Raw genomic sequence first — 72,089 nt, forward strand, 5'->3', positions numbered from 1 at the left:
CTAATCACACGAGATTACAATGGTTTTCCACTTAGCCAACTGCTAAGTCTTCTAGAGTATACTGATCACAACTTGGTCACTCTAGGAACAATCTGCTTAGATACCTTCTAAGACTTTCTAGAGTATACTGATCAACAACCTGATCACTCTAGTTCTTACAACTTAATGTAAACAAATTCTAAGAGTTACAATGCTTCTTATAAAGCTATTATCACAACTGTGATTTTCTCTTAAGTTTAAGCTTAAATCTCACTAAGATATTACAACAGCAATGTAGTGAGTTTGATGATGAAGTTTGAGAGCTTTTGAATTTGACAGCGTTTCTGTATAATGCGCAAGTGTTGTATTTCAAAATTCGTAACGTAGCTTCTCATCAGAACTTCATATTTATAGGCGCTTGAGAAGATGACCGTTGGGAGCATTTAATGCTTTGCGTAATCCGTACAGCATTGCATTTAATGTTTCACTCTTTTGTCAACTACCTCGAGCCTTGTTTTCGCTGTATCTACTGACGTTGCCTTTAATAGCTTCTAACGTTCCTTTTGTCAGTCAGCGTAGCCTGCTAGTCTAGTACTTGCTTCTGATCTGATGTTTGTGTAAACAACGTTTGAATGTCATCAGAGTCAAACAGCTTAGTGCAGAGCATCTTCTTGTCTTCTGAACTTGAAGTGCTTCTGAGCGTGATACCATGAGAACTTCAGTGCTTCTGCTTCTGATCTCAAGTTCTTCTGATGCTTCCATAGACCCATGTTCTGATTCTGCTTGACCATCTTCTGATGTCTTGCCAGACCATGTTCTGATGTTGCATGCTGAACCTTCTGAGTCAGTGCTTCTTGCGCTGATTTTGTCCAAACTCTTTATATAATTCCTGAAATGGAAATTGCATAGTATTAGAGTACCACATTATCTCATACAAAATTCATATGCTTGTTATCATCAAAACTAAGAATATTGATCAGAACAAATCTTGTTCTAACACGGATTGCACCCCAGCTCAGCATCTCCATCGCTTCCTCCTTCGTCAGTCTACCGTGATCAAGGAGGATATCCCTGATAGGTAGATGCAGGAGGCATGCCACATCATCTAAAGTGATGGTAATCTCTCTATGAGGAAGATGAAATGAGGAAGTCTCTGGATGCCATCTCTCCGCAAATTCCATCAGCATCCGATTATGTATCATCGTGTAGCCCACCTGACAGAGGTCCCTCAGGCCAGAAGCTTCTAGTACATCCTGAAATCACGGCTCGTCAGGCTGCACAAGACCCGCAATCTTCCGGTCGTGGTTGTAGATCCTCTGCGGATCCCTATCCTGAAATTTTTTAAAAAATAAACACAATTATTAGTAAGCAAATTCAGAAACTGAAGAAAAAAAGTAATTAACAAAGAAAATTTACCTCTCCATTCCATATACGCCTAGCTGCATGATCGTCATACTCTGTCAAAAAGGATGCGTCTATAGGGCCCCCATGATACCAGATAGGCTCTGGGACCGGCTCATCCTCGTGTCCCGCCGCAAGTGTCACAGCAGATCCTGTATCGCCCGTCACTTGCACATGCACAAGAGTAGAAGTAGAAGAAGTGCCACTACGACATCTGCGGGGGGGGGGGGGGGCATCTGTGAGGAACCCTCAACATCATTCCGGGCTTCTGTGAAGTAGTAGTAGACGGGGAAGGCCCCTCAACTGGGACAGGTGTAGAATGTCCGGCTGGAGGGAGTGTATCAACTAGAACAACAACTGAGAGCCCCTCAACTGAGACAGATGTAGAAGGTCGGGCTGGAGCGGGTGTATCAAATGGAATAGAAACTGAGAGCCTCTCAACTGGGACAGATGCAGAAGGCCCGACTAGAGTGGGTGTATCAGGTGGAACAGTAGCTCCATCAGTCACCTGAGATAATACACGCGTCCGGTCACACCGCACGGATGCGTGTTGTGCAGTCCTCCCATCAATATCTCTATCCGGCCTGTGAGTCATAATGTCTACATTGTGATAACATCTACTTAGCTAATATATATATATATATATATATATATATATATATATATATATATATATATATATATATATTTATACAAGCATAATGATTTATAAATAAACAAGAAATAAAAAAAAAGGCCCGGCTAGAGTGGGTGTATCAGGTGGAACAGTAGCTCCATCAGTCACCTGAGATAATACACGCGTCCGGTCACACCACACGGATGCGTGTTGTGCAGTCCTCCCATCTATATCTCTATCCGGCCTGTGAGTCATAATGTCTACATTGTGATAACATCTACTTAGCTATATATATATATATATATATATATATATATATATATATATATATATATATATATATATATATATATATATTATTACAAGCACAGTGATTTATAAATAAACAAGAAATAAAAAAAAATACTCAATCTGTAGATGCATCTACGGAAGCACCTTAGTTTCGAAATGTATGATGCTTCCGTAGATGCACCTACGGAAGCACCTTAGTTTCAAAAATGCATGGTGCTTCTATAGATACACCTACGGAATTCCCTAACGTTCATCTCTTTCGTAGGTGCATCTACGGAAGCTCCTGAAGCTCAGAAACACAACAATGGCGTAACTGCACTGTTCAGTCACCCAAAAACCCCATTTTTGTTTGATCATCCAAAATAAACCACAAACAGCACCTACATTGTCTCTAAACAATATCTCTAATCATATCCAATCATTTCTACACCTAAATATCATATTCTAATTCTATTTCAAAATACTTTAAAATAAGTCAAAATGTCAAAAACTTACTGGTTAAATAACGATTTGAACTTGATGGAATGTCTTGATTTTTTATGGTGATAATGTAGGCCGAGTTTTTGAGAGCTTGAGAGTGTTTGGGGTTTAGAGAGTGTTCTGGACTGGGCCAAGGTTAGGCCCAATATGATTTTCGGCCCAATAAACCTCAGAGGCCCACGTTCCTCTACGACCCTCCTACGCACCTAAGGTGTCCACCTTAGGCATGCTCGGCTGCCCTATATCCCCGGAGCATATGGCACCCGACATGCTCGGCGCTGACGACCCCGCAAACACCTTCGTTGCCGAGGACTCTACTCCGCGCAGGGTTCCTTCATATTCAACCCTCCGAACAACTCGGATTCCACGTGGCTCCTGAAAGACCGCGTCTCCCTGGAACTTCGGAGCGGTTAACCAGGACAGAGGGCATGCACGCACCTCGGATATTTCCGCTCAGGAAACCTGGCAGTCTCCTAGTTGGGCTTGGGAATCCAACCCAATAGCGAGATCATGGCCCAGCGCTGGGGGCTATATATACCCTCTTTAACTAGAGGGTCAGGTATTCAATTCTTACTTACTCTTAGCTAGTACTTGCGCTCCTTTGCTCGTCAACTTACTTTGGCATTGGAGTACCTTGCAGGTACACCCCCCCTTTCTCCTTCCTAGAAGATCCAGTCCGAGCAGCCTAAGATGATTCTTCTGATCAGGTGCGATCAGTGGCGCCGTCTGTGGGAAACTTGCTTCCCCATCTTTAACGAACAAAGATCAAAGCTAATCATCTCCAATCGTCATGGCTGACAACAACAACAACATCCCAAACGCTGACCCTTTCCTCCTTCACGAGCTGATCGAGGAATCCTCCCGCGAGCTAGCTAATCATCGTCGGGGGGATCGCCGGCGACAAAGGTCCGGGCATGAAACCCAGGACACTCAACTGTTGCAGGTCCTACAACAGGTCCAGAATGTTGAACATGTTCCTCCAGAAGGGCACGTTCAGAACGGCGAGCAGATCCGAACGACCAACGGGCCGGAACATGCCCAGAATGTGAATGAGACCGACCTCCGAGACGGGCAACATGCTTCCTCATTCACCCACACCTCCGAGAGGCGGAGAGCCCGTCATGGAGAGGAAGAGGAACCACTCAACATTCCCGAGGACGCTGACCCCATCACCGTCCGCTTGCTCAAAGAAATACAGTTGACGAATAGCCTCCTCAGAATTCAGGACGACCGAATTCACGAACTGGAAAGACAGCGACGACGTCGCCCCTCTCCGCGGAAGCACTACAGGTCACGCTCCTATTCCTCCTCGCGCTCACCGCCGAGAAGATACCGTCGGCGTTCTCCATCCTCTTCAAGGTCTCCCCCGAGAAGACATCGCCGCCGGAGGACCCGTTCCCGTTCTCCACCCAGAAAGAACAGGAAGAACCAGAAACCTGAAACCGCTGAACAAAGAAGCCCCTCCCCCGAACAAGGCCGTCGGGGCCCCTCCAAAGCTGCGTTGGGTGACAACCAAGAGGATTCCCGACGAAACAGGCACTACCATTCACCAGGACCAAGCGACGAGGAGGACTTCCGCAGCCCCTTGTCCGCCAATATCCGGAGAGCCCACCTCCCTCGGGGGATGGAAAAACCGCCAGTATTGGACCAATACGACGGGACCACTGACCCCGACGACCATATTCGGAGCATCGAAGCGGTCATGGACTATCACGTCGTCAGGGGCTCGATCAAGTGCCGCATTTTCCCGACCACCCTCAGGAAGGGAGCGATGAATTGGTACAGGAACCTCCCTCCGAACTCCATCCATTCCTGGACCGAGCTCAAAGAACTCTTCTTGAGCCACTTCACAGCCTCCCGACGACAACCGAAATCGGAAGCCAATCTCGAGGCCGTGGTACAAGGACCCAACGAACCTCTTCGGGATTACCTTGAAAGATTCAACAAGGAGGCCGTCCAAGTGCAGACGGCCGACTACATGAAGAGGTACATCTTGGAGCGAGGACTTCTCCCCGGCAGTGACTTCAAGAAGGCCATCAAGATTGAGAAGGTGCACTCGATGAACGCCCTCCTCCGCAAAGCAAAGGCATTCATCGACTTCGAGGAAGGCGAGGCAGCCGCGATCAAAGCCTCGAGGGGCAGTGATGCCGCTCGCAGCTCAAACCTCGAGGATCCAGGGTCACGCCGAGGACAAGACAAAAGAAGGGACGACAGGTCCCGAGATGTCAAAGAACGGCGAGGACCGGCAGGGCGTTTCAACGACTACACTCCTTTGAACACCTCCCGGGAGAAAATCCTGGCCGACTGCCAGAACGCCGAGTTCAAGAAATCCAACATCAGGCCCCCGAAGTCAAATCCTACAAGACCGGGGACGGACAAGTCCAAGTACTGCAAGTACCACAAGAGTCACGGGCATATGACCGACGAATGCATACATCTCAAAGATGCCATAGAGACCCTGATCAAAGAGGGCCACCTGGCAAGATACACCAAGAAGGGAGAACCCTCCAAAAGAGACATCCCTCGAAGCTCTGACGAGGGGAACTCACCAGACAGCAGACCGCTTCAAGTCGCACTGTCCGTTACCCGACCGGAAGACTTCATCCCTTCAGTCGGCGTGACGACCGCCCTCAGCACCTGGGAACATTTCCCCACCGCAATGGTCATCTCCAACGGCGGCGACCCCGGCTCTTTCACCGTCAGTTCAGTCAAGAGAAAGTTCGACGAGCTACTCAGCGCCAATGCCGATCTCGGCCCTACTCTGCGGAAATTCCGAGGAAAGTCAGAGCCAATCACTTTCTACCTCGAGGAACTGCCCGGCGGAGCTTCAAACGCCACCATTCCCCTCCTCGTCCGAGCCAGAATGGCAAACTTCGATGTTCGACGGGTCCTGGTGGATGAAGGTAGTTCGGTCGACATCATGTACTCTCACCTCTTCCGAACACTTCAGCTCGACGACTCGCACCTCACTCCCTATGTGGGTTCCGACCTCCAGGGTTTTAACGGAGCCACCACCAAACCATGGGGCTACGTCGAGCTGATTGTCACCTTCGGAGAAGGGGAAGCGTCCAGACAAGTCAAAACCAGGTTTTTGGTGATCGACTGCAAAACATTGTACAACTGCATCATCGGACGCCCAACACTGGCCGAGCTAACCGCCGTGCCCTCCACGGTCCATCTGAAGATGAAGTTCTACACGAGGACAGGGAAAGTGGCCACCATCAACGCCGACATTGAAGCCGCGAGGAGGATCTTCGATGCCTCCGTCAAAGGACTAGAGCTGATCGCCCCTCCGACCAGCTCCAACAAAAAACCAAGAGCCGAAGACAAGCATCCTCGGGAAGATCAGGTTCCAACGGCCAACGTCAGCTCAGTCGACCTCGATGCAAGGTTCACACAAGAAGAACTGAAGACCGGGGAAGAGACACAATCAAAGGCCCCTCATCCCGTCCGGCCTGTCCCCGATGGAGATTTCGAGCTGATCCCCCTGGGAGACAACCCCGACAGAGCAGTGAAGATCGGCAAAGGCATCCCTGACCTACCGAGGAAGCAACTTGTAGCCTGCCTTCGAGCCAATGCCGACCTGTTCGCCTGGAGCGCCGCAGAGATGCCCGGACTCGACCCTGAGGTCGCCTGCCACCACCTCTCCATCAATCCAACCGCCAAAGCCGTAGTACAACGTAGGCGTCGGCAGTCTCCCGAGAAAGCGGAGGCTGCCGAGAAAGCTGTAAAAGACCTCCTAGAGGCAAATTTTATTTCCGAGGCCAAGTATTCAACTTGGCTCTCAAACGTTGTACTTGTTAAAAAATCTAATGGAAAATGGAGAATGTGTGTTGATTATACCGATGTTAACCGGGCATGTCCAAAAGACGCCTACCCTTTACCTAATATTGATAGACTGGTCGACAACTCGGCCGGCTATAAACTGTTGTCCTTCATGGACGCTTATTCTGGTTATAACCAGATTCCCATGGCGAAATGCGACAAGCAATGCACGGCTTTCATGACCGAATCGGGCAATTATTACTACAACGTAATGCCCTTCGGACTCAAAAACGCCGGGGCCACTTACCAGCGGATGATGAACAAGGTCTTCCGAGGAGAAATCGGCGACACGCTCGAGGTGTATATGGACGACATGATCGTCAAATCTCGAGAAGACTCCGACCACACGCTACATCTCGAGCGGGTCTTCAAGCAGGCCAGGTCCTGCAGGATGCGCTTCAATCCGGAGAAGTGTACCTTCGGAGTACGGGCAGGCAAATTCCTCGGCTTCTACTTAACAGAACGAGGAATAGAAGCCAACCCTGATAAGTGCCGAGCATTCTCAGACCTCCCTACCCCCACCAATAAAAAATCCATCCAAGTACTAAACGGAATGCTTACGGCATTATCCCGCTTCGTCGCGAAGTCCGCCCAGCATGCACTTCCATTCTTTAAGCTTCTTCGGAAGGAAGCGGCTTTCGAGTGGTCCGAGGAATGCGAACAAGCATTATCCCACCTCAAACAAGTGCTCTCCAAACCCCCGGTGCTATCCCGACCAGACAGCAACGAGGTTCTCTATCTCTACTTGGCCGTTTCAGGCGAGGCGGCCAGCGCGGCCCTGATCCGAGAAACGGAAGACGGGCAGAAGCCAGTGTACTTCACTAGCAAAGCCCTACAAGGGCCCGAGGTCCGCTATCAACAGATAGAAAAAATCGCGTTGGCCCTAATAACGGCCGCCAGAAGACTGAGGTATTACTTCCTCGCCCACACTATCATCGTCCGAACAGACCAACCGATCAAGCAACTTCTCAGCCGACCAGACATGGCCGGGAGAATGCTGAGATGGTCCCTCGAACTGTCCGAGTTCGACGTACAATACGAGGGCAGGAAAGCGTTAAAAGCCCAAGCACTCGCCGACTTCGTGGCCGAGATGACGACGATCTCCAACTCCCCAACGCCCACCGAGAATAAGTGGACCATCTATGTTGATGGCGCCTCAAGCCACGCGGGCAGCGGAGCCGGTATCATCTTGGAGAACGACGAGGGGCTCGTCATCGAAGTATCCTTAGTCCTATCCTTCACCACATCGAACAACCAGGCCGAGTACGAAGCCCTCCTAGCAGGCCTACGCCTCGCCGAGGACGTGGGCGCTCGGGAAGTCACGATTTATACCGACTCTCAACTGGTCGCGTCCCAAGTTAGCGGCGATTACCAGGCCAAAAACGACACACTAGCCGAGTATCTATCGCTCGTCAAAGAAAAAATGAAAGGATTCACAAAGGCTGACGTCGCACACATCCCTCGGGAACACAACTCGCGGGCCGACCTCTTATCCAAGCTTGCGAGCACGAGAAAGAAGGGAGGGAACAAGTCGGTGATACAAGAAATCTTATCCGATCCAAGCGTAGGCAAAAACTCGCAAGCCATACAAGTGTTTGCCATCGGAGACGACCACTGCTGGATGACCCCGGTGTACAAATACCTCATGAACGGCGAGCTCCCCGACGACCCGAAGGAAGCCTCAACCATCAAAAGGAGAGCCTGCTCGTACACAGTCATCGAAAATAAACTCTATCGACGGGGCTTCTCCGTTCCCCTCCTTAAATGCATCAACGGCTCACAAGCACTGGAAGTACTGCAAGAGCTTCACGAAGGGATCAACGGCCAACATCTCGGCGGCCGGTCGCTGGCGAGGAAAGCCCTCAGAGCCGGCTATTATTGGCCGACTATGCAGCAGGACGCCAAAGAACATGTTCAGAAATGCGACAGATGTCAGCGGCATGCCGACATGCACCTAGCTCCCCCCAACAAGCTTAAATCCCTCTCCTCTCCTTGGCCTTTCTCCACCTGGGGAATGGACCTCCTCGGCCCTTTCCCGGTCGGATCGTACCAGAATAAGTACCTGGTGGTCGCCGTGGATTACTTCACGAAATGGATAGAGGCCGAACCTCTCGCCAAGATCACGTCTCAGAACGTGCTACGCTTCTACAAACGAAACATACTCGCTCGGTTCGGGGTACCACAGGCTATAATCACCGACAACGGCACCCAATTCACTGACAGGAAGTTCCAAGAATTCGTGGCCAAGCTCGGCACAAAACAGCACTTCACCTCAGTCGAACACCCTCAAACGAACGGGCAGGCGGAGGCAGCCAACCGAGTCATCCTCCGAGGCCTGAAAAGGAGGCTCGGCGAAGCTAAAAAAGCCTGGGTCGAAGAACTACATAGTGTACTTTGGGCGTATAGAACGACGCCCCATTCGAGCACAGGCGAGACTCCTTTCAGATTAACCTACGACACCGAAGCCGTAATCCCCGTGGAAATCCGAGAACCTTCTCGGCGCACCGAATCCCCCCTCGAGGAAGAACTTAACGACGAGGCCATGAGGGAAGAGCTCGATATGGTAGAGGAGATCCGAGCAGGATCCTCTCTCCGAGAAGCTAAACTAAAACAGCAAATAGCTCTTCGCCATAACGCCAAAGTTATAAAGCGCGAATTTGAAATCGGCGCCCTAGTGCTCCGCAGAAACATGAAAGACTCGCGCGAGGGCAAACTAGCCCCAAACTGGGAAGGCCCATACCGAGTTTATGACAAAACCGAGAACGGCGCCTACTACCTCGAGAATCTTCTCGGCGAAAAACTTGCTCGACCCTGGAACGCTGAAAAACTCAGACGTTATTACAGTTAAACATAAACTAAAACGCCCGGCCCCTGGCCCAAACTCAGGTAACAGACGGGCACGGATCCACGTCGTCGGTACGGACGTGAGTATTCCACGACAGCAACTGTCGATCCCCCTCATCAGATGGACGGACCGACCCCTCGGCGGATTCTACACCTAGACCCTCCGTGGAAGTACCTGCATGGCAGAACCCCAGCTCGCGATGGGATCGTTCACGCCGCGAACGCTTGGCCACAACCGCGGTCTCGCGCTCGCTAAAAGCGCACACCTGCTCTGCGCACCCGGGCCGTACTCGACACGCCCGGGCAATCAATCTAGGCCGAGCATAGTCCACAAAACCGATAATATCACAAGTATATAGGTAACCCTCCGGCGTATCCGAGCAAAAGTCATCAGTTACCTAAAGCAATCGAAAAATATTCTAAGTATGGAGGAAACACCTCGTCCTACGAGCACAACAGGAAAGTTATCAAAACACGAGCATACAACGATAACACCGAAGGTGCAGATAAACAGATATAAGCAAGCAAAATTATAAAACATTAAAATTGCCGACCAACTTGGTCGACGATGTCCAAAAGTTACAATCAAAAAGCCGGGCACGCAGGCCCCCAAAGTAGTCCGGGCATTACCCAACAAAAGATAAAATGGCACGCAGGCCGAAGAAGAAGGGCACGCAGGCCCAGGACCACTATCTACTCTTCACTCTCTGGAGACTCGGGCACCAACGCGCCGTCCACTATCTTCGAAGAAAGCCCGATATTATCCTCCTTCAGACCAGGGTTTAGAAGCCTCAGTTGACGAACAGCACGCTCGAAACCGACTTCAGCCATGTCAGCCAAGCTTATCTTCAGGCCATCTATCTTCTCCACGAATTCAGCCCTAGTCTGCAGAGCGGCCACATCCGACGACTCGTCAGCCGAGGGAGCCCACTCAAGCTGAAGGTCGGCGAGCTTTTTCTTCTCCGCCGCAATCTCCCCGTCCTTCTGCTTGAGAACCGCATCGATCTTTCTCTTCAACTCCTTGCGATCAGTCTCCAGGGTCTTCACCCTATCCTTGGCAGTCTTCTTCGCCGCCTCCGCCTCCTTCAGGGCCTCGGACGAGCCCGAGCCACCATTGGCTAACATTTGGGCCATCCCCAAAACCCTCATCACGGCAGCACCGTCGCACGCCAGCTGTTTCTGAAGGGACGGAGGGTCCATCTCACCGATCCGACGAGCTTCATCCGGAGAGGTAACCAGGGGAAACTTCTCAAAATAACCTCCATCCTTGTAGCAAGGAGGCAATACAAAGCCACGCTCGGGACCTAAGCTCGATGGCTCATGGCGTCCCCCCTCGGTAGCACGAGGTCTCTTGGAAGCCCTCTCGTCCTCCTTCATCCGAGGAGAACCTGCTGAGGCCGAGTTCTCTGCAGCACCAGTTCCCCGATTCTTCTTCTTCTGATTCCTCCTTGCATCCAGGGCCATCTTCAGGACTGGGTCCTCCTTCTCCGGCATGGCATCTGCAAAGAAAAAATAAAAGGAGTTAGCGAAAACACAGGACAGAAAAGGGAAAGCAGGGTGAATAGGCACGACCTAACAACGCCCGAGTCTCCTCGGGAGTCCGACAAGATAACAAAGCCTTGGTATTAATAGGCCGCTGCTCCACAACCGGCACACCATTCTCGTCCAATACAGGACTCCCATTCCTCGTCACCCACCGGGACATAGTAAAGCTGTCTACGTATTTGCATAGGACCGAGTAGGACTCCGCGTCTTGCTCGTCCAGATCCCCATCTTCCCAAACGTAATGTTTAGGGGGAGACGAGAAGTGACCTTTCCACCAGAAAAACGGGAACCTCGTACAGAATTCCCTTGCTACCTGCCCGTCCTCACCCCTCACTAACTCCCCGTCGGCGTCACGAAGGACCACGAAATCCGACACATCGTAGTAAGCCGTCGGGCTGAGCGGACGAACGACAAAGTATCGGTCCTTGAAACCTTTCACAGAGTCAGTGTACATCCCGAAGAGCTTCCGCTCGGCATTTTTGAACGAGACCCAACCATATCGCCCGTCTGCCGCCTGCCTTTGAACACGAAAACACCGGCCGAACAATGCGGTCGTGGCACCAATACCCAAATAATCACAGACAATCTCGAATGCTCGCATAAAAGCAAAAGCATTGGGATGCAATTGGGACGGCGCCAAATTTAGAAACGCCATCATCGATTTCTGAAAGTCAGAGAAGGGCAGTCGGAAGCCGAGCTCCTTGAACACATATTCATACATCGCAAAGCCATCCCCGTTGAACCGAGGGCATATGCGCTCGTCCTGAGACGGGCAAGTCACTTGGTAATTCGGCGCTTCGCCCTCTCTCAAAACCTCGATTTCTGTGAAGACCCCGTCTAGAGACTCAGTGTATCGGGAAGTGACCGTTAAGGCTTCCTCGGCTATCCAGTCGGCCGCAACCGTGCATTCGTAACTAAACAAGGGCATTGGGGAGACCCCTCCCTCGGCGTCCGGGCCGGGAGAATCAACATGGTCGTCGTTGATCAGAGAGGGCGCATTTTGATCCTCGATGATCTCGACGTCTGAACTTGTGGCCGTCGAGGCGTCCGACTCGCTACTCCACGACGAATCAGATCCCGAGCTGGACTCCGAGCTAGCGCTCGAATCAGATTCACCTGCACGCAGATGGGAGAAAGTGAATTCGACAGTTCATCAAATCCACCCTTCCACCGCAATGCAAGCGAAAGGGTAGAGCAGGAGCGGCGGAGCCCCCGGCTAAACCCCCATCGAGGAAAGACGCCCGTCAGCCGAGGACTCGCAAAATGACGTGACACGACAGCGAAAAATCGTATCCGAACAGGCACGACGGTCCAACGCCACCTCATCTGGTCCACCGACCCACGCTAACACCCGGGCATCGCCTGGATAACCCGAGGAGGAAACGACAACCGCTCGTTGGGCCCGACGACGACCGCGAAAATAAAGCGCACAAAAGCGCACAAACCCTAAGGAAAATAAAGCAACGAAGAGGGAAGAGGACTTACGTGAAGACATGATGATGATAACCGGATGAGCTTCTCGGTAGACGAACGGTATGGTGAACAATCTGGAAAAGTATCTTCCGAGGAACGCCTGTCTGATGCCGAGCAGGTAAATAGAGAGAGTGAAACTTCCAAATGAGAGGATTCGCCCCCTTTTATAGGGAAAGGGCTCGGAAGGCGAAGCGTCGCCTCTCCTGACAAGCGCCGCCTCCTAGACCCTAGGCCATTATTACCTATGCCACGTCAGCGCGTGTCGCCCACGCGCGACGTTTCACCCCTCCACCGGCTGTTCCTCCGAGCACATCTGCTTGACGAGGAAACATATCTCATCGAACATCTCCCGAGGGTCCCCGGACGCCGCACATAAGGTAAAGTCACAGCTTCTTGACCAGAAAACTCCGACTTGGGGGGCTCCTGTTCTGGACTGGGCCAAGGTTAGGCCCAATATGATTTTCGGCCCAATAAACCTCAGAGGCCCACGTTCCTCTACGACCCTCCTACGCACCTAAGGTGCCCACCTTAGGCATGCTCGGCTGCCCTATATCCCCGGAGCATATGGCACCCGACATGCTCGGCGCTGACGACCCCGCAAACACCTTCGTTGCCGAGGACTCTGCTCCGCGCAGGGTTCCTTCATATTCAACCCTCCGAACAACTCGGATTCCACGTGGCTCCTGAAAGACCGCGTCTCCCTGGAACTTCGGAGCGGTTAACCAAGACAGAGGGCATGCACGCACCTCCGATATTTCCGCTCAGGAAACCTGGCAGTCTCCTAGTTGGGCTTGGGAATCCAACCCAATAGCGAGATCATGGCCCAGCGCTGGGGGCTATATATACCCTCTTTAACTAGAGGGTCAGGTATTCAATTCTTACTTACTCTTAGCTAGTACTTGCGCTCCTTTGCTCGTCAACTTACTTTGGCATTGGAGTACCTTGCAGGTACACCCCCCCTTTCTCCTTCCTAGAAGATCCAGTCCGAGCAGCCTACGACGATTCTTCTGATCAGGTGCGATCAGAGAGTTTGGGAGAGTTTGAGAGATAGAAGTTTGAAATGAAGAGAATGAGGGAGGGGAAAGGTCTGACGCGAGTTATAACGTCAAACCTTTCCGTAGATGCACCTACGGAAGAGTTCCGTAAGTGTATCTACGGAATAAAACAACGTTAAACAAAAAAAATGGGTGCATAAGAAGGGCATGAGGTGATATGAGAAATCATCTAAATCAAATACATTGATTATTCAATGAACCTAAACAATTTTAAAAAAAAATTAAAAGATTAACAAACAATTTTTATAAAATTAAATCAAACAATCCTTAATATACACTAAATATTTTATTTTAAATTAAAATTATGAAATTCATAATTGATTATACCATTTAGTTATTAATTAATTATAATAATAGTTATAATAAATAATTATAGATAAACTATTAATTAATCACGTGAATAATCTATCATATAAGAAAAGTAATTCTACTTTTTCCACAATAAGTTACGTGGCTGCCTTAAAACTCTCCTTATTGATTTCCCAAATTTTATTTTCCATTCCACCTCTTTTACATTTTCTACAACCGTTACCAACATTAAGGCTGACAGTTTCACATAAACATTAAGGCTGGCAGTTTCACATAACCCTTTCTATTCCACATTCCATCCGCCAAAACAGTTTCAACATCCATTACTTTAAAACCGTTCAATCTTTTATTCCATATTCCATTTGCTAAAACAGTTATAACATCCATTACTCTAAAATCGTTCCATCTTTTAAGCGTCAATTATTTATACCTATTTATACCCTTGAGTACTTTAAGTTCTTTCTCATGTTCATCAACCTGTCGTCTGAAACATGGAGGTTTTCTTCTTTGCACTCCCATCGATTCTACATGGACATACCTTTGGAGAAAATCTAAGGTGGCTGACAGCAAGGAGCTATGGAAGGTGGCTGCATCATAAATGGACGGTTGCGTCCAACAACAAAAACACTTTAAGATGATCTTCATAGACAAAGATGTAATTTACGACACAGATTGTGATTCTGTTCATTTGGTAGCATATCGTTTGATTTTTTTTTGTATATTTTGTAATTTTATATGCATTTAGCATTAGACTATATCTACTGAAAGAATTTAGTTAGCTTTTGGTCAAAATAAATTTGCAGTAACTGGATGAAGTAATATTGTTGGTCGATCTTAATCAGCATACTATCAATCACACACACAATTGTTCTCTGCCTTTTGGGTTTTCTGATTAAATTTTACATCGTCAATATATGTGTATTCTTTCCTCATTTCAGATTAATTTTGTTTCAAATTTTGATAAGAGTTTTATGATTAAATTTGACATTAATATTATTTGTATTCTTTTTTGTTCCAAATTTTGATAAGGATTTTCTGATTAAATTTGACATCAATATTATGTCTATTTTTTCTTCATTACCGTTAATTTACTTTGATAAGTCATACATTTAATGTGATTGAGTAGAACAAAAATAAATCAAATTGAATCTATTATATCAAGAGATCATTAATAAATTATATATTTAATTGATTTAACCTAAATACATTATACTAAAAGGGTACTTAAATAAATAAAATAAATAAAAATTCTAAAAAAAATCCAAATCAGAAAGATGAAAAATGAAAATAAGAAAAATAAACAAAGAAAAAAGATATTGCTTATGTGTTATTATTCAAGTAATTTAAATTATAAAGAAGAGAGACATAAAATATAATTTTCTGTTTCAATTGTTAAGAATGCTATTTATAAAATTATTATTATTACTAGATTAAAGTCTAAAATTGATAAATATTTATAAAATTGATTTTTCAAAACATTTAAAGTAAATAAAGTAAATATATATTACAATAACTTACCTATACGAGAAAAAAATTACAATATCTTACCTATACGACAAAAGCATATTAATGATCAACATAAGAGAAAAATATAAGGTAGTGTTTATTATTGATCTAAATATGAAAAAAAAATGTTACTTTTTGAAGTCTATGCCATTGAAATAATGATTTAGTAAATATCTGCTACTGATACCAAATTATTTTAAATTGACCAATAAAAATATTCACATCCATTTAAAACATTTATTTTTATTCACATTTTTCTTATAAATAATCCAATCTAAATATTTAAAATGTTAAAATTAGATGTTTGCTTGAAATTTTAATAGATAATCAGTAAAAATCCGTTTATTAAAAAATTTAATAAAGTTTGTTTTATCCTAATATAAAAATCATATGAAATTAAGAAATGAAGTAACGGATTAAAATATTAAATAATAGTGGAAATAAATTTACTAATCACCTAAATATTTTTATTAATAATATCAAAATAAAAATAATATTTATATAGGAGAAAACTATATTGTTTGATTTAAATATTTTTACATACTACCAAAAAAAAAAGATACCAATTTATTATCTCTTTTAAAAATAATAAATTCTTTTGCTTAGGTAAATTTGTCTTTTATTTTATTTTAATTTTATTATATCTTAAAAATTACTCATCATCATGTCAAATCAACTATTTATTATTTTTATTGAATAAATATTTGATAAGTCATATTCATTTACTAATGTGTCCCAAATATTTATTTATTCAAAATTCAATTCATTAATTTAAATTTAAATTGATTTTTAACACTTCAATCTTAAATAAAATTTAGAAAAAAAACTTTTTAAAATGCAACCTCATTGTTTTTACTAAAGGTGAGCATAATAATAAGTAAATATATAATATAAAATAAATAAAAATATTCATAAACAAAGTTATATTGATTATGTTAATACATTTGAATTTATTATATTGTACATGTGTATTTAAAAAAAATCACAAATCCAAAATCATTCATTTATATTAATTTATTGTAAACTTATTATTTATAAAGTTGAGCACGGGTTAATATGTAAATACATAATATCAAATTTAAAATCACCATCAATATAAATTAATTGACTCATTTAATCAGTAACATTTTAAGTTATTGTTCATTATTCTTTTTGAATAATATTACTCATCATTTAATTAGTCTTCAATACGTAACGACTCTAACTTATTTATTTCTGTATACGATGAATATAATTTAATTGACTCTTTCGATATGTAACTATTTAATTCGCAATTCATTTTTGTATACGATAAATATAATTTAATTGACTCTTCTTGTATAGTGTAATCCTTTACAACGTACTTATCTAGAAAAGAATAATATTGGATCCTCATAAGACTATGACTTTTTAATTTAAGTTTTAATCTAATAGAAATTTTAAAAATGATTTAAGATTTCTATAAAAAATTTAAGTTTTCTAATAGAAATTTTAAAACTGATTTAAGTTTTTAATAGAAATTTTAATCTAATAGTTGGAATTACATTAATAATGTATACATAAATTATAATATATTTTTCTTTTAAAAATAATAAACTTTTTTGGTAAAACAATTTTGTTTTTCTTATTTAAATGTTTATCACATTTCAAAAATAAAATCGTGCATAACACTCAAGAATCTGTGTGAACAAACAGAGACTGATATAGTACGCGATATAATACTATTAATTTAAATATTGAATAATAACGGAAACAAATTGACTATAAATTTAAATACATTTTATAAATAATTCTAAAACAAAAATATTTATATAAATGAATAATTATATTGTTAATTCAAATAGTTTTTATATACGAAAGAAATTATAGAAACCAATTATTATCTCTTTTAAAAATAATAAATTATTTTGGTTACACAATTTTGTCTTTTTTCATTTCTTTATTATATCTTTAAACACAAATGCGTGTAACACACTAATATCCGTGTGAACGCACGGGTAACACACCAGTACCGTATGAACATACGAGTAACACACATGTACCGTGTGAACGCACGGGTGACCGTACCAAAATCCGTGCGAACGCACATGTTATTATATTTTTTGTACAATTAAAGAAAATCAAAGTAAAAATAATGTATTAATCCAAACACGAGAAAAATGTATTGCTTTATACTAATTTATTTCATTTTTTATTATATCTTTTAAAACAAATGCGCATAACACACCAATACATGTGCGAGTGCACGGGTAACACACGAGTACCGTGTGAACGCATAGGTAACCATACTAAACTATTGTTCCAATATTCCCAAGTCATGAAGTTATTGATAAAACTATTGAATATTAACGAGAATATTAAGTTACTAACTAAACGGTTTAATATTAACGAGAACTTGACGTTATTGATCAAACTATTGAATATTAACGAGAACATAAAGTTACTAATCAAAATATTAAATATTAACGGAAACATGAAACTACTCATCAAATTATTGAATATTAACAGAAATATTAAATTACTTATCAAAATATGAAATATTAACGAGAGCATGAAGTTACTGATCAAAATATTGAATATTAACGGGAACATGAAGTTACTGATCAAAATATTTAATAATAACATAGACATGAAATTACTGATCAAAATATTGAATAATAACGGAAACACGAAGTTACTGATCAAAATATTGAATAATAATACAACAACTTTACTTTAAATATTTTTGACAAAAATTCTAAAACAAAAATAATATTTACATAAAAAATATTTATATTATTGATTCAAATATTTTATATATTGTCTATTTTAAAAAAAATTATTTTATTTTTATAATATTTTAGGAACAAATGCGCGTACCATGCCGGTACCCGTGCGAACGCTCGGATATCCCACTAGTTTAAATGAGGATCTATGATTTTTGATACACATAAATTTGATCAAAATCAAGTTGAAATATCACATCAATTTAAAAGTTTCAAATAACTACTTAAATATTATTTTATACAGTTTATTGCATTGGGATGCGATTTCCACCTAGATCTGTCAAATTAAGTATTGAAAATTTTAAATCCTCATTCCAAAATAAAAACTTGTAAATATGGTATGAAATCGATCTAATATAATTTTTTTTTTTTAAATAATCGCTTACTATGTAAATATCACACTTTTATGTGATAAAACATGTATTAATTTTTATAATACTATAATAAGTATAAAGTTAATATTTTTTTCTTAATTAAGACAAGACCAGAACATTTTTTGTTCTTTAGCACACAGAGTTCGACTTTTCTTATATGAACTCACCAAAAAGTCACATATCCTTTTGGCTGTGTATCCGATTTGGTGCTCTATCACATCACCTGAATCTATCTTGAAGATTGGATCATAGTTCTAGATCTTCCTTTTTCAGATTCTGGATTCTTCTCCTCACAACATCATCACTACTTCAGCAGCAGGTTCATCTTTTGGTATTGAATTTGATTTTCATGTGCATGTTGTTGTGTATGTTGACTTGTTTTGTTGGAAACTTATTCAATCTATGTTTGTATAGCAATTTGTTGTATTTTTAATATGAATGATGTGATGAGAACTATACTGTAGTGCCTGATTTGTTGATCTTGTTTAATCATAGGGAATTTCTGTTGTGGTAAATTTTGGATGAGTTTGGGAGTATTATGAATGGTTGGAACCTGTGCATGATTTGATTTTTTGAGAAAAGGCTTCTAAGATGGAGAAGAAACGAAAGATAGTGCAGTATAGGGAGAGGCTGGATAGGACTCTTGCTTCTGCTGATCTTACAAATGTTGAGATACTCAAAAAGCTTGTCAAAAGTCAACTCATAACTTCATCAGAACTAGAAGATGAAGGTGATTAACCTTATTTAGTTTCTTTCTGTGTATATAGTTAATTTGGCGCCTAAATGTATGCGCCGTGACGATATAGTTTGAAATGTCCCCCCGGTTGTCTTTTGATAGTAGTAATTTATGGACCAAACTGGTAGACGGAAGACTCAATTGTAGTTTTGATACATTCGGAGACTATAATGATAACGTCTCATACATTCAAGGACGAAAATGACTGTTTACGCTTTCTTTTGAAATCATTTTGGAAGAACTTGTATTAGCTCGGTGGAAAAGTTATTTTAGTTTCTTAACTTTGTTTGGTTTTGTGTAGGATATAAGGAGAAATTAGTAGAACATAAAACTGCAGAGATATCTAACTTTCTTGATATGTTGAGGAGTGCTTCGGATGATCATGGAAGGTCTAATACATCACATAATGATTGGAAAGTATGTTATTCATTCTCTGGCTTCTGTTGTTTCACTATGCTTTGTTATCATGATAAACTGTTCTTTGACTTATATTTGCGATCTTCCATTCATTTAGATTTTGAATTGTTTTGTTTTGTATGCCAAAGTTTAATTGATATTAACTTCCTTTCATAGAAGTGTTGGCTATGTGATTTCTGTCTATAGTGCTCTATTGTTTGAAATTCAATGGACTAGTGAAAACTTCATGTGACATTTGTGACGTGATTCTGCTAATCTTTAGGATGAAGATACTTGAATTTTTGTAATCAAGTTATCAAGTCGCAGTTGATAATTTTAGTTCTTCCAATAGTTAAAACAGGATGGTGACGAGTTTCGTGTTATGTATCGTCAAGGACCGGAGGGAACTCCCTTTCATACAATGCTAGTGGAAGGTTTTGTCGATGGACCTGTTGATGTTTGTAAGTCACACTGGAGTAATGAAAAGTTTAATCGTCAGCCTTCTTGACCAACTTCAAAAACCATATTATTGATATCAACTCGAAAAGCTGAACAAGTTATTTTCATCGTTACAGGTTTATGTATCTCATGGCAGACCTCACTTTACAAAAAATGGTAAGAATTATCTTGTGTTATATGTTAAGAAACCTAGACACCGGACACGACACGTAGACACCAGTAATAATTTGAAAAAATGAACAAATTGAATCTAATCACAAGTGTAGGTGTCGTGTCAGTGTCGGTGTTGGACACAGACACACCTTTTTTCTAACATGTCGGTGCTACGGAGGTTATACATGCAGTTATTTTCTTGATACTATGAAGCATTAAAACCCAACACCTGACACGACATTAATCTATAGCGTCGGTGCTACATGAACTCATACTTCTATCTGACACCCTTTAAACAATGTTCATTTAGGTGGCCTCAGTCTACTATCCCTACTTTCAAAATCTTATCATGTGAATGTTTAGAGCAAGTCCAGATTGGGGAACAGATATCACTAGTGAGGTATGTGATGCTAGCTTTAACTAAAGCTATCACTTTTTTGATCCACCTTTGAAGGTTTTCATTTCTAAATTCCGATTTTGCTCTGAATTTTGTAAGAAAGGATGAAGGTTTCGTGGCCTCTGTCTATGAGGGAAGCTGTAGTGCACTATTATTTGTTTGAATACTTTCAAGAGGACTTAGTTGTTGTTCTTACGAATTCGGTAATCATCGGAGCCTCTTATTACTTTTTAACTTTAGAGTTTTTTTTCTTCTAAAAGTATTTTTTTCAGAGAAAGTTAATTATAGACTAGATTGAAGTTTTCAATAAACTTGTGCTTAACTTGCTCTCAGGTTCCTGATTCAAAGAGTGTCACGGGTACCTTTTCCGGTTTCAATGATGAAGCAATTCCTGAAGCAAAGGATGTCGTGAGAGTTGATGTAGTGGGAGGGTTTGCCTTGCAAAAATGTACATCCGAAAGAAGTTACTTTCGGTGAGTTTTAGGTGTACTTTAGAAAATGGAACAATACCACAAAGAAAACGATTTTTAATATGAAAGCCTAACTCAATAATTAAAATTTTGTAGGACAATAGCGAATATGGATGTAAAAGTTGATTTTGTTCCTCCGTCTTTGATTAACTTTATTTCAAGGCAGCTCATTGGCAACGGTTTTAGGCTTTATCAGAAGGTTACAGTTCCTTTTCAGTTATACTTCTTTGACAATCGACTTGTTTTTACGTTTGAATATTCGTTTGGTTACTCTGAATAAAAGCGAAGCATCTTTACATCCTTGCATTACTATTTGGTACTGTTTTCTATCATCTTTTGAAATTAACCTATTCTGATAATATTATAGGTTGTGGCTTCTGTGATGAGCCAAGATAAAGAAGAATTCAGCAAGGCCTTGGATGATCCATTATATGCTAGAATTCGCGAGGCTCTATATAGCACGAGTAGCGGGGAGCTTCCACAAGGTGCAAGAATTCACCCTGCCGAAGATCTTGTTGAAAGCAAGAAGGGTGAAGTAAAAGGTGTATCTAAAGAGGATAAAAGAAGTCAACATTCAAATAATGTCGTGTCATCAGCAACGAATGCAACAATACTAGAAAGTAACGAGTCATTTGGCGAGATTGTGGAGTTAGGTAAGGAAGAGATTGTAGAAAGTATGGAGAATAATGTGAAAGTAAATGACATTCCAAATGACGAAGGTGGTGCGATTGTACAAAAAGGCAAGAGGAGTGTATATATCCGGTCGGAGGTTGAACAAGCTCTAGAAACATTAGACAAGGCCATTTCAATGGTTAGGGAATACCGATTACGTTCCCCAATTGCCTCTTCTAGCTTTGCCAATGAAGAGTCTCCTTGCATGAAAAAATATGGTAGAGTTGATTCGTTTTCCATAAAAACTGTTAAACCTTGTGATAAAAATGAGGTTAGAGTTGATTCATATTCTTCGGAAAATGGAGCAATTCTAGACCAAGCAACACGCCGCAACAAGCAATTAAACGCTAATTTGGTTCAAGACATCTCTTCAGATGACAAAGCCAAGTCAAGAAGAAAGAAAAAAACTAACATCACTATAAATCAAGGTAATATGTCTTCAAATAAACCAAAGAAGTTGAGCAGGCATACAAGATATTTGTGCTGTAGTTTTTTGCATTAACCAAAAGGCGAAAGCTTAATGGTTAAGAGGAGAGGAAAGAAGACATGCATTTTGAGCCTTTGAGCATATTGGCAACATGTAACCCCAAATCTCAATAACTTATTACACATTTTGTATACCATAGGTGATGATTTAATAATGGTTAGGTAGTCAAATATACGTATACAAGGTTCTCCGTGAACCAACATGGTGTGGCAGTTAGTACATATTTGGGTCTTAGTATAACCATTTAGTCGGACGTTTGATCTGTTGTTGGTGCATGTATAAAAAATATTTATTGGAAGAGGTCAACCTCTAAAGGGATTTCAGTTATCTACTGATGTCTGGTCGGGCACTTTGATTACTTTAAAAGGGTTGTCCTTTTTGTGTTGTCCTGGGCCTGTTTGAAAGGCTTTTTAAAAACTCTATTTTAGTTTTTGAAAATTTAAAAACTAAAAACTTGTTTGAATATAATATTTTACAAATGTGTTTTTAAAAACTCTTCACAATTTTTCAGTTTTTAAAAGCAAAAAACTAAAATGGCTAAATTGTGTTTTGATTTTTACTTTTCAGTTTTTAAAAACTAAAAACAAAAACTATTTCAAACAGCTTATTGTTCTACTAACCATGTAATCTATGTAGATTGTAGACTATCTTGTGTTTGTCAATCTATCTTTATAATGCCTCGTAAAGCTAGAGCTACAAACTTTTATACACTTTTCCACTAAATCTTGTCACAATCCTTCTTTTATGTGGAACATGTCACTAAAATGTAAAGATCCTCAATAAAATGTCTGAAACAAAGATGTCCACTTTCTTGTTTGCATAAGTATCCAAATAACAAAAATTTAAAAAAAAAAACCATATTGTTACGAATGTTAAACATAAAAGAACATCGGAAAGTATTTATGTATTTTATAATATATAAACACTTTATGCAAATCCTCTATTAGATATAATTATTTTTATTTGAGCTTATTAGAATTTGAGTTTGACCTTATGTTAAAAAAAATTAGAATTTTATCTAACTCGTTTATAAAAAATTCGGTTTGTAATATAAAATATAGGATTAAATATGCTTTTATCCTTATAAATATTTTAATTTTTATTTTTAGTCTTTCTAAATTTTTTTTAAACAATGGTGCTCATAAAATTTTCCATCTACAATTTTGATTTCTGCCGCTAATTTTTATTAACGGAAGTTGATGTGACACGACACGTAGAATATATTTTGGCAAAAATTCAACAATACCTTCAAACCAAACCCTTTGTTCTTTTTCTCTCAAACTTCACACAAACTAAAGGATTGCAAAACAACAACAAAAAAGTTAAAATCTTTTTGCATCGTGAACCTTGTTTCTAATTATGCTTCAACCTATTTTGGATCTTGTTTGTTCTTATCAGCCACACCATTTTTCTCTCTTTCAAACAAAATCAAAAGACAATACAACTTAAAAACGAACAACACCTTCAAATCATCACAGTTTTGTTGGTGAGGATATGAATTATAGGACAATTAGAAAAATGAACATGTTTTGTTGTTGTTGTGGTTCTAAAGTATAATTTTACTCGGTAATAAAAAGGTTTACTACACTTTACAATTTTTGTGTGGAAGATATTCTTTCACTCCGTTCATGGCAATTCGACTATATTTGTTTTGTTTTAGTTTGCAATTTGGTATTAGATGCAGTTTTTTAAATTGATAAATTAGATGGCTACATACTAGTTTCATAAATTTAACTCTCTTTTATTTTTTAGGTGCATTCATTTATTCTTCAAATTATTATTTTAAATTCTATATAATCGGTTCGATATAGATTAGAATTAGAGTTTAAAGATAGTGGCCAGTGTAAAATAGTTTTACATACACAATCATTTAAAATATTTTAATTTGTCATGTAATTTTAATTTTTTTAAATTAAAAATGAGATTTATTCTGATGCACGTTTCTTATTGATTGATGGTGTAAAAATACTTTACAATGTCGATGCATTTCTTTTTTTCCTTTTTTAAATATTCAAATTAGAATTTAACTTAACTCTAATTTAACTTAGCTATACAAAATATATTTATAAAATAAGAGATGTGATTCTATATAAACTCTTTAAAAATTTCACCTCGTGAATTTTAATTTTTTTTAATTTGTTGTTAATGATTAACCTTTTATAACAATATCTTTTTTATTTTTCTTATAATTTATTAATTTATACAAGTTATTTATACTTACAAATCAACAATTTTTTTTAAATGTGTTCGATGTAAAATGTATTAATTAAAATAATCAATTATAGTTTTTTAGACATAAAAATAACAAATTTTTAAATATATTTTTACTTTATACATCTGATCATTGTTATAAGAGAAATAATATATATTTCAAAAACCAAAATTGATTCAAAACTTTTATTTAATAGTTGAATAGGTGCAATGAGGTATTGAATAAAGAGTTAAAAGTAATGTGGATTGATATTTGTTGAAAATATTCAACCTGTTGAATGAGAAAGTGTGGGCCCACATATATTACTTTTCAAAATTTTATTGGTTGTTGTGATTGTTTAAAATGGTGGGATTGAGTGTTGAATTTTATGAAACAAAATCATTATAGTGAATAAAAATTAAATGAGTGTTAAACTATTATAGAAAAAAAAATGATGTGAACAATAAAAAATAGAAAAAAGAGTATTGAATATGGAGTCTCCAATGTTTTTAATGAGTGTTAAACTATTGTAGATATAGTTTATATTGATTCAAAAACGTCTATAATGTTTTTACTAGAGAAATTGAATTTAAAGGTGAAGATCTTTTTTGTCTTGTTCTTGTTTGTGTAAGTTGTGTTGTTTTCTTTGTAAGGGTAAGAAGAGTACCCCACTCTACATCATTGAATTTGCTTTAATAAAAAAAAATGTTCCCAATTAATCACTTTCGGTAGCCAAGTTCCATAGCTTTCTTGTTTGCTTCTATCACCGCAATAACAAAATTCACCATCCATATTTGCATATCATGCAGTCCCTCACTGGAAAACTCATAACCGTTCCTGAACATTGAACCTCGATTTAGTTACCTCTTCCTCTCAACTCCAACCTCTTACACCTACCAACTGTTTGATAAAATCTCTCAACCAAACACGTCGCACGAACCACCACCGTTTAACCATGATATCAAACCAATAAGCCACGTGTTATGTGATTATTCGAGAACAGAACAACCGAGTAGTATAGCGTACAGGATCTAAGTTTGGTCCTAAACTCATTCTCCACCCTCCCGAAAATCAGGAACCCTTACCTTTCGTTACTGCTTTCACAATGACAAACAAGCTTCTCTCCACGCCTCTTTCATCTTTCTTCAAATTCAGAAGAACATTAACTTCAATTCCTCAACGTTTATCTCCTCATCTTAAACCTCAATCCTCATCACCACCCTTTGTACCTCCGTATGATATTGATAATCTCTGTGATGGTTACCCTACTTCCTATTATTATTCGTCACTTGGGTCTCTCAGATTTTGCAGAAAAAGTTTATGTTCGAAACCTGAAGAGAAATTCCAAATTACGTGCTGGAATTGTCATGATGTTCCTCAGTCAGCACCTTTCCTGTTCTGCCAATCATGTCGCTGCGTTCAACCGGTTGATCATTCCATTGACTATTTCGAAATTTTTGGGACGTAAGTTTCTGGGGTTTTGTTTTTGTTTTTGTTGGTTGTTGAAATTGTTGATAAAGTTATGATCTTTATCGGCTGATAGAATATGGGTTTGTAATTTGTTGATTTGTAGAAGACATTGTTTTACTAGGAAGGTGAAACTTGAGGATTTACAGGAAGTTTCTGTTTGTTTTTTTTTTTTATCCTAGATTATTTGTTTTGTTCATTTTTGGAGTTGTTATATATGCTAAGCAAGTGGTTGAGCTCTACTGATTAATGAGCCTCGGTTAAAGACGAGGGAAAACCCCAGAACAAATTCTGACTTAATGTTTTTGCTATTATTTACTTACCCCCAGACCAAAGTGAAGATTACTAGGGCTTCGTCGGAGGGTTGAGACAAAAAAACTTGTTATATATGTTTGTGCAATCCCCGTAGATTATGTGGTTAAGAGATTGGAATAGATGGAGAGAAGTCAAGCGACTAGAGGTAGAGGAAAACTTAGAAAAACATTAAGAGAAGTTATCAAGAAAGATATGGAGATTAACAATTTGGATAGAAACATGGTCATGGAGTTGATAGAACATTATGGAGAAAGTTGATCCGTGTAGCCGACCCCATTTAGTAAGATAAGATTTAGTTGTTGTTATTGTTGTAATGTCTTTCATCAAGCTCCAAGATGAAATTGTATTCTCTTACAGATCATAATTGTGTGTTTGAAATATTTCTTACATGTTTTAAGTTTTGTAATGGAGGAAAAGAAATCTAATGATTTGTTTTTGTATGAATATGAACAGTATAATAAATAAGTTGAGAAACTCAAGAATATTTTTTCTTTAAATGTTAAATTTTGAACAGGGAGAAGAAGTATGATGTAGAGGGTATCAATTTGGAGGGGAAGTACAAGGAGTGGCAAAAGAAACTACATCCTGATTTAGTGCATTCTAAATCTCAGGTTTGTCTTATGGGAAATCCTTTCCTCTTCCTTTTGATTTCATATACTACTTCCACCTTATTTCTTACTCTTATTGTTTTGAATCGGGGTGGGTAAAGTAGTTAAGTTGAATGTGTTTTTGGAGATATTAACAATTTTTTGTTTTAATTGCTCCAATTTGTTAGAAAGAAAAAGATTTTGCTGCTGAACAATCTGGAAGAGTGATTGATGCATACCGTACACTTAGCAAGCCTTTGTCAAGAGCGATTTACATGGTAAGCATATTTCCACGCCAAGATTCAAATTGATGATGACATATTATTACAATAGCATAAATCTCTATAGAATTTGAACATATTTAAAAGTTCAATAGTCAAAATACATCTGTGATGAAAAAGTTTGTTACTTGATCATAGAAACAAATTAAATATGTCATCAACAGGCTTTCCATCACTTTAATTAGTTACACCCTCTTCACTGTTTCTTTTTGCTTGATGCAAACTAATGACGCACCATATTTTGGTAGCTGAAGCTCGAAGGAGTGGAAATTGATGAGGAGCAGACAATTTCTGATCCGGAATTACTAGCAGAGGTAAGTAAAGCTTATTTCGTCTTCAATATGAATTTTCTTTTGAACCTCTATTCTCTTCTCTTCTTACACCCACAATGAAAATCTAATCCCATTTTGTTGCCAAAATTTACTGCAGATTATGGAAATCAGGGAAGAAGTTGAAGAAGCAACTAACTCCGAGGCTTTAAATCACATTCGCTCCCAGGTATGTCTGGAAATTCCAATTTGCAAGGTGGAAGTGCTATCTACAAATAGATTTTTTAATCAGTTCAAATATAGATTTTGAATTATGAGTACTTCGATGTTGTTTCTTCATATCGTCCTTTGATTGTTCATCCAGATGCAGGAGAAACTGCAAAATTGGTCTAATGCCTTTGCTGATGCTTTTGAAAGACGGGACTTTGAAGAAGCGAAGAATGTTATTAGGAGAATGAGATACTATAGTCGTGTAATTGAGGAAGTTGTAAAGAAGCTTTGATACAGGTAACATCGCCATTTTCTTTTGCCTCATACCTTACATCATACTTCATAGAATTGAAAATTTGAAATTTGAAAAGAATTGAAGCTTTAACGAACGTGACTCACCTGCCCTTTTACATGCTACAATTTATCGAGACTACTGACAGTTTTAGAAGACTGCCATTTTATACATCTATGTTTTCACTCTTATCATGAAACAGCCGACAGTTTTAGAAGACTTCCATTTTATACATCTATGTTTTCACTCTTATCATGAAACAGCAGAAGAGAAAGAGTAGAGCAATCCATTGCTAGTCCTTCCACTTTGTTGTCTTTCTGCTAACTTCTTATGGTCAGCCATATGTCATTTTGATTTCTATTTCATTTATCGTATAACATGTTGCCCGAGAAAATGTTACTGGGGGCAACCTTATTTTGAGATTATCAACCAGAGGATAGAATCTCACTGTCTATTGATTTTGATAAGGGATTCATTTTTCTTCATCTTGTATCTGTCAAATGCATACACATTATGTATCTTGTATCTGTTAAATGCATACACATTGCATATCTTGTATCTGTTAAATGCATACACATTGCATATCTTGTATCTGTCAAATGCATACACATTACGCATTTTTCTTCACCTTTGCATTTAATTCCTTTATTTTCATATTATTATTGATTTTATGTTAATGTAGGCTTCCAACATAGAGCTATTCCGAGGGGAAATGGTAGATCACTCAAGTCTGAAACTATGAAAAATTCGAAGTGGCCTATCAGGAAATAACCATTTGATTTCATCATTTGTATCAATGGACCTTATTGTTACTTATGCACGTCTTGAAGTTTAAATGGTGTCACGCATCACAAGGCACTTCCATAGCATGAGCAGAATGAGTGGTCAATCAGACCCGATGTGTGCAACTAAAGGATTTATTATATGCAGGTAGGTATTTTTCTCACCAGAGGAATTTTGACGCACTTGTATTTAATGGAGTGGAATGAGAGGGTTTTGTTGCAAGGATAACAATGTATTCATAAGAGGTTGTCCAATTTGATGTTTTTTGAAAGAACAAAATAATTACACCATTTGATTAATAATCAAATAAGTAATACAAGAAGATGATTCATGAATGATAGAAACTTAGAAAGTGTAAGTACTAAGTATATAATTAGTGTTATTATATATTTTGAAATATAACAACTACTACTGCCAAATGCCAATGCCATTGAGCACCCTTTCAGCATTGATGGAGGTTCTTTACAAAAATTGATGGATGTAAAAGCAAGATTTTGTGTTTGTCAAAGAGTCCAATAATCGGAATTCTCCTCTTGACTGAATAAGTGTTTCAGCATTGATGGAGGTTCTTTACAAAAATTGATGGATGTAAAAGCAAGATTTTGTGTTTGTCAAAGAGTCCAATAATCGGAATTCTCCTCTTGACTGAATAAGTGTTTCAGCATTGATGGAGGTTCTTTACAAAAATTGATGGAAGTAAAAGCAAGATTTTGTGTGTCAAAGAGTCCAATAATCGGAATTCTCCTCTTGAGTGAATAAGTGAAGTCACATATTCAAACTCGCGCTTCTGCAATCAAATCAGATATACGCCCAACATTAACCGCGACCCAGCTATTAACCGAGTTGAATTAACACGACCTAACTATTATGAACTAACACAACTTAGTAATTTCAATATCATTAATTTTAAATTCAATATCATTAATTTTAATTCAATAGTCATAACATCTTCAATGACTTATAATCTTTAAAGATATTTATTACATAATTTCAAGTTCTTATTAGATCATGATCTAAATAATTTAATATTAAACGAGATTTTGAAATTTTCTTATATTTTCTTTATAGCTCAACTCAAATCTTGTGAGCTAATTGTTTGATCTACAACATATACATAATAACAAATCATAAACATAAACGTATCTTTAAGACTATTCAATAAGATAAATCTTTCAAGTTCACTTGCACATCAACCTTGATTCACTTATGTCTCAAGAAAAACTCGAAATGGCATAAATCAAACAACTTCCAAAGGTCAAGCAAAGAAATCAAGTTATGAGCTTGCGCTTTCTAATCATTTCTGATTTTTGTTGCATAACAACATGTGCTAAACCTTGTTTCCCTTTTCTGTTTAACCCATAAAAAACTGTTCTAAAGTTAATAGTACTAGGAACAATCCCACTTTCCAACATATCAGAAATAAGTCTCATTGCTTCTTCAGATCTTCCAACTTTGCATAGACAAGAAAGGAACATAGAATATGTTTTAAAATCAGGAAACGGTCCTTTAAATTTCATACGGTAGAACACATTCCACGCATCGTCGTACCTCCCCACATTCATGTACCCACGTATAAGTGCAGAATATGTAACAACATTTGGTTCATAACCGGATTCTTGCATTTCCTGATAAATCTCAGTAGCTTTTTCAACCTGTTTCTCTTTAAAGAAATGCACTATTAATGATGTGTAAACATGGATGGTCGGTTTTATTCCCTCTTGTTTCATTGCATTCACCTTAGTTAATGCTTCTTCTAATTTACCCTTTTGTAATAAACCATGTATTATACTTCCAGAAGTTAGCTTTTCTATACTCGATTTCTCTGCTCCGACCTCTTCAACTAGTTTCAATGCTTCTTCTACTTTTCCAGCTCTACAAAGAGCCCTTATAAACAAAGAGTAGCTAAGGGGAACCGTGTAGCCGAATTTTTGAAGTGAATCTATGCATTTCCTAGCCTCTGAGATCCTACCCGTTTCACATAAACAACCAAGGTAGGTTTCAATCAATTCTTTGTCGGGGACATGTCCTGAACTAATCATCTCATTATATATTTTTAGAGCATCGTCGATTTTCCTTCCTTTCCTCCCACATAAGGCAATGATTAAAAACTTGTATGTACTCCTACTTGGACTATAACCATCAGCTTTCATCTCGTTGAAACAATTCATGGCCATCTCTGTTAGTCCGGTTCGGCCGTAGAGTAATATCATGATTGTCCATGTTTCTGATGTTATTGGATAATTGTTTCTTCTCATTTCATAAAATAAGCTTCGCATGTGCTTGAAATCTTTCCCACATCCTGCAATTTTGATCGCAATGTTGTATGATTCTACGGTGTGTCTGTAGCCGGGTTGCTTTCCCACCCATGAAAAAAAGTTAAGCACGGTGGAACCGTGCATTCTGCATATTTGCAATGTATCCATAACAAATTCTGGGGTGAACTCAATATTGCTTTTCTCCAATTGTTCTTGGATTGAAGACCAATGTAGAGAGGATGAAAGTATCCTACAGACATCATGAACATCTTGCTCGCTGTAAGTCTTAAGAATTGGCTGTCGTAATGAGCAATCTACCTTCTCTGACTTCGATTGGTCAACTCTTGGATCTTCTTCCACCTCGCTTATCAATGACACTTGTTTTTCAGACTCGTTGAAATTTTCAGGAACAAGTTTAGATGCTGAATGCATCTGTTGGACTTTCTCTTTTAAAGCAAGCTCCCTTTTGCTCTCCATGTAAGTTATAACCCAATGAAATACTTCATCTTTGATTACAATCTTCGAAGCCTGCATTTCATACAATACTTTGATAATGTCATCAGTCCTTGAAGCCTTACAAAGCTCCTTAACAAATACCGAATATGATTTCCATGTAGGCTTGATGCCTTGACACTCCATACTCTTGAAGATTTTCCATGCTTCGGATATACAATTTTGTGAAACATGGCCGGCAACCATGGCTGTTATAGCTACGATATCTGGTTTAATTCCTTTTCCCAGCATCTCATCATACAGCGCGCAAGCTTCTTCATACCTACTCAACCTAAAGAGATGCTGTATCAGTTCTGTATATGTGGAAACCGTAGGCACATAACCAGATTCTTTCATGCTTTGAAACACACCAAGTGCCATGCGAACATCATTTCTCCGTAAATACCCATTTATTATAATTCCGTGAATGTTTCCATCAACAATATCCCTTCTCTTCATAATTTCAACAATCTCTAAAGCATCTGAAATCCTGCCTTCCTTACACAGCCCTCTTACCAAAGTCTCAAAATATCCAGGTTCAAGAACTACATCTTTATATTTGAGGTCACGAATCAATTCCAAAGCCTCTTTAATCCTCCCAGAAATACAAAAACTCTTAAGCATACATCCAAGAACACCACTCTCTGGCATCAGACTCAACCGCATCATGTCATTTCCAAGCAAACTAACAGCTGCAACATCTCCTGATTTTGCCATACAGTTCATGAGCATCTTATACAACCTCAAATCATCAAGTACAATATCCTTCCGGACCATATCATTATAAAACTCCATAGCAATATCACCCTTCCCCGAACTACAAAGCATACGAATTACCGTTTTATACGAAACAGCATCCGGTTCACAACCACACTTTTGCATATTTTCGAAAGCCAACAAAGCTTCACTTATTTTCTTAGCCTTCCCATACTGAGACACAAGAATGGTCCACGTATTAACATCCTTCTGAACTCCACATTCATCCATTTCCCCCACCAACTTTTTCACCAATCCAAACTCCTTAGCTTCTCCAGCAAGACACAACATGGTATTATAAGTCCGCGTTGTATGACTAAACCCATCCTTAACCTTCAACCAATTAAAAACCCTCAAACCCAAACGCGGCATTTTAAAACACCTTTTCAACACTCTATCAAAAACCTCAACATTCAATTCACAATAACCCATATTCTCTAACCTCGCTTCCACGGAAACACAACCATTTTCATCTCGAATTATTTCTGTAATCTCACCCACCATCCTACATATATCTTCTTCTCCCATTTTACTCGACTGGGCATCTTCCAAAACAGGAAAGTTTTCATCTTTAACATCTCCCACACTCTCTTCAGCATTTTCACAAACACGTTCCGTGCAATCATGCTTCTCCTTAAAACCAACTTTTTCATCATGAATTTCAAATGGAAATAATGACCCAGATGAGGAATGGTCTGGGAACACAGTATCAGACCCTAGAATCTCAGTAATCTCGTTGAAAAGTGAACGTGAAGCGTCAATGTCAAAGTTCGAAACTTCTTGTTGGGTTGTTTTGTGAGGGTGTGGAAGTTTTGATGAAGTGTTGGAGGTGGAAAGATGAAGAACAAGGTGAGAGTGCGGAAGGAAGAGGGAATCGAAGATTCGTAGTTTGGTTTTCAATGCTCTCATGTCTGGTTGCAGTTTAGAAAATGTAATGGTGTCTTACAAATGTGTAGGACTATGCGAAGAAGAAAAGACGGAGTAGTTGTAATGGTGATAAAAAATATTTTAAGGTTTTGCATGGAACAGTAAATAAGAAGCACCTGTGGCCTAATGGATAAGGCGTTTGACTTCTAATCAAACGATTGTGGGTTCGAGTCCCACCAGGTGTGCATTTATAGAACTTCTCTAAATTATTATTTTATAGTTTATCAGACACAACAATTCAGTCACAAATTTCTCTCATTTTATTCCCTTTAAAGAATCAATACTATTATCTCTTTTTGATAAATTTTTTTAAAAAAATGTTTTTAATTTTTTAAAATTCTAAAAATAATTCTTATGATTTTTTTTCAAAAAGTAGAAGTTTTTGCAAAGTTAGTTTTTATAAATTAAAGTATTAATTTGATAAAAGGTGTTAGCAGCAAGATGAAATACCTAATATAAATTTTATGATAAATTGTTTAAATCAATTTTTTATTTAAATATTAAAAAAATACTTTGTAAACTTTTTAACAAAAACATGTAATATAACAATTTTTTTAAAAAAATTGCTTTTTCAAATTTTATGATAAAAAAATTTGAAAATAGTAGAATTATTTTAAACTTGCTTTTTATAAATTAAAAACACTAATTTGACATCCACTAACAAATATATATATATATATATATATATATATATATATATATATATATATATATATATATATATATATATATATATATATCACATAAAATTTTAAAAATAGATATTTTAAAAATGGTTTTATGAAAACTTATTTAAAATAGTTTCAAATTTAAGATATTTTTGAAATTTTGATAGTTAAAAAAATCTTAACAACGAAATGAAATACCTAAAATAAAATTTATGAAAAGCTATTTAAATCAAATTTTTATTTGAATAGTTTTTTTTTTAAAAAAAAACTCTTTGTAAATGTTTTTAAACAAAAACATGTATTACTATAAAAATAATTAAAAAACTGAATCAGACAGCTTCATATATCGTATGAAACTCACGAGTGATTTTTTTATGTTAACCTTATAGTTTTCAAGGGAATGAAGCTCTAATAATCTAGAGCTAAATCTAGGGCTCGACTACAAGGTCGGAAAAATATAGTAAAAAAATATTTTGCTTAGATTTTCTTGAGCGCTTCATCTTTAATTGAAGTTCATAAATTATTTTAAGTTCATAAATTATTTGAGATATTGATGTTGAGTAAATCAAATGTAAGTATTGTGTTTTATCGTATTCAGAGGGACTGGAGCGATATCAAAACCGTTCAACAATTATTACACTTTTAAGCAGAAGTTTTGCAAGATGTTTGATTTGTAAGTACGAAACATAAAAACATATAACTAAGAAAGAAAGTTTTCAAGGAGATAGGTTTGTTGGGATTGGATTTCATCCACCGATTAATATAAAAATCACAGATCAGTTATATGCAAATTAAGCATGTTTTAATATCATCACGTATCACTCAGAAATAGAGTTTATGTCTAAACTTTGATGAGATTTCTACCTTATGGTTTAATCGACGATTTCTCAGTCTATTAAACAATACGGTAGCATGAAGAGTCGATACCTTCGGTGAATATCAAACTTAAATCTATGTCTAGCATTTAGAGTTTAATAGATGTTATCTTAGATCGAGATTAGAATCGTATTTATCAATATCAATTCAATCCATGAAATAAATGATGAAACAAAGATAACATCAATAATGATACATACATAAATTGCATGTAATGCCATGATCAAAGAAAATACATACTGTTTCGATGAACTACGATCAATCCCAACAAGAGAGGGATTTTGGTACTCATGGTAGCTTAAAGCACGATGGATGAATGGAGATGAACGAGCATCAACGACGATTTCCCGACTCTTGATGCATATCCAGCTCCATCTCCTAAAATCCTCTCTCCTTTTGACTATTCTACTAATATATTACAATGATATGGAAATAAGAAAGCTGAAAATTGAATTCGGAATAATCAATTTTCTCAATGGTCCAAGTCTGCTATTTATAGATTTTTCCAACAGCTGCTACCTTCTCCGTGCGCAATTTTTCCATGCTGCAGTGCACCTTTGAAATCTTAGCCCTTAAGAATTCATTAAACCGCCTTTAGGAGTTTTGCCGCCTTAGTGCGCTCTGCTCATAAAAGTGTGCTGCAGCATACTTGCGCCCTGCGTAGAAAAGTGTGCTACAGCGCACTTGTGCTACCTGCGTGCTAGCAGCGAGACGTCACCAGATTATTGTTGTTTTTAAAATTCCTGAAGCGTGTTGCGGCGCACTTGTAGCGTGCTGCTCGTGTTTTGATTCTTTTGCTCGTTGTTTTATGCTACAACGAGCTTGTAGCGAGCCAGTCTTCTTGTTTTTCTTTTTAGACATTCATTGGGTGATTTTTCCTGCATTAATTCAAATAAAAGATCAACAAGTAACCATTCTATTACCAAGTTTCAGTTTCTAATTAAAACAATGGTTTTTGTCAATGAATTTGCATTAATGGACCTTATAAATGTCAAGATATGGTATAGTACTCATTCTTGACCACTTATCAGATATATTAGTTAAACTTTGACAAGTTATTTTGTATTTTATAAATCATTTTGAATTATGCTGGGAGTGAATTATTTTATATAAATTTTTTGTGTAAATTATCTTTTATGAAACCAGTACAAAATTTGGTTAATGATGTTTATTATATTTTTCTTTGATCCCCTTTTGTCATCATCTATTCATGTTATACATGTTTAGGGCATGGAATCACATTATTTCCGTTTTGATGACGACAAAACAAGCTTAGAAGAGAGGTTTAGAAGAAAATAAAGTTTTAAGTGTTAACTCCTTTAACATATATATAGAATATATTCCCCTGAGAGTATATTTCTCCTTCTTCGTCATAATCAGAAAATGGGGATAACAAATTATTACAAAAAAGCAAGCAGAAGTTCATAGAACACATAAAGTAATATGATAGATGAAATAACCATTAAACTTATATAAATGGAAATAAGAGGTTACAAGATAAAGACAACAAATAGGCAAAGCAACAAGAAAACGTAAACAATTTTTTACATAATAATATTGTTTTGCATCATCATCATCACCACTACTCTTTGAGTGTTACTCTGAAATTGGGGAGGAGTGGTGATCCCCATATCAATAAAGTGATCAAAGGTGAAATTGACTCTGGAACTCACAATGAAACATCATATTATTTTCTTGAGTGCTTGCAAGGATACCCAGAAGCAGAGCATTTGAGGAAGGTGAAAAATGTATCTCGTAAACAAATTCTTCTAGATTTGTTTGAGTTGGTTGTGGAGGAGCAGAAGGAGCTTGAGGAGTTGTAAGGTCTTGAGAATTTGGAACATAAACCCATCCTTAATCTCTTTCTAAAACTTTCATTAAATTCATATTGGTGTGACAAATCTTTGATTTTCCTCTGTCTCTTTCTTCCCCTTCCAAGTTTACCACGTCATGCATAAAAATATGTGATTAGATTTCCATAAGGTAATCAAGAACAAGATCTTTGAAAATACAACATGTTCTAAATCACACCACCTGCCCAATTAGTTTGAATATTTTTTAAATGAAGCCACACAATAACCATATATGATTTCAGCAACTGAGCATGGTTTGGTTTTCTTAAAATCATCACATTTGTAAAAACATAGAGAATGATCTGACAAGTTATGGTCATGAATCAAACCATGAAAGATACTTTTTTACTTACCAAAGGATTGACCAACAAATATTGAGTAGCAATATGAAGGTTACATTATTCATCCAAATCATCAGAAAATTTCCAAGAGAAGAATATTTCCTCGCTTGGCAGACTATAAATAACCCCAAATTTTAAAACAGATGGAGAGAAGGAAATGGAAAGTTTACAAAGAGAAGAAGGTATGTTGGAGTGTTAACCTTTCAAGACATCCTCTTTTCAAGGCGTCAAATGCTCAAGACCACCAAAGCAAGTTCTATATCTTTGTTCATGGATCAATTCTTGTTCTACCATGGAACAATGACATAGCCCGTGGGAATCAAAATATGATTCTTTCTTATTTCCATGTTTAGATATCCTCATTTAGAAGTTTAGATCTCCCACATTAGATGTTTTGATCTTCTATATTAGAAGTTCGGATCTCCATTTCTTGATCACTTTTCTTGAATATCAACTTACTTTTCATCAAATCATTTCTTAGATCCATCAACCATGGTGACATCCAAAGCCACTAGCTCCTCCATTCAATGTTAGACTGTTGTTGCTGCTATTGAAGTTTCCAAAAATCCACTTTCTATTCCTCAACCAAAGGATGATACAATCTTGGTAACATTTTTGTCTAATCCTTTGCAGCAACATCTTGTTCAACCTATAGCATGCCAGGGAGTATTCCAAACTCTTTCATTCCTTTAATACATGCAACAATTTCATAAATGTGAGCCTTTGCATAAACATCCACCATTGGTTGTGATTTCCGAACAAGAAGCGCTCCACAGACTTTAACTATTAGAGGCTAACCTCAAATGCATGGAGATATTTATATGTGGGACGTCGTCTACAATTTGGTGCAACATCATAATTTATAACTGAAAGGGTGTTTAGAATTGAGGAGAGATAACATCATGTTAATCCAAAGATTTTGTGTTATTTTGTTAGGGTGTGAAAGTTTTGATGAATTATTAGAGCCAAAACGATGAAAAAATTGTGAGAGTGTGAGAAAGAGTAGGAATAAAAAGATGAAAGTTTATTTTTCAATGCTCTCATGTCTATTTGCAGTTTTGAAAATGTGATTATTTGACATTTACAAATGTTAGGATTATGCAAAGAAAAGACAAAGTAGTTGAAATCATAATAATATTTTAACATTTTACAAGGAATAGTTAACAAGAAGCACCTGTGGCCTAATGGATAAGGCGTTTGACTTCTAATCAAACGATTGTGGGTTTGAGTCCCACCAGGTGTGCTTTTAAAAAAACGACTTTTGTAATTGAATTATCATGTCTATTTGAACTATTTTACATGAAACTGGATGAACTATTTTTTCTTTTTGATAGATTACTAAAAATTGATATTTTTTATTTAAAAAAATTTTATGAACAAAATATAAAGTAGTAGAAGTTTTTTCAAACTTTTTTTTTTTTAAAATTAAAAGACTAATTTAACATCCAGTAACAAAAATATATGTTATTGAATATTAAAACATTTCAAAATCACATAAATATCAAAATGATATATTTCAAAAATAAAATTTAGTTAAATAAGTCTTAAGAGATTTTTTTAAAGGAGATATTTGTTCAAATCATTGAGAAATATCAGTTGCAAAGCCTTTTACTAAACTATGGATTGAATGCATTCAATTTCTAAAGGAGATATTTGTTCAAATCATTGAGAAATATTTTTCCACACTTGCAATTCATCGTAGAGAACTTTTTCAAGCTTCTTAAGTTCCAAGATTTCATTATCTTGCAATCCATCCCAAATAATGATGCGCACGAGTTAGGATTACGGTAAAATATGTTTAGGGAGTGCTTTTAGAGTTAAATCTGATTATTTTATCTCTCGGTTATTAAGAAAACCGATGGGATATATCATTTAGTTTACAAATAAAAAATATAATAAAAGAAAGATTCCTGAATTGTTTTTCCCTTGGTTATAAGAAAATTTGAGATAAGATGTGGTTTTATTTCTAAAACATGGAGTGCATTGGATCATATAATGATCATCCATATTCAAAATGTAACGTTTCTTTTGGATTTTCAAGGAGGCATTTGAGTTATTTAAACAATATACCTATTTTCAACGCCTCATTTCCAACTCTTTGTGTCTTCAAACCTAGTTTCAAAGTATTTTCTTTTCTTCAAAAATGGATAAAAATCTTTTGTTCGTTATCCATAAAAAGTTTGTTGATTTCAATGATTTGAAAGACAAAGGTTTTGATCTAAGAAAAAATATTTCCAAACTAAAGTTGAATGATTACTTTGACATTCTTCATTGTCCCATCTACATTAATCTCGTTAAAGAGTTCTAGTTAAATGTCTCTGTTGTGCCAATTGGTCATGATGTTGAAGTAATCAAGTTCTATGTCAATGGCTCTCCTACCACCTTTACTCCATCAATTATTTCTCTGATAATAAACTGTGAAAAGGTAGTTATGTTGAACATTATATATATTCAACAATGTCTACTCAACCAACGTTCACCTAATTTATGCCAACAAAGATAAGCCCATGTGCCCTGCTACTTTACTCTTAATTGCAAAAGTTTGATTTCAACTTCTAGTTTCAAATCTCCATCCAAGAGAGAAACAACTAGAAACAGTTACTTGGGATGACAAACATCTCTTGTACTTCCTTACTCGCAGAGTTAAAGTTAATCTTCCTCTTACCATTTTTAACTTCTTAAAGGAAATGATAATCATCTTGTTGAAGCGGTAAAGCGGCAAGCAAAACGTAATACGTATTATTTATTACCAGGTGATATAGGTTATATCGTATCGTAGTCCACAGAGATTGGTAGAGAAAAACTGTCGTTCAACTATCTTGCGTTCTAAGTTTTATGATTGGGTGCGGAAAGTAAAATGCGGGAAAAGTAAATAAAAGCAAATAAACAATCTTAATAGTCTAAGAGAAATAGTTATGGAATTGTATTTCGTTCTACCCGTCAAATACTTAAATCTGAAGATCTATTGCCCAACACTCACAATATGCATCAAAATCACCAGGCATCATTCGAGATGCCACATCAATGTCCATGTCTGAAACACCGACGAAAGCTCAACCGCACTATTCACATCAGCGATATTGCAACCGACACAAATAATACAGAGGGATTAAACTTGATACCCATTACGATTATTAGTCCCAAATCTATTTCTACAATTCAGAAACTAATAGTTATCATTCCTAATCAAGATCTATGATGTCTATTTCTACAACAACACAAATCCGAAGCATTTAAGCAAAAAAGATCAAGAACAACAACAATGATGATTTGTAAAGTGCACATTTACACATACTTCTATCAGGTTCTAACATCAATATCCAACATCAAACATCATAAATTGAACCTAAATTCAACAAAACCCCAAACACCGACATATAACCCAATTAAGAATCCTAACATACGAACTCAATCGAATTATTCATAATACCCATAATAGAGGTTAATGAGAAGAATCCCCCTTACCTCGATGTCTAATTCTTGGATGCTCTTGCTCTTCGCACTTGCTCTTCTCCCAATTTCACGTTCAGCCTTCTCTTCTCCTCTTTGGTTCTCTTTTCACAAAATCTTCCTCTTTTCTATTTTATGAAAATTATAACCTTAGTTTAGTAAAAGGCTTTGCAACTGACACACCCCCCAATTGCTACTTGTGACACTAGCCCATTAGCCTCATTAATCCATATTTCTCAAATAATTCAATTAATTCTAATATTTAATTAAAAAAATTAATTAAATTAAATAAAGAAATTTATGGGGTGTTACACACAAAATAACTAAATTTTGGCACTTATCAAATTTTCCCCAACTTGAATTTGTTTGTCCTCAAACAAGGCCAAACACTCAATATCGCAAAAGTTAAAAATCCAAATAATCATGAATCAACACGATTTGGAAAAACGAAACAATTGTACGGTTCAAACAAAAACGTACGAACAAAGTAAATACTTACCACAATCCTACAACGACAACATGAAAAAAACTAATCCTAAGTACAAAAATCATACAAAATATTCTAAAACAAAACAAGCTCAATCATGAATCACACCTAGCAAAAATTCATCGGTAGATGAAAAACCCGAAAGGTGAGGACTTTGACACACACCCTACAATCTTGCAAACAATAGACAAAATTATGCACTCATCCAAAAATAGTATTGAAAATGCAACGACACGAATCACAAGGGCTTTAAAGGTTGTAATGTGGCTCGGTTAACAAACAAGTGATAAGTCCTAAAGCTAATCGAAATAAAAACTTGCCTAAACCTAAGGGAGTAATTACTTCCACAAAGTTTCAAACAATACAATTCCAATCCAACTTTCTTCTTCATCACAAGTTGTCAAACCAAACACAAAACTTATTAGCACAATCTTATTCTACTACTCTTTTTGTTATTTTCTTTTTCCAACTTTTTCTCTTTTTTCTTTCTTTTTCTTTTCTTTCTTTTTCACATTTTTTTTCTTTTTCTTTTATCTTCACAACCATATACCAACCACATCATAAAGAGGCAAACATCCTCTCCCCAACTTGAATCCAACCACAATATACATTGAATACTCTCTAGTTTCTAAGGCAAGGTAAAAATACAACTAAACATCATAGTTGAGGGTTTAAGAAAAAAGATAATAAAAATCCATCAAAATGTGAACTATGTCTCAAGTACAAAAACAAAATTGAAAATGAAAAAAAGGCTCAAAGGGGTTACGAATGGTCACACTCTCACAAGGTGAACTGACATTTGGCTATGGTAGTTGTGCTCAAAATCAAACAAGTGCCTTGATCACTTTTGTGCATTCACAAAATCAACACAAACGACAGATTAAACATAATAATATCCAGTTAAAACAAGAAATGTCGGTCACTCGCATATGTACACAATGGAAAGCCACCTCACATTTATGGTTAAAAGGGGAAATTAATGTGATTCAAGTCATGATCAAGTTATGCAAAAAGAATGAATAATATGAAAATTGTACAAATGAAAAGTCTCCTAAACATGTTATGCTATAGAAAGCGATAAACGAGTACCTTGCTATGTACAAATTCGAACAATCATTACTGCACAATTGGCATGTTGAATCAATCAAAATTGGAGAATTACCAAAGATGACTTCAAGTAATCGGGCCAAAGTTTAAGTCTAAACAACAACAAAAGAATTAACACATATTACTAATAATTACTACACTATAAGTCCTTGGTGGAAGTGGGAAAAAGGCGAGCCAAGCGAACAATTAAAAAGAGTTCACTGGCCAAAAATAGCAGACCGCGCTAAGCGCACTACACCAGAAAAACAGAACCAGTCCAGAAAACCAGAATTTCCAGTGCGGCCTCCACTTAACACCTACACAACTCATTTACAGAAAAATATACAACCGTTGGGGTGCCTCCCAACAAGCGCTTGTTTTACGTCGTTAGCTTGATGCCTTTATTGTGCACGGTAGTAACTTCCTTCATGGCACGCCAATGCTTTCGCCTCAAACGCACCTAAAGAAAACGACCTAACCACACACTTGAACAAACGTTACGAAACAATACAATTTACAACAAAACATAAACAACACATATGTGCAAATACTCAAACAATAAGAAAAACACAATTTAAAACGAAATGGTGAAATTGACTAAACAAGTTGAAAAGTGAAGATATGTAATTTAAGAGCTAATCCGAGTTCAACTTGTCTAGTCAGTTTACCAAACAAAACGAAACAAGTATAACTATACACAAATATACAAGTATGTGTCTATGCACAAAATATACGATATGGACATATTTACGAAACTTAAAACGCGAAACCATTGCAATGTGATTAATCTAAAAACCAATCCCCGACAACGGCGCCATTTTGATGAAGCGATAAAGCGGCAAGCAAAAAGTAATATGTATTATTTATTATCGGGTGATATAGGTTATATCGTATCGTAGTCCACAGAGATTGGTAGAGAAAAACTGCCTATCAACTATCTCGCGTTCTAAGTTTCATGATTGGGTGCGGAAAGTAAAATGCGGGAAAAGTAAATAAAAGAAAATAAACAATCTTAATAGTCTAAGAGAAATAGTTATGGAATTGCATTTCGTTCTACCCGTCAAATACTTAAATCTGAAGATCTATCGCTCAACACTCACAATACGCATCAAAATCACCAGGCATCATTCGAGATGCCATATCAATGTCCATGTCTGAAACACCGACGAAAGCTCAACCGCACTATTCACATCAGCGATATCTCAACCGACACAAATAACACGGAGGCATTAAACTCGATACCCATTACGATTATTAGTCCCAAATCTATTTCTACAATTTAGAAACTAATAGTTATCATTCCTAATCAAGATCTATGATGTCTATTTCTACAACAACACAAATCTGAAGCATTTAAGCAAAAAAGATCAAGAACAACAACAATGATGATTTATAAAGTGAATATATAAACGATCCCAAGATCAACAAATCTACATGCAATAAGAGTAGAAATATAAATACAAAACCCACCATTGGAATGAAACATAGTAAAGAAAGAAGATGAACCGGAAACTCTCACTGTGTCAAGGCAATCGAGACAAATCCATAGCCAATCCACATGATGTAGCACCTAATGGTGTTTCCTATGCCTCTAAACTATCAAAAATGGATAAGATCTCTTCCATGGGGGAAGAGGTGATAAAAACCTAAAAAATCTGATTTTACAACATATATACAAAAACTAAAATTGCAGAGCGCGCTAAACGCGATGTCCTTTATTTTTTCTTAAACCGCCAGAGCGCGCTTAGCGCCAAAAAACTACGCTAAGCCCTAAACTTTCTGCCAGACCGCGCTAAGCGCCAAAAAACTGCGCTAAGCCCTAAACTTTCTGCCAGACCGCACTAAGCGCCCTCAACAGGACAACAAATTTTATTTCTTCAAAACCGCGTTCGCAGCCGTGTCTTTGACACTTTATTCCTCGAAACTCAGAACATACATAAATACCTACAAATAGACAACAAAACTATCAAACGGTACATATTTATACGAAAACATAACAAAACACAAACGATGCAAATATACACAAAAATGGGGAATTATTCAAACGGTATTACAAAAAGTATCGATAAGTACCACTATTTACATACACAAAATAACTACATTTTAGCACTTATCACATCTCTCGGGAGAAAAAAACTTTTATCATACCATATGGAAGAGTTCTTTATGAATTTTTCTCTCAGTTAGAAATAGTTAATAGGGATATATTGTTGAAATTGAGTGGAGTCAAAAGTTTTAATATGTGAAATAGTTATCTGTTGTCCTATTTTTTTATCATTAGTAAAATATTTTCTTTTCTATTACTGCCTATTCTTGTTTATTGATATAATAAATATTTTGAGAATTACTAATTAACAAAGAAAAACATGGAATATGGAAAAGCGCCATGTGAGAAATCGTTGAAAAAAACTTTAAATGCACAAATAGGGATTCGAAGCGAGATCCCTTATAGTTATATTCCATCGGTCTTCTAAAAAAACTAATAATAGGTTTATTATTTTTTAATGGATAAAACATGACGCTCAATTATAGCTATGTTACCTCGATTTTTGAGAAAACTAAGGGGAAATATATATATATATATATATATATATATATATATATATATATATATATATATATATATATATATATATATATATATATATATATATATTTTTTTTTAATAAAATCAAACATTACGCTCCTAGGGCCTATACTCTCGATTTTTAGCATGTTCGAGGTGACAGCGTTGTCATTAAAAAATGTTATTTGTATTAGTGCTAGTTGTATCTTCTCCATCTCTCTCTCTCTCTCTCACATACACACACAAAGTCTTCTTTTTGAATAACTAGCACTGAGATTGAAGGTACTCTGTTTGTATGAGCTGAGTATAGGTGATTTTGTTCGTTTAATGCTCGTGATCTCTTAAGACAATTAGTATTTAAACATGAATTATACTTTGATGACCAAGTGAATTCAAATATAAAAGGAAAGAGGAGTGAACTTTGATTAAAAATAATTCTAAAACTTTAAAGAAAAAGGTTGATTTTACTTGATTAATTTTTAATAAAAGAGATTAGCCACAGATGAAGAATGGATGAGTAAATAAATTAAATATAAAAAGATACGAGAACAGAAATAACACACCAGAAGTTATATTGGTTCATCCTAAATCCACGTGGCCTACTCTAATCTCCAACGATTTTCTCTTGAAAATTCCTCTAATAATAGAAAATTTATCACAAGTCTACAACTTTCTTACACTAAGATATTATCCCAGGTGTATTTTGAAACCTTTATAATGATATAATAATTGACACGAGAACATCACTATCTTGATTTACCATTATAGGTCAAACATATTGATCAATGATTACAAAAGAATAACTCTCACTAAGTGCTTCGCTCTCTCAATGTTAAAGTAGGAGAAAGAGTAATATTCATATTTCTTGAGTGTTTTTTTTTTAGCAAAAGTCTTTAGCCAAGAAAGGAAAGTATTTTGGGTTGGATCTGCATCATAATCGATTAGACTGCAACTCTAATTGATTATGAACTAGCAAGTAGGAAAGTTTTTGCTAAATCAGGAACATAATCGTCAGAAAGCTTCTTAATCGATTATTAAGCGATTACGTCCCATCATCATTTAAATATGATCCATAATCGATTATAGACCTAAATCTTGTTATATTATCGATGAAGTAAACTCGATAATCAATTTATACATCGGCCAAAACCTTTTTTTATAAGTTTTTAAAAATAGATGCAGTCTAGAAAAGATTTCAATATGTGTGTTATCTTAGTACTTTGAGAAATAGTTATATTTAATATTATATGTGATACTGTAAAACTGATATACCGACGAAACAAGGATCCATGACATGACAAGCTTTTTACACATGACTTCATTTCTTGATGAAGTTGTTTATCTTTTTATTAGCTTTTACCCATATCACCGAAAACTTTAGTGCTTTTTGGTTTGTTTTACCTAAATTAACACAAAATAAATTAATAAAATATTTTTTTTATATTTAATCAAGCAATTAACTTTATATTGCATACTGTTGAATTAAATAAACAATATATTAAAATATTATTATTAAATAATTTTAAATTATTTACTTTTAATATATTTTTTAAAATAAATTTTCGTTTATAATATTGAAGTCTTCAATTTGAAGAGATGGATTATATTTATTAGCATTTCAATTATATAAAATTTTCATTAATAAAAAATTCAAAACAGATGAAAATATCAATGAAATTTTAAATATACTAAAGATGTATACAACAGAATAAAATTTTCACCGGCAAAAGCCGGCAGCCGGCGGTTAAGCACGTCGGCGACAACATGGGGATTGCATAGCACGTAGATTCCAACAAATAACCACATCACCAACAAAATCAAATCTCAACCCTCCATTCCACTTGTACCTCCATCTTAACCGTCCAATTCCCAAATGTTTTGTTAACGCGTTTTCTCCAACATTCTCTGTAACAGAAAAAACGACATAACTATCTGTCTTTTATCTCTCTCTCTTCCATTTTTCAACGTGATTTCTGTCACGTTGAGATTCATTTCCATTCCCCATCTTCAAAAAAATCATTGGAATCAAACACCAAAATTTTCTTCCTAGGGTTCATTGAATTTGGTTCAACGTTGGGTTTTTCACGTTAATTTTCCACCTATAATAATTTTAACATTCTTCAAATCTCTCCAAAATCTTTTATAGCATATACTTGCATGTTCATATTCATGTCGCACTCTTTCTTTCTGCAATGATCAATTGCATTGCACCATCAAGCATATGATTAAAGGTAAACATACATTTCTTTTGTTTCTATTTTTTTCCAAACATTTCTGGTTTATGAATCATAGACTCTGACACGGACACCTGACAGGGCACAAACACCTGATAGGACGCGACCCTGATATAAACACCTGACAGGACACAGACACCTGATAGGACACGACTCTAATTGAGACACCTGACAGGACACATACACCGGATAGGAAACGACATTGGGGCAAACACCTGACAGGACACAGACTCCTGATAGGACACGACTCTTACACGGATACTTAATAAGATAGACTTTGGCATGGTCATCCGTTACGACACAAACGAGGAATGATGCTTGGGATAGGGGGTAATTAGTGTTAGATGGGAAACAACTGTGTTGGTTCGGGAACCTCGCAATCAAGGGATGTATCATCACCCTGTGCAAGTCCTTCTTGCTGGCCGCTTGGTGGAACGAAGAAAGATACTTGTGATGCACATAAGACCAGTCCAACAAAAGCTATAGAAGCTGCTCCAAACAAGGCACCACCGGTAGTGAAAATTGAGAATGAGGATGTAAAGCCATCACCGCAACAAAAGGCGCAAACGAATGAAGGTGCTGTTGGTACACCTGCAAAACCAAAGAGACCTCAGAATGTGAAGAGACTAGCAAGTGCAGGACTCAAAGCAGATTCTGTTTTGCAGCGAAAAACGGTTAGTCTAAAAGAGTTTTATAATTTGGGACAAAAGCTTGGACAAGGGCAATTCGGAACAACATTTCTTTGTGTGGAGAAAGCAACTGGGAAAGAGTATGCTTGTAAATCCATCTTGAAGAGGAAGTTGTTGACAGAGGAGGATGTGGAAGATGTGAGGAGAGAGATTCAGATTATGCATCACTTGGCTGGGAGTCCAAGCATAGTTTCGATTAAGGAAGCTTCCGAAGATGCTGTTGCTGTTCATGTTGTTATGGAGTTGTGTTCAGGTGGTGAGCTTTTTGACAGGATTGTGGAAAGAGGGCATTATACTGAGAGAAAAGCGGCTAAACTTGCACGGACTATTGTTGGTGTTATTGAGTCATGTCATTCTCTAGGAGTAATGCATCGTGATCTTAAGCCGGAGAATTTTCTTTTTGTTAATCAGCAGGAAGAATCTCCTCTTAAGGCAATAGATTTTGGACTATCTGCATTTTTTAAACCAGGTTTGTCCAAAATGCATTTCATGTAACATAATTCATTTGACATTACAAGAAATTAATTTCTGCTTAGGTAAATTGCAATAACATTTACTGCAAAGAGACTAACACTTAAATTTTACAGGTGACATTTTCAATGATGTAGTAGGGAGTCCATATTATGTTGCACCTGAAGTCTTACGCAAGCGATATGGCCCTGAAGCAGATGTTTGGAGTGCTGGTGTCATCTTGTACATTCTCTTATGTGGGGTGCCTCCATTTTGGGGTGGTAAGAGTTCTTAAGATATCAAACTTACTATATTCTAATATATCGATTTGCTTAATCTATGTTTCGATAAAATTATAAGTTTCCTAGTTCTAAAAAATTTAACTTTTGTATTGATCGTTTGAAATAGAATCGGAGCAGGAGATATTTGAGGCCATTTTGCATAGTGATCTTGATTTCACATCAGATCCATGGCCTGGTATATCTGAAAGTGCAAAAGACTTGGTTAAGAAGATGCTTGTTAGAGATCCTAGTAAACGGTTATCAGCTTTTGACGTTCTTCGTAAGTTTCTCTACCGTTATCTCATTGAGATCTATATTAGCGAAACAAAGGGTTATAAGGCAGCATTCAGAGAAATTTTCACGAATCTCTAATATTTCGTACAGTTGAACATTTTAGTTTCATCCGAAGCGTAAAAATATTGTTGAACTCGAGGTTTTTTACCACATTTTTAATGATTTGATGATGATCTGATTCTTTGCAGGTCACCCCTGGATTCAGGTTGATGGAGCAGCCCCAGACAAGCCTCTTGATTCTGCAGTTTTGAGTCGCATGAAACAGTTTACTGCAATGAACAAGCTCAAGAAAATGGCTCTTAGAGTAAGTTATTTTTTCTATCACATAACTCACTACAACATATTTTTTGCGTTTACTTGGATTGTCACATTGTAAATGTTTATGCTGTTCTATGCAGGTTATTGCAGAGAATCTCTCCGAAGAAGAAATTGCTGGTTTGAAAGAAATGTTTAAGATGATCGACACGGACAATAGTGGTTACATTACGTTTGAAGAACTCAAGATTGGACTGAAAAAATTTGGTGCCAACCTCAATGAATCTGAAATTTACGATCTAATGCAATCTGTAAGTATTAGTTAGAATTACACTTCAGTTATAATGCCAATTATATAGACTATCTAAGCTGACACGGTGTGACGCATTTGATAGTAAATCAAGTCTCTTAAACATATGCTACGAGGTTTGAGTTAGAACTATATTAATTTGACATATCATTCCGATCGTTTTCGGGTTTCAGGCGGATGTTGATAATAGTGGTACAATCGACTATGGAGAATTCATAGCTGCAACATTGCATTTAAACAAAGTTGATAGGGAAGATCATTTAGTCGCTGCTTTCTCATATTTTGATAAAGATGGAAGTGGATACATCACGCGAGATGAGCTTCAAAAAGCTTGTGAAGAATTCGGCCTAGGGGAGGTTGGCTTGGAGGAAATGATCCGAGAAGCCGATCAGAATAATGTGAGTATATACTTTATTTTCGTTTAGCAGAGGTTCCTTCCATGAGAAGCAATCCTGTTCAAGGCAGAACTGGATTCAAATTGTTTGATTGATAATAACTTTGTTATGCGTGTTTTGGTTTTTCAGGATGGACGAATAGATTACAACGAATTTGTGGCCATGATGCAGAGAGGGAATGCAGAAATCGGTAAGAGGGGTCGAAAGGGTAGCCGTAGTTTAAGCATTGCATTTAGGGAGGCACTACCAGTATGCTAATGTAAAAAAAGTTTATACCATTGTAGTGATTGATTTTCTCTAAAATTTTGTAATGTAGCATTCTTTCCTTGGTGTATTAAATTGAACATAGTTTCTCGAGGAAATGGCTCTGGTTACTTAAAATGTTGATAGGTATTATTTGAGAGAATTTATTGCATCATTCCTTATCATATACTGTAAAACCACTCGAGTTTAACATGAGGTATCATTGGAGTTGAATAGTCACTAATGCTGATGGCGACGAAGTGACTTTGTTTGGACGGGATTAACTACAATGACGAGTCTTGGGGACGACGAGCGTGTTATGAAGCACGGACACCTCGAAAAAGACTCCAACACTAACACCGTGATATCGATAATAATTTGAAAAAATAAATAAATTAAATGTAATCACAAGTGTCGGTGTTGGTGTCTTACACGGACACACCTCTTTTCAGAGGTGTCGGTACTACGTGTAACAGTTGCGGGGTATTGGAAAATATCGGCAGAGAGAAAATAAAAGAACACAATAATAACATAAAGATATAACATAGAAACTTCAAAACCGGAGAAAAAACTACGGCCACTATCAAATAACATGTGAAAATTGTTACAACACATGATATACGCTCAACTACACCACTCCATCAATTTTCACATTGTCTTCACCGACAATCTTAGTTTTAAAAACTATCATACTCTCTCATGAAGAATACATTTCACTTGAAGTTAAACCACTCCAAGAATTTCACACGTAAAAAATTAAGTTCAAAACTTATGGAGTAACTTCCTTGTTGGCAGGAGGCTCTTCAGCCACCAACGTAATCCTTCACCTTGTGTAGTCTTGATGTATCAACACATCTTTGACTTTAACTTTCCACAAGTCAAACAAATTATACCATCAATTTTCTCTATCTCAAACTGCACAACAGAACTTGTGACTGCAGCTCAACAACTCTTTCACAACACTACCCTTCTTTTCTGACGTGGAAGATCAGAAAAAGTTGCAACCATAGATCATACTAAGAACTCGTATCCCAAGATCGAACCAAAAGCTCTGATAGTAGTTGTTGGGAAAAACAAAGCAAAGCATAGAGAAAAAAAGAGGAACGCAATGGAAACTCCAAAATTGGAGAAAAAACTGGGACCGTTGTCAACAGACAACCAGAGAATAACATTATGTGAAAATTGTTACAACACATAATATACCCTTAACTATTTCAAGCCCCTAGTACACGCACAACCTCCAAAATAAATATTCAACTACATCTCACAACACTCTAATACAAGAGCATAAGAGAACAAAGAAAGTCAAATAAAAGCTTAAATTTATTTTAAATGGTGCATCTTGTAAAGAAAAACTTGAGTCCTATATATAGCGTTGGATTTCATTTTCTACCGCTAAACTATGAGATGTGGCACTTAGAAGTACTTTAATACCATATGTATGAAGGTGCGAGAAACGCATGAAAGGGGTTTGAATTTGGTTGCACCAAATATAATCTTTTCGCAACTCAAAACAAGAGATTAACAAGAGAATAAAAATATATGAACACAATTATTTTTATCCTGGTTCACTGTTAATGAAGTTACTTCAGTCCACCCGCCAAGATGATTTTGCCTTCTCAATAAGGACTTGATCCACTATAACAAAATTGATTACAGACAACCACAATGACCGCAACCACTGTCTTCTTGAGACTCTTGACTAACAGTTAGACTCTCAAGGAAACAACCACAATAAGCTAATGATCAACCTCGCTGACAACTCCAACAAGTTCAGTTGATCATTATCATGAAACCACTGTGGCCGCAGCCACAGTCTTCTTGTGGCTTCTGACTAACACTTAGTCCCCTAAGGAATCTGTTCGCTACAGGAAGAACAAGTGGTCAGCAACGGTAGGCTTGATCTTCGGTGATGGTTGAGAAAAAAAATGGTTGTCCCTGCAAGGTACTCCGATGCCAAAGTAAGTAAGAGAACAACAATGTACAATAGAAAGTATGAGATTCGGGAAAAGTTTGGATTACCTCACCCTCTAGGGACATAGGCTATTTATAAGTGTTCTCGTTGGAATGGATTGGATCCCCTATCTTCGTGGGCCTGGGCGTGATTCTGGCCCAGAATATAGGGGATTGTTGACTAGGTCTTGACTATTCGTGCCCAGAACACTCGTCGTTGCCGGGGACGAAATCTTAGCCTGCTCAGCTAACCTTCAGTTGTGCTCGGAACGCGGGGAAGAAGTCCTCCCTATTGGCTATCATGGTTTGGATCAATGCTTATTGGGCCAGTTTACGCCAGAGAGTGGGTTGGCCCAATTGGAACATTTGGGCCAGTCCAGAACAGATGCACATACTCAAGGGGAGCCTTCAGGTAAATCAGGAAAAGCATCATCTAAAAACTTGAGTTTTTCCATCATTAAAAATGGGGAATATGTGAATACAATTGTCATTTAGAGATATTTTGCATGATGTCAAAACTAGGATTGAATTATCTTTTTTAATCATTGAATTGTGTCTCTGAGTATATGTGTGCACCCTTGCATTAGAAATATTAGGAATCGTTTAAAACAAGTTTGAAATTGACCCAAAACCAAGGTTGTTAAAATCTCGATTTAAAACCTAAATTCTATAGATTTCACGTATCTAAGTCAGCATTTCAAGTTAAATCGCAGGTAAGAACCTTTTTACATAAAATCGTATTCCGGAATGATTTTAAGTGATTTAAATCTTTCTAAAATCGGTGAAATCATGTAAAATCGTTGGATTTTACTCTTGAAAACCTGATTTTACTTTTTTTTTTCAAAATTTATAAATCACATTTTATATTTAGGCCCATAAAATTTTCTCTAGGGATTACTAATTTTATTCACATTCATATATTGGTTATAATATTAAATAATTTTTAACATTTGGAGAAGGATTTAATTAAGTCGAACATGAATATTCTAATGAAGATGATGTTGTAGAAGGATTGAACTTTTGATTAAGTTGAAGATGAAGATGAAAAGATTTTTTTTTTGAACTTATGAAACTATTTCTTTTTTTTATAATCTTTTGGATGTTACATTTTATGATATGGTGGACAAGTTATTGTTAGAACAAGAAATGTTCTGATCAATATTCTTAGTTTTGATGATAACATTATGTATGAATTTTGTATAAGACAATGTGGTACTCTGATCCTTTACGTTTTCCATTTCAGGAAAAGTATAAAAGAGTATGCACAAATCAGCGTTCAGAAGCACTGACCCAGAAGTTCTGGATGGCTTCATCAGAACATGCTCTGGCAAGACATCAGAAGATGGTCCTGCAGAATCAGAACATGAACTGGAAAGCATCAGAAGATGGCAGTCAGAAGTACAAGCTCTGAAGCTCTGATGGTATCACGCTCAAAGCTCTTCAAAGTCAGAAGATAGAAGATGCTCTGCACCAAAGCTGGAGACTCTGAAATTCAAATGTCTACTCAACACATTCTGAGTCCAGAAGAAAGTACAAGATGAAAAAGCTATAACGTCAAATCTCTGACTGACAAAAGGAATGTTAGAAGCTACAAAAGGCAAAGTCAGTAAAAGCAGCAAAAGCATGGCTCGAGGTAGTTGACAAAAGTGTGAAACATTAAATGCAGCGTTGTACTATTCACGCAAAGCATTAAATGCTCCCAACGGTCATTTCCTCTCAAGCGCCTATATATAGAAGTTCTGATCAGAAGCAAAATACAACACTTGCGCAAAACTTACAGAAACCCTGTCAAACTGAAAAGAAAAAAGAACTTCATCATCAACCTCACAGCTCTTTGTAATATTTAGTGAGTGTTAAGAATTAGAACTTAAGAGAAATATCACAGTTGTGATTACATCTTTATTAGAAGCAATCTAAACTCTTGTAAACATTTATTTTACATTGATTGTAAAAGATTTCCTAGAGTTATCAAGTTGTGATCTGTAGACTCTAAAAGACTTAGAGGGTATCTAAGTGGAAAACCATTGTAATCAGTTGGATTAGTGGATTAAATCCTCAGTTGAGGTAAATCACCTTGTCAGGGGTGGACTGTAGTAGTTTGGTTAACAACGAACCAGGATAAAAATAATTGTGTTCATTGTTTTTATCTTCCAAGTTTTTGAGTTACACTCATTCAATCCCCCCCTTTCTAAGTGTTTTTCACTCCTTCATTTATGTAGTTTGATACAAGTTTGTGAATATTACACTTTATTATGATGATATAGTATGTTTTCACTTTATAATTAAGTTAAAATTTTAAATAATTAACGCATTTAGAATATTATATAAGTATATATGTCGTATATATAAAGTTAATATAATTTTAATATGAGGTTATGATTTTATGTTTCGATTTTACCTAGGTAAAACGAGTCAAGATAAAAACTCGATTCTGACAACCTTACCCAAAACCATGAAAAACATTTTCTTCACTAAAATGCATTGCATGTGCTTGCACATACGTTCTACAGGCCGACGCATGCAACTCAGTATTAAAGACTGTAGCCTCTAATTCATTTAGGCCGGCAGACACACCTTCAGGCTGACACATACTGAAAGTTTACATATCATGTGTCGCCACATACGATGTTCAGATCAACACATGTGCATTAATATTGAAGCTTGTAGCCACTAACTTGCTCAGGCCGGCACATGTATACACATGCTGGAACATACTTTTAAAGGCAGGTTAATGTGTCGGCACATCCATGTTTCAGGCTTATGTCTTTAGTCATTATATCGATTGTGTTTAATCTTCCATTTTTCTCTTGTTGCCAATGTACTCACACTATAAATACATCTCTCATGCATCATTTCAAACTTATGAAACCATAACATTTATCTTGATTGCTCTTCATCTTCAAGCTTGACCCTATGCATACACACTGACAAATCACACATAATCATCTTTTGTTGGGGTGCCATCTTGACTCGGTTGATAATTTTCAATTTATGTTGGTTTTAATCTAAGATTGGGGTTGAGAATCAATGAGGTTTCATCCGGAAAAACTGTGAGAATTTTTACCTTAAGATCGTATGAAGATTTGAGGGTTTCTGGAAATAGTTATACAAATTGGATTCGGCCGAGTGAAGAACTTGAAAAAAAATATGGTTCTTGCAAGCCTAGTAGCGCGAGACAGTGGATCATTTGGTAATCTTGTAACAATAATCTGCAGTTGGATTCGACCGAGTGAATACCTTGAAGAACGGGAGTTTCTTGCAAGCCTAGTAGCACAAGATGGTGGATCGATTGGATTGTTGGGTGCTTAATTTCACTCTAATCAAGCAAAGAGAATTTTGTTGGATCAACATAAACTATAGGGGTGTAAGATTGCAGCATTTCTTTTGTAATAGATCTTTTGCAATAGTATGAAATTTATCTCAATTCCAAAATGGAATTGGGGGCAGATGTATCCTTCGTAAGGATGAATGGGGAACTGCCTAAATAAATCCTTGTTTCTCTCTATCTCTCTTCACTCTCTTAACTTCAATTATCCAATTTATCAAATAACATTGTTTAATCGAACGAATCGTAATAATTTTTTTGCCATTATTTTAGTTTAAGGTAATGTGTTGATCAGCTTATAATCACTTTGATTATAAGTGGTTTTCGTATCAACACAAGTCAATAGAAACATTCTGAACACTCGCTCGCACGCCAAGTGCTCGATAAAAGTGCAATGTTTTGCTTTATACAATCTCATTGGAGATAGGAAACATATTGATTGGTTTTGAGGGATTAAATTGAAATGATCTTGTATCGATAATATCTTAAAATTATCTTAATTCCATTAGGCTCGCATATCTGAGATTTCAATAACCTGGTTTGATAGAGTACAATTTGATCCAAGCAAAAACCTTACACTTACATGTTTTTCCAAATGAGTTTTTATTTTTTTTCTCTTAAGAGTTTAAAATGCCATTATGGCATGGGGTATCTATTCAACCCCCCTCTAAATAAGTTTCTGTAGTCTAACAATTTTGTTCTTCAAACAACAAGATGTCATACACAATGTTCGAACATTGTGTATGATAATTTAAATCCATAACTGGCAGAATAAAGGAAAATTTTAATAACACATGAATTGGTAATCTAGTTCGGTAAAAAATCACCTACATCTGGAGGAATTTAACCTAATGAAAGGAAATTTTCTCTTACTAGTCAGAAGTATAAGTTGGTATAATTTGAACTCTCCTAGTTCAATGCCTCATTTTCTAATACTACCCTTGAATTTCGATCTAGTCTCCCGCTGAAAGGAACTTCACTCTTAATAGTCAAAAGTACAATTGCTCTTATTTGAACTCACTTCGTCCGGTGCCACTTTCCTAATGCTACCCATGAAGATTCGATTAAGGCTTCGACTGAATCGGAGACACGTCTCACTTTCACTAGAACACTCTCCCAAGTGTTTATTCAATTACACAAATAAAAGATAAAACTCTAAAACAACTCAATACTTTATTCGAATGACTTATACTTGATACCTAAGAATAGAGTGTACAAAATACAAATACAAAGACTCAACAAAAGTCCAGCTAAAAATCTCCATAGGGTTTAGAGTTGAAAGTGGTTGAACCTTGGAGTCTTGATAAAAATTGAATTTAGGATAAATCTTTTCAAAATCTAAATACATGCTAACATACTCATATCTGTGATTGGACAGTAAATGAAACAAAACTCATAAGTATGATATAATCTTCAATCAACCTTGCTCGCCAAGCAAGCAATCTGAGACAAGATATCACGCAGAATGTCAGAAATTTTGCTTAACATGTCTTCATAAATCCAATTTTGAATCTTAATTAAAACAAATCCAATAATGTCTTTACTAGTGATCGGTAAATTAGCAAGTGTACTAATCTGCCAATATAGTAATAATGGGAAATCCCACAGTATCGATCTCAAGGATTGCATGGTGTTATAGAGTTCTATTTTAATTCAATTAAACAAAATCCTTGGGGTTTTGGTTTGGAGAATCTTGAATTAAACTGCAAATAAACGTAAAAGATTGACTTGGCCAAATATGAGTAACACGCCAGGGTAGGTGTGTGCATTAACATGTAACAACTCTGAATCCTTATTTCAATAAGAAATCCAAAATTATCAACTACCGGTTCTTAAGGGTGTTTACCCCTAATTCCTTAGTGGGCAAACCATTGAGCATTCATCCTAAATCCTAATTCCTTAGCGAATTATGATGAAATCAAGCCTTTAAATTATCAAGAATATTCTGGTTACTATAGGGTATCCCTATTCCTAGGCAATATCTACTATAGTCTAATTGTACAAAAACCCTAACAATGGCGGTCCAGCCTTATTGCTAGTCATACATCAATCCTGTTGGTCCGACGAGGAAAGCTTTAGAAACATTGTACAATTAAATTGAACATGTGTTGGCTGAAGATTTCGTTTAGAAAGAATATCCTTTGAAGAGTTACAATTTGAAGAAAGATGGTTACTGATGACCATTTCTGAGATTAAAAATGGCTACTGATGGCCATGTTTCGAGAATGTTGGTTTGAGTTGGAGTAAAAGATGGTTAGACTTGGAGCTAATTCGAAGAGGATTATCTTTAAAAGACTTAAACGTTTTTGCGAAATACATAAAGTACTGAAGCTTAACGTGTTTTCGTAGCATTCTCAATTCTGATCACGTTGCCACGCGTCGAAAGAGGATTCAGGCGGGAGGACCGTTAGGGTCGAATTTAGTATAAATAAGGGTCTTAATGTTAGGATTCTGGGTGTTCATTTTGTACAAATCACTCACAAATCACTCAAGTATCAAGTGTTTAGAGAACGAGTTCACTGAGAAATGTACGTATGACACCAACACCAGTTTAATATCTTTGTACTTCATTTTTATGCAAAGTATCTTTTCATTATTACTGCTTTCGTTTACTTCCTGTTATTTATATTCTTGCACTTCTTTTATTCTGTTTTATTTCATTTCGAAGTACTTTACATTCTTGCACGTTACATTCTTGCACTTTACATTTCTGCATTTTACATATCTTTATTTATGTTTCTTTGTCGAAAGTCATACTTACATACATAGCAAGTGTTGTCTTTTAACACATATTCACACGATCATATCACAAAGAAGTTTTTCTCGAAGCCAAAACAAACAAGCATGAATCAGATCATGTCGAAAGACAATTGTTTGACTATGTCCTAGGATCAATCTAGTCGATCCTGCGAGTAACCAAAATATATTTATTATAGTTTGGAGGACTAGCAGTTGTTTATCGGAAATCACCGTAAACAAATTGGCACACCCGGTGGGACAGTGTCAAACAGATTGTTATTAATTGATTGTTTTGTTTTGTCTAGAAAATATCAAGACCTTGTATGAACCTTAGGAACGGTAAATTAACCAACAGTGCACAACCGATTCCTAAACGAAGGTACAACAAGAAAAAGGTCAATGCGGCCAGTGGAGGGGGGATCAAGATCCCCCATAAGGGTCAGGAACAGTAGCGACAAATTCTACGCACGTTTCGACTTCTACTCAAGAGGCGCAGGCTATACCGGTTTCGACAGGATCTGAACCCATAGGTAGTTCCCAGGCGATACCCGAAAATACTACAGGGACAACAGGGACTGTACCAGTTTCGAGTTCGACCACCGCGCCTCCATTCATCAGCGCAAGCGAGATACCCCCTTTCTCGACAAACGCTGCAAGTCAGTTATTTTCCCCAGGACCATCATCCACTTTCGAAGGTTGGAGACCCAACAATCCATATGGAATGCCATATTCATATATGACAGGATTACGGGGATCAGGGCCAACATACACTACAACTAACCCGACGACATTTTCGCTGAATGTCAGTTCGATAGGTCGAAGCGCACAGAATACTGGCTTCTCTGCCTACCACAAATAGTCAAGCAGCATTTCGACAAGAAATGGATGCAAGTAACCATGATATGTTAGGAACTCTTGCTAAAGAATTGGGGTCAATCTTGAATCCGTTAGCAACAAACATTGCTAGGACTAACCAGGATAATGTGGAAACTTTCCAAAAAATATCATCTCAAATAAATCGAATGGCGGATTTTTTAGGAGTTCCACAAAACAGACGAAGGAACAACCAATCAACTTATCAGGAAGGGGGACCCATTCTAGAACCAGTTCGAGCCACAGCACCGCCACCTAGGCCAACACCAGCCAAACAAAACCAAGTGGTAGATTTAGAAACTCGAGGTCAAACGACTAACGTTGGCCAACAAGCAGTTTCCCAGCAACAGCCTAATCTAGTTGTAGTAAGAAGAAATGAACATCCTGACGAAGTGGTCCATAGGGTTAGGAGAGACAATTTGGCAACAGAGAACAATCTCACTGCCATGATAGAGAGAATAATGGCTAACAATGGCCTTAATACCGGGCTTCGACGTCCAAATTATACATCCCCCATAGCAGAATATATCATGCAAACAGAATTGCCAAGGGGTACCAAAGTACCAAAATTCACTAAATTTTCAGGGGACACCAATGAGTCTACCGTGGAGCACATAGCCAGATATCTGACGGAGGCAGGGGATCTAGCAGGGAACGAAGATTTAAGGATTAAATACTTCCCTAGTTCGCTAACAAAAAATGCTTTTGTTTGGTTCACCATGTTGCCCCCAAGTTCCATAGATGCATGGGCACACTTGGAGAGATTATTCCATGAACAGTTTTACATGGGTCAAACCAAGATAAGTCTGAAAGAATTGGCTAGCATCAAGAGGAAGTTCACGGAGTCTATAGATGATTACTTAAACAGGTTCCGTTTGTTGAAATCAAGATGCTTCACGATTGTCCCAGAGTATGAATTAGTTGAAATGGCTGCAGGTGGCCTAGATTATTCAATTCGAAAGAAACTGGATACTCAATACCTAAGGGATATGGCCCAATTGGCAGACAGGGTTCGACAAGTCGAACGACTAAAAGCAGAAAAGGCCAGAGCAAGTAAAAATTATAAGAAGGAGAGAGTAGCATACGTCGAAGCCGAAGACGTTGATGGCGAACCTTTCGAAGATTCATACAACATGGAAGAGGTCGAAATAGACCTTGCTGAATTAAAAGAGGCGCCACCTTATTCTTGCAAATTGCTCACCCCTTCTAATGGAAAAAATCCAATAGAGAATGATAAAAGCGATAGATTTCCTAAGAAAACCTATACATTTGACGTCACTAAATGTGACGAAATATTTGACTTATTAGTAAAAGATGGCCAGATGATAGTACCTCCCAATTCAAAAATTCCTCCGTTAGAACAACGGAAGAAGCGAGGTCTTTGCAAATATCACGGTTTTTTAGGCCATAAAACTTCACATTGTTTTCTTTTCAGGGATCTAATTCAGAATGCTATCAAGGATGGACGTCTGAAATTCGCTGACAAAACCAAGAACCATATGAAGGTTGACGCATATCCTTTGAGTGTGGCTGACACTAACTTGTGTGAACCACTTGACGTTAACATGGTGGAAGTATCTGAAATTGATGCTGCGGAGTCGGAGATAATTTCAAGCGGGAAGCAGGCTACTGAAAGCCTAAATGACAGTTCGATCTTCAATCCTGATGTTGAAGAATCCTTTGATGCTGAGATGACTGAAGATCTGAAAGGAAAAACAAGTGAGGCCACTGAAGACCTCACAGTGAAGCTTCAACAGATACGAATTTTTGAGGCTCCTCCGGCAGTTGTTAACATGGTCAATGTTAGACGGCCTTTATTTGAAATAGAAGAACTAGAAAAATGGCTGGTAAGGGAGAAAGGAAATATTGAAATCCCACCAAGAGGGAACAGTCTGAAGGATTATCTCTGGGATTGTCATGTGAAAAATGGTGGAAAAATGCTGATGTGCCCAAGATGTTCAGTTATGCTAAATCGAAGGGTTCAAGCCAATTTTGAGAGGGCCCTGCGAGAAAGAATGGAGCAGCCTTGGAGAGGAGGAAACTTATTGCTGAAGGTGTACCCAAGGACTGAAGAAAGCTTGGTGGGTTTCTTGGTCAGATGTCACAACGAAAACTCTGAGATTGCATTATGCCCTAGGTGTGGAGCAGTTTATGATGAATTACTAGCGAGATCATTCGAAAGGGTGTATTTCTACATGGGTCGGGAAACTCAGGGACTTCGTCCTAACTTGTATGGGTTCGATAACAGGACCCCATCAAGGAGGCCTGACAGCCCACACCCTAGAGCTCGAAGGGTCACATTCAAAGTTCCTGCAGACATACCCAGGGATAGATGGATGCAAGCTGGTGCCAGAACCAACAAATGGTGAAGTTGGGACCAAGGAGGAAGAACTGCAATGGCATATAGGAAGCAATTCCAGACTTCCAATTGAGAGATGTACAGGTTGGAGAACTACAAAGGCAAAAATCCTATGTCTAGATCCCAATGGAGAAGGCACCAGAGGATGAAGAAGGCCCAAAGGGAATACAAACCAAGGGAGATTAGGGAATCAAGTAGCAACCAAATTCCAATGCAGGGGGCAAGGACAAATAAGCCTCCAGTGGAGCGTAAGTTGTTCGATTCTGAAAATGAGAAAGAAGAGGAAAAGATGCATTCCAGCCCTTGGAAGGAAGACGATAGGATGACAAATGATTTCGACTCAGACGGGGTATCGTCTATAAACCTCAATTGCAATGTTGTGTCAGTACTCCCTCATAAGTTTAACCAAGAGACAGAAGCTGAAGATTGTGAGGAAGTTGATGAGGAAGAGATGGCAAGACACAGACCTGTGTGTTACTATGTGCTGAATAATGGGGCAGTCGAAGAGTAGAACGCTTTCTTCGAAAGGCCTGATGAAGGTATGAGGAATCATTTGAAACCACTCTACATAAGAGCCAAGATCGAGAATGTTGGCATTAACAAAGTCTTAGTAGATGGGGGGCAGCAGTGAACCTAATGCCCCAATACATGTCGAAGAGAATTGGTATGTTCGATACTGATATAAGACCATATAACATGGTTCTGTCCAACTATGAAGGCAAGATAGGGCAAACTTTAGGAGTAATTCAAGTGAAATTAACTGTGGGTTCTGTCACCAGGCCAACGATGTTCATGGTGATACCAGCAAAGGCTAATTACAATCTTTTGCTTGGAAGAGAGTGGATCCATGGAGTGACGGTTGTGCCTTCGACGATGCATCAAAGACTAACCATTTGGAGAGAAGATGGCATAGTAGAAAACATCGAAGGAGATCAAAGTTACTACATGGCTGAAGTCAATCAGGTCAATAAAACTAGTTTCGACAGGAATTTGGCGAACATAGGACCTTGCCATGCTGCTGAAGATATATACACTCCAAACATAAATGCTTTATACTATTTGTCTTTACATCCTAATGGATTCTAATGGAATAGAGAGATAATGGACGGTCCAGAGGATACCCCACCAGTGGAGCATTTACCAACAATGCGGCCAACAGGCTGGGATGACGACGTTGGTCATGTCTGAAGCATCTTTTTTCGAAAAGATTTCGGCTTACATAGCCGAGAACAAAAGAAACACGGCTCTCGAAGCCGAGTTATCACACATGACAGTCAGTACGGTTCAAAGAGAAGCAGAAACGAGGGATTCTGGAATACATCCTACCCCCCAATTCCTCGAAGATCCAGTTCAAGGCAAAGAAATCTCAGGAGAGGAGATGAGTCAAAGGCTGGACGTAATCTACGACGAAGAACCTTTGGGATTCGAGAAAGACCCAATGGGGGCAAATATCAAAATGTTAGCCCAAGACCCACTCGACGAAGTAAATCTTGGAGATGGAGATCAGAAGAGGGTAACATACATCAGTGCAAAACTAGAGCCAACCTTGAAGGTAAAAGTCATCGCGTTGTTGAAAGAGAACAAAGATTGCTTCGCATGGGATTACGACGAGATACCTGGTTTAGGGCGAGATTTGGTCGAATTAAAGCTGTCCATAAAGGAAGGGAAAAAGCCTATCAAGCAAACTCCTAGAAGGTTCGCACCAGAAATTCATTCAAAGATCAAAGCAGAGGTCGAAAGACTTCTACGATGCAAGTTCATCAGAACTACGAGGTATGTCGAATGGATTGCTAATATTGTGCCGGTTATTAAAAAGAATGGTTCATTAAGAGTATGCATAGATTTTCGTGATCTTAATGCAGCAACGTCTAAGGATGAATATCCCATGCCTGTGGCAGAAATGTTAGTAGATTCAGCCGCAGGCTTCGAATATCTAAGTATGTTGGATGGATATTCCGGGTATAACCAAATCTTCATTGCAGAAGAAGATGGGTCTAAAACAGCTTTTCGTTGCCCAGGGGCCATAGGCACCTACGAATGGGTTGTAATGCCTTTTGGTCTAAAAAATGCTGGGGCAACTTATCAAAGAGCAATGAATTCTATATTCCATGATTTTATAGAAACTTTCATGCAAGTATACATAGATGACATTGTGGTGAAATCTGTTTCGGATAACAGTCATCTGGACCATCTGAGCCAATCGTTCGAGAGAATGAGAAAACATGGCTTGAAGATGAACCCCCTTAAATGTGCTTTCTTTGTGCAGGCTGGAGATTTCCTGGGCTTCGTTGTCCACAAAAAGGGAATAGAAATTAATCAAAATAAAACAAAGGCTATAATGGAAACAAAGCCGCCATCCACGAAGAAAGAATTACAGTCTTTACTGGGAAAGATAAACTTCTTGAGAAGATTCATCTCTAACTTGAGTGGACGCACGCAAGCTTTTTCTCCTTTACTTCGACTAAAGCAAGGAAAGTTTGAATGGCGTGCTGAACATCAAGAAGCCTTCGAGAAGATCAAGCAATACTTGATGCATCCACCAATATTATCTCCCCCAAGTGGGAAGAAACACATGCGCCTGTATATTTCGGCGTCAGATAATACAATAGGTAGCATGTTAGCTCAAGAAGACGATAATGGCATCGAAAGAGCCATTTATTACTTAAGTAGAGTACTCAATGATGCAGAGACTAGGTATAGCGCAATAGAAAAACTCTGCCTTTGTCTATATTTCTCTTGTATCAAACTAAAGTATTATATAAAGCCAGTTGATGTTTATGTTTCGTCTCATTGTGATGTGATTAAACACATGCTATCAAAGCCTATATTGCATAGTCGAATTGGCAAGTGGGCATTGGCCCTTACTGAGTACTCTTTGATATTTCAACCCCTTAAAGCAATGAAAGGTCAGATCGTTTCAGATTTCATTGTTGACCATGCAGTGGTTAAGAACCATCAACAATATGTAGAATTGAAGCCTTGGAAGTTATACTTCAATGGTTCAACCCATAGAGAAGGAACCGGCGTTGGAATACTAATAATTTCTCCTGATGGAATTCCATCAAAGCTCAAGTACAAGATTGAAGGTCCCTTATGCTCCAATAACGAAGCTGAATATGAAGCACTGATTGCTGGACTTGAAGCTTTGTTAGAATTGGGGGCAACTAGAGTCGAAATTAAAGGAGACTCTGAACTAGTGATTAAGCAGTTGACGAAAGAATACAAGTGTATCAAAGAAAATTTGATCATGTATTTTGTCATAGCAAATAGGCTGCTCAAAAAATTCGAGTACGTGGATTTAAATCACGTTTCAAGAGTGAAAAATCAAGAAGCGAATGATTTGGCACAGTTAGCTTCAGGATACAGGGTATCAAAAGAAAAAATAGAAGAACTGATCGAAGTAAGAGGTAAAGCAATGGCTACCAAACTCTCCCCAAGTGATTTGGAGAACTCACAATTAGGTTTTGCCAACAAAGAAGAGTTCGAAGTTTTGAATAAGACGCTCTAGCAAACACAGATTGGAGAAGTCCAATTGTGAACTATTTAAAAGATCCTTCGACAGACACGGAGAGAAAGGTAAAATATCGTGCTTTATCATACTTTTTAATGGGAAATGAATTGTTTAAGAAAACTCCCGAAGGAGTTTTATTAAAATGTCTGGGCGAAGCGGAAGCATATTTGGCTCTCTCAGATGTACATAGCGGAGCATGTGGTGCGCACCAAGCGGGACACAAAATGAAATAGCTTTTGTTTCGATACGGAATGTATTGGCCCTCTATGTTGAAAGATTGTATAAAATTTACAAAGGGTTGTCGAGAATGTCAAGAACATGCAGGTATTCAACATGCTCCTGCAAACGAGTTAAGTTTAATAATAAAACCATGGCCTTTCAGAGGTTGGGCACTAGACTTAATTGGGGGAATTCACCCCGAGTCTTCTAAAGGTCAGAGATATATACTAGTGGGAATAGACTACTTCACAAAATGGGTCGAAGCGATACCACTTGCAAATGTGGATCAGGAGGCTGTGATTGAGTTTATTCAAAAACACATTATATACAGATTCGGAATCCCAGAAAGTATAACCACAGACCAAGGATCAGTGTTCACTGGGCAAAAGATGCAAGATTTCGCCAAAGATATGGGGTTCAAGTTGTTTACCTCTACACCTTACTATGCTCATGCAAATGGACAAGTCGAAGCAGCAAATAAGATAATAATTGGTCTTATAAAGAAACATGTAGGGAAAAAACCCAAGAATTGGCATAAAACTTTGGACCAAGCGCTTTGGGCTTGTCGAACATCGCCAAAAGAAGCTACAAACACAACGCCTTTCTAATTGACGTTTGGACACGATGCAGTGCTTCCAGTCGAAATTTACTTACAATCAGTCAGGATCCAAAGACAAGCAGCAATTCCTCCAAATACTTACTGGGGATTGATGATGAATGAATTAGTAGATTTGGACGAAGACAGACTTCGAGCGTTGGAGATGATAAAAAGACAAAAAGAAAGGGTATCCAGAGCATACAATAAAAAGGTGAAAGGTAAAACGTTTATCAGTAATGACTTAGTTTGGAAAGCTATTTTACCTATAGATCGAAAGAATCAGGCGTTAGGTAAATGGTCCCCACATTGAGAAGTCCCTTTCCGAATCTTGAAAGTGTTCTCAAATAACGCTTATGAGATAGAAGAATTGGCAGAAGATCGTAGAATTTTAAGGGTAAACGGGAAGTATCTGAAAAGATACAAACCAAGCATGCACGAAGTTAAAATTGCAAAAACGTAGATATTCAGAGGATGCTACGTAGGCCAAAATGGTTGAACAAGCACCAAAATGGCTTTATGTTCAAGAATGTTATGTGGTAAGTAAAGTAAACACAGACAAAGCAATATCAAAATGCATTTCATTAAGATGGGAGGAGTACATTACATTTCTGGAAAGATTATGTTTCCATTAACAAAGGGACTACAAATGAAAAGAAATATACTAGAGGTTAACAAAAAAAGGCACTTAAAGGATTTTGGATAATAAAAAAAAACTAAGGCCTATAATGCCTTCGTCAAAGCCTCAAACAAAGCACCCTCTAGTTGATCCTTTGCTCTAAACCCTCCAAGGATAGCAGAGGCAAGCTTTCTGCCTCGAACATGTCCAGAGATCCAGACCTACGCATCCTTCTCACTATTCCTTTTTTGAGGAACAGGTAGGACAAAAATCTTCCATAAGGAAGACATGCTACCATGCCTTGACGTGCAGCAGCCATGGAAACAGCTTCGACAAGCCCTTTGAAGATTAGCAGTGGAAAGTTGATTTTCTTTCCTCGAAGGGCACAGAGTAGGAATTCCAGATCCTCCATCATGATGCTATCTAGGTCATGGCTTCGTGGGCGGAAGTTGCCCACTAAAAACTGATGCCAAATCCTAATGACTTTGGCGCTGAAAGGATCATTTTCCATGAGGGCCCTTAGCATATGGTAGGTAGTCATGTTGATGGTATTGTCATCAAATGATTCTCCAGAGTTGTTGCATCTCAGCAAGTCAGAGATGGTGGAGGGAGTAATGGTGATATGGGCTCTTCGAACCTCAGAGACGATGGTGGTTCTGCCTTCTGGATCTATGCGCAGAGACGCAAACATCCAAAAGTCTGCTAACATGTTGGGATAAACAGAACCCTCCAAGATTCCGTGATAGAACTGGAGTTCTTGGTTAGCAAAGAGGGCACTGATGCTGATATGGTTTTCATCAAACTCTTCCTCAGAAAGTTTGAACTCTTTTTTGATACAGGCTTTGATGGTGTTGAAGGTCAAGGGTTGCGCCATTTGAGAGAAGGAAGACAAGGGAGTTTTTGTCAAAAAACTTTGTGTTTGAAAGGATGCACGGAGAAGAGAGTAGATTGTGATAAAAGTTTGAGGAAAGTGTGAAGAAAGAAGTAGAATGCTAACCCTTTATATAGAACACGTTAGCCAAAAGGAACGGGTTATTTCTTGATTATTGATTGGACTGCGTTTGGTATCCCCAAGAGAAGTTATGGCCTCCGCCGTTTCCCGCCTTGGAAGTTGAAAAGTAATCATGATTGAAAACTGATGCACGCACGTCTCAAATAGACGTTTTGAAAAAGGTGATGTCATCATTTAATGATGGTTACGGCTAAGGGAAGTGGAAACGTCAAGTCTAGGTTTAAGAGGCTGCGAAGGGTAATCATGTCACGTGGGTGCATTATTAAAATCATTTTGATAATAAAGTGATTTTTGGCAATTGTTAGGAAATGCTAAAACGTTACTTATGACAACTGCAAAATTAGATGTGCGAAAGATAAAATTGCATATAGATTTTGGAGGAAGTTCGATACAAAATAAACTAAGTACGGAATACAAGAAGAATAGTCTAAGGTCCAAAGTGGTTAATTAAAATCTTTGGGAAGATTATCTTTTATCTTCGAATACTGAGTCTCCCATAAGGACATATGACGTTCGATCAATGCCTGTTGTCGTTTCAGTTCTTCGATCTCTGGCACTAGCTTCTGTGCCGACTCGAAGTGTCGAATCCCCGACTGCGCCACTTCAGTTAATTCATCTTGATTGGTCTTTTGGATTTCTATCTGACGAGACTGGGCATCCTTTATCTTCCCTTTGAGTTGCTCAATTTCTTGTTTCCAGGATTTGATATTCGCCTCACAATCTTCATATTCTTGCTGGTTCTTCGAACGCTCGAGCTTAAGGGTGTCAGCCTTCTTTGTTGCATTGTTAGCAGCTTCCCAGGAAGAACTGTGAGAAGTCACTTTTGCTGTGAGTTGTCCGTCAATATCCCGTTTTCGAAGGAGATTAGATTGGAGTTGTTCAATCAGAGAACTCAATAAAACAATTACTTCTGAGACTTCCACTGGAACAAGAAGTAAGTCCACTTTCTTCAGAAGGTTGTTTAGACCATAATACTTAGTGGAATCCTTGCTGAGAGCTTCGACGAGGTTGGTTTCAAAGAATTTCTTCCTTATCTGACGAAGGAGTTTAGGAATATCATCCTTGTCACCGGCCAAGACATTAGAAGGAGTTCCAAGCCCAAGGGGCGAAGCACTATCAACACTCATCATGGTCTTGAGGAAGCTCACCGGATCAGTTTTCTTGAGTTGCTCTAGTTCTGAGGGAGTAAGCATCGCAGGGGCCCGCTGCGAAGTAGTCACAGGAGTGACTGTAGTCCCAAGGTTCGAAGTTTCATGAGAACCAGGTGTAGGCAGTTTGGAAGTTTCTTCTGCAGCATCTTGTTCAGATATAGTGTCTTCGCTGCCAGTTGGTTGTCCAGCTGCGTTACCACTATTCGAACATTGCGGGTTCTCCTCCATATTTTCATCTTGATGAATGGGTGGAGATTCATCATTTGAATGGCTTTCTTCAGCAGGCACAGTTGGAATGATAGTTGCAAGGGGCTGAGCGTCTTTGAGAACTGGAGAAAGCATTGGAGATTTGTGTCGAGAAACACCTGTGTTGAACAGTTATAATTGATAAAAACGAAAAGAGGGGAGAAATTTCATCTGTCATTCGAAAGAGCGGACATTTACCTCGAAGGTTGTCAAGGTCAATGTTTAAACTTGAGGCTTTGAGATCAGAAGTAGCGGTACCAGCATCATCCTACATTTACAAGGTAAAATGTGAACTTGATCATTAGAATTAGAGTGTAAAGAAATGATTAAATTGTGAAACCCAAATACCTTGGTTGGAATGTTGTCTGGACTGGAGTTATGACTCTCCACAATGGGGATAGTACTAGCAGCCTTCAAGGGTGAGTCCTCATAAGATACCTTGTCACTCGAAGAAGTGAGCTTCGAAGTCCCAGATCCCTTTCCTTTGGCTGAAGGGGTGGCAGCTTTCTGTCTTTTCTTTATTGCTTGTCTAGTACGAGGAGGAGATTTATCTTCGTCATTTGAAGCAGCTGTTTGAGGAACTTTTCACTTCGAAGACGCTGGAGGTTTCGAGCTCTGAAGTACATATTAAAACCAAGTGAGTAATATTCATTAAATTTCACAAGTTAAAATATAAGGTATCCATGTACCGTAGGCTTCTTGTCAGTGGCGACAGAATCACTCCCACTCGCCTTGGTATTCCTCGAAGTTCCAGAACCCTTCTGTACAGGGGCTTCCTTGATTTGTTTCTTTCGAGTAACAACTGTGAACAAAATATAAATCAGTATTTCAATGAAAAAAGAAAAGTTAGTCGAAAGATTGTCTAAACTCCAACCTTCGGGTATTGGAGTCAAGACGCGAACGTGCTCAAGACCTATATGAAGATGTCCTTTGAAAGTATCCAAGGTATGCTTAGTCGGGACCACTCGTTCAGCGTGTTTTTTAGATTCTTCCTGAAGAATTTTTATGAGATTCCCACACACAAACCAGTCTGGTAAAGGAGGGCTTAAGGCCACCCCAAAATCAGCACTAGGAAGTGAAGGAAATTTTGGAGGATGAAGTTCAAAAGCCACTTTATAACGTAGTTCAGGTCGAACAGACGTAGGCAATTTCAACTTATCCAGTTTAGTAGAAAACTTTTCACGTAAAGTGACCGCAGCTTCACGAACGGTCCGACTAAGGTCATCAGGCCTGTAGATAGTTTCTAAGAACTTTTGAAATGCTTGGATTTCTTTAATATGAGTCGAAGTACCTTTATGGAAATTCTCCTGTACATCAGCAAAAGCTTCAGTTAGTTCCCGAGTAAGGCTTTCAGCATCGAAGATTTGCGTAGAATAATATTCTGTCCACCATTGATGAAAATCTATGGTAGAATAAAAAGCAGGTTCGAAGGAAACGGGAGACAAAGCGGTGATGCCAACATATCGGGAGATTTTTTATTCATATTCATCTTCTGCCAGATGCGAAGTGTGTAGACACATGTGATTTCTTTTGTCATACAAACACTTTGGTTTGAGTTGAACCAACCCAAATTGTCTTGAAACCAGATTTGGTTGATAGCAAAGGAGACAACAATGACTTTTTGAAGATCGAATTCTGTGATATAACAACTTTGGAGTGAGGAAAGCTTCCCAGATAGTCATAGATTCAGCTTGCTGATCAGGAGAAGTTGCTGGAAATTCTCGAGTAAACCATTCAGGACCCACCTTACGTTGTACGAATGGAGCCATCGAGGGAGTGAATTGATAACGTTTAGCGTACATCATTATGAATGCCAGGAAGGTTTCACGAAGTTTGCCAGTTTCTTCCTTTGGAGTTAGGTAAGCTAATCTGGTTCCTTCCACTGTTCGATTCTTTATAGTTGCACTTCCTTCATCCACAACACCTTTATATGGGAGGTGAGCCTCAAAAGTGGCATTAAGCCATAGTTGCAACAACCAGAAAGGACCAGCGAAAAGAAGAGATCCTGTTTTGTAGTTCTTAACAAGGTCCGTTGCTTCACCAAGATTCTCATAAAGAAATCCTAGAATTAACTGGCCTAAGTTTAATTTCTTCCCAACATTTAACTGGTTGGCCATGCAAAGATATCTTTTTGCTACTTGTATGGACCTAGAGCAAAAGACGCATCTCGAGAGCCAAAGTGCTAGAAATGCTATGTGTTCTTCGTCAGAAACGTCTGGGTTCGTTTCGTTGTGGTATTGTTGAATGAAGGCAGTATAAGTGATTGTTGCTTCGTTAAATTGAATGGTGTCAGTGTCCATGAAATTGGGGTCGAAGGTTTCTCCAGTTGGTCGAAGCCCTGTGGTAGCAGCTACATCGAAGAGGGTAGGGGTAACCATCCCGCATGGAAGGTGGAAGGTATTGTGAGAAGCATCCCAGAAGTAAACTGACGCTACTAACATGGTTTGGTTATATTCTAAGCCTGTTTTGGATAACTGGATTAGGTCATAAATCCCTAATTGTTTCCAGAAAGAAGCCTTTTGTTTTTCCACCTTCGCTAGCCAAGAGTAATACAGTTCAGGATCTTTTGCTAAAGGGATTGACCTAAAGACTTTCACAAAATTGGTTACATAGTTTAACCTAATTTTCTCTAAGACCAAAGAAGTTTCAGTTGAGGTTTCTTTTGGGCTATCAGGGTTAGCTGAGACTGGGTGACCTTCATCATCTATTTTATTCTTGCTAACTAAGGTCCTAGTTTTATAATAAGCAGGGAAGAATTTACTCAAAGAGGGGTTATTTCCTCCTGGTAACGGACCCATGAAAGCATGAGTTTTTCCAGAAAGTTCAAAAGGGATGATTACCTGAGAAGCGTAGATAGCGCGCGCCTCTACGTCATTTGGGTCTGGAATGTGTTCTTGATTCTTTATCTGTGTAAGACGTTGAAATTTTTGAATGGGTTGAAGAGCATTTGAAGAAGACGCCATGAGTGAAATTTGATTGGAGAAATAGGTTAAACAGGGCCAAAGAAGATTTTTCTCTTCCGTGTTGAGAGTAAAGAAAATAGAAGTGGAAGTTATGCGAGGATAGAAGTTCAAGTATTTAAAGGTTTAACGGAAACCCTTTCAAATCTTTTGGGTAAAGTTCAAAGACACATGGCAGATGTTGATTTAATCCAACGGCGGTCGAATAATTATTAGCGTTACTCCTAGTATATAGGAGTAATGATCATGAGGTAATGACAGAACATGGGAATGTAAGTTCTGAGAGGACATCTTTGAAAATGACAAGACGTTTTGAAAGTGGAGCCATAAATGATTATGATGTTAGTCAGTTGTCTTGGAACTCTCAGAAGTGAGTAAAACGAAATCTCATTATAACAAAAAACGCCTATTTCTCTTGCTTTCGAAACAGGCATTTATTGGGGGCAATTTGTTGGCTGAAGATTTCGTTTAGAAAGAATATCCTTTGAAGAGTTACAATTCGAAGAAAGATGGTTAGTGATGACCATTTCTGAGATTAAAAATGGCTACTGATGGCCATGTTTCGAGAATGTTGGTTTGAGTTGGAGTAAAAGATGGTTAGACTTGGAGCTAATTCGAAGAGGATTATCTTTAAAAGACTTAAACGTTTTTGCGAAATACATAAAGTACTGAAGCTTAACGTGTTTTCGTAGCATTCTCAATTCTAATCACGTTGCCACGCGTCGAAAGAGGATTCAGGCGGGAGGATTTGAATTTCGAAGTAGTTTGTGTAACTGCACAAAGACAGATGGCATCCCAGGGATTCCTGTGGGCAACGTGGCATCAGATTAGTGTAGGACCGTTAGGGTCGAATTTAGTATAAATAAGGGTCTTAATGTTAGGATTCCGGGTGTTCATTTTATACAAATCACTCACAAATCACTCAAGTATCAAGTGTTTAGAGAATGAGTTCGCTGAGAAATGTACGTATGACACCAACACCAGTTTAATATCTTTGTACTTCATTTTTATG

At 37.7% G+C, this 72,089-nt stretch overlaps 4 protein-coding genes and 2 non-coding genes across 11 annotated transcripts; 5 read left to right on the forward strand and 1 right to left on the reverse strand.

Moving 5' to 3' along the window:
- The first annotated feature begins 18,558 nt into the window (after window positions 1–18,558).
- LOC131637467 (uncharacterized) lies at window positions 18,559–22,539 on the forward strand. 2 transcript variants are annotated; one of them, XM_058908052.1, is made up of 10 exons: window positions 18,559–18,773; window positions 18,938–19,172; window positions 19,480–19,595; window positions 19,927–20,035; window positions 20,150–20,189; window positions 20,497–20,586; window positions 20,687–20,786; window positions 20,917–21,056; window positions 21,150–21,252; window positions 21,421–22,539. In XM_058908052.1, exons 2-10 carry the CDS (start codon window positions 19,034–19,036, stop codon window positions 22,225–22,227), a joined length of 1,644 nt encoding a protein of 547 aa, XP_058764035.1. In that variant the 5' UTR covers window positions 18,559–18,773; window positions 18,938–19,033; the 3' UTR covers window positions 22,228–22,539. The 2 variants fall into 2 exon arrangements, with proteins under 2 accessions (XP_058764035.1, XP_058764036.1); XM_058908053.1 differs by having other exon boundaries at window positions 18,559–18,761.
- A 2,550-nt stretch (window positions 22,540–25,089) lies between these two features.
- LOC131637471 (iron-sulfur cluster co-chaperone protein HscB homolog) lies at window positions 25,090–28,942 on the forward strand. Of its 2 annotated transcripts, none has more exons than XM_058908058.1 (7): window positions 25,090–25,867; window positions 26,700–26,796; window positions 26,961–27,050; window positions 27,308–27,367; window positions 27,483–27,551; window positions 27,687–27,829; window positions 28,507–28,942. In XM_058908058.1, the coding sequence occupies exons 1-6, from the start codon at window positions 25,509–25,511 to the stop codon at window positions 27,822–27,824; spliced, it is 813 nt and encodes a 270-aa protein (XP_058764041.1). In that variant the 5' UTR covers window positions 25,090–25,508; the 3' UTR covers window positions 27,825–27,829; window positions 28,507–28,942. The 2 variants fall into 2 exon arrangements, with proteins under 2 accessions (XP_058764041.1, XP_058764040.1); XM_058908057.1 differs by having other exon boundaries at window positions 25,096–25,867; window positions 27,302–27,367.
- Window positions 28,943–29,700: 758 nt separating this feature from the next.
- Window positions 29,701–33,074, reverse strand: LOC131637470 (putative pentatricopeptide repeat-containing protein At5g06400, mitochondrial). Its single transcript, XM_058908056.1, has one exon. It carries the CDS (start codon window positions 33,017–33,019, stop codon window positions 29,876–29,878), a length of 3,144 nt encoding a protein of 1,047 aa, XP_058764039.1. The 5' UTR covers window positions 33,020–33,074; the 3' UTR covers window positions 29,701–29,875.
- A 75-nt stretch (window positions 33,075–33,149) lies between these two features.
- On the forward strand, window positions 33,150–33,222 carry TRNAR-UCU (transfer RNA arginine (anticodon UCU)). Its single transcript has one exon. It is a non-coding gene; the product is annotated as a tRNA-Arg (tRNA).
- A 4,723-nt stretch (window positions 33,223–37,945) lies between these two features.
- TRNAR-UCU (transfer RNA arginine (anticodon UCU)) lies at window positions 37,946–38,018 on the forward strand. The gene has a single exon. It is a non-coding gene; the product is annotated as a tRNA-Arg (tRNA).
- Window positions 38,019–46,299: 8,281 nt separating this feature from the next.
- LOC131637466 (calcium-dependent protein kinase 26-like) lies at window positions 46,300–49,683 on the forward strand. 4 transcript variants are annotated; one of them, XM_058908047.1, is made up of 8 exons: window positions 46,300–46,595; window positions 46,680–47,756; window positions 47,875–48,018; window positions 48,146–48,298; window positions 48,501–48,616; window positions 48,711–48,878; window positions 49,051–49,275; window positions 49,402–49,683. In XM_058908047.1, the coding sequence occupies exons 2-8, from the start codon at window positions 46,943–46,945 to the stop codon at window positions 49,528–49,530; spliced, it is 1,749 nt and encodes a 582-aa protein (XP_058764030.1). In that variant the 5' UTR covers window positions 46,300–46,595; window positions 46,680–46,942; the 3' UTR covers window positions 49,531–49,683. The 4 variants fall into 4 exon arrangements, with proteins under 4 accessions (XP_058764030.1, XP_058764031.1, XP_058764033.1 ...); XM_058908048.1 differs by having other exon boundaries at window positions 46,698–47,756; XM_058908050.1 differs by having other exon boundaries at window positions 46,727–47,756.
- The last annotated feature ends 22,406 nt before the right edge of the window (window positions 49,684–72,089 follow it).

Source organism: Vicia villosa, unplaced genomic scaffold (genome assembly GCF_029867415.1).
Source record: "Vicia villosa cultivar HV-30 ecotype Madison, WI unplaced genomic scaffold, Vvil1.0 ctg.002009F_1_1, whole genome shotgun sequence".
NCBI classification, from domain to species: Eukaryota; Viridiplantae; Streptophyta; class Magnoliopsida; order Fabales; family Fabaceae; genus Vicia; species Vicia villosa.

Coding starts and splice junctions, on each gene's coding strand:
- LOC131637467 (XM_058908052.1), top strand. CDS start 19,034: ATGGAGAAGAAACGAAAGATAGTGCAGTATAGGGAGAGGCTGGATAGG. Junction 19,173..19,479: donor ATCAGAACTAGAAGATGAAG/GTGATTAACCTT, acceptor GGTTTTGTGTAG/GATATAAGGAGAAATTAGTA. Junction 20,787..20,916: donor TTGTTGTTCTTACGAATTCG/GTAATCATCGGA, acceptor ACTTGCTCTCAG/GTTCCTGATTCAAAGAGTGT.
- LOC131637471 (XM_058908057.1), top strand. CDS start 25,509: ATGACAAACAAGCTTCTCTCCACGCCTCTTTCATCTTTCTTCAAATTC. Junction 27,051..27,301: donor TGTCAAGAGCGATTTACATG/GTAAGCATATTT, acceptor ATATTTTGGTAG/CTGAAGCTCGAAGGAGTGGA. Junction 27,552..27,686: donor TAAATCACATTCGCTCCCAG/GTATGTCTGGAA, acceptor TTGTTCATCCAG/ATGCAGGAGAAACTGCAAAA.
- LOC131637470 (XM_058908056.1), bottom strand. CDS start 33,019: ATGAGAGCATTGAAAACCAAACTACGAATCTTCGATTCCCTCTTCCTT.
- LOC131637466 (XM_058908047.1), top strand. CDS start 46,943: ATGGGAAACAACTGTGTTGGTTCGGGAACCTCGCAATCAAGGGATGTA. Junction 48,617..48,710: donor TCAAGAAAATGGCTCTTAGA/GTAAGTTATTTT, acceptor TGTTCTATGCAG/GTTATTGCAGAGAATCTCTC. Junction 49,276..49,401: donor GAGAAGCCGATCAGAATAAT/GTGAGTATATAC, acceptor TTGGTTTTTCAG/GATGGACGAATAGATTACAA.